Here is a 71753-nt window from a genome sequence, read left to right on the forward strand (position 1 = left end):
AGGACTCCCTGCTCACAGAATCTTCAATTCTTCTCCTGGAGATTTGGCCGGGATGCCCTGCTCGCAGAATCTCCCTTGCTCTCCTGGAGCCCTAGCTGGGACGCATCATTCTCAGAATCTCCCATGCTCTCCTGGAGCCTTGGCTGGAATGCCTCGCTCACAATATGTCCATTCTCTCCTGGAGCCCTGGCAGGGACGCCTCACTCGCAGAATCTCCCATGCTCTCCTGGAGCCTTTGATAGGACACCTTGCTCACATCATGTCCATGCTCTCCTGGAGCCCTGGCAGGGATGACTAACTCCCAGAATCTCCCATGCTCTCCTGGAGCCCTGGCTGGGACACCTTGCTTGCAGAATCTCCCATGCTCTCCTGGAGCCCTGGCTGGGACGCCTTGCTCACAACATGTCCATGCTCTCCTCGAGCCCTGGCTGGGACGCCTCGCTCACAGAATCTCACCATCTGTGAATCCACTCGAGTAATTCCCCCGGTCATCACGGTATCACTGCTGCGCGCCACCTTTTGCAGAGCACTGCCAGATTTTACCCGGCCTCCTGGATCTGGGTCCAGGCATCAGGCCCTTTTTCAAAACCTCATCGGGACTTCCAGAGGTCACAGTTCCCCTGTCTGCCACCGGGTGGCAGATCCCCGCAGGGAAGGGATGCCTCGCTCACTGAATCTCCTGGAGCCCTGGCTGGGATGCCTCACTCCCAGATCTCCCTTGCTCTACCGGAGCCCTGGCCAGGCTGACTCGCTCCCAGAATCTCCCATGCTCTCCTGGAGCTATGGCCGGGATGCCCTGCTCACAGAATCTTCCATTCTTCTCCTGGAGATTTGGCCGGGATTCCCTGCTCGCAGAATCTCCCTTGCTCTCCTGGAGCCCTGGATGGGATACCACGCAGAATCTCCCATGCTCTCCTGGAGCCCTGGATGGGATGCCATGATCACAACATGTCCATGCTCTCCTGGAACCCTGGCTAGGATGACTAACTCCCAGAATCTCCTAAGCTCTCCTGGAGCCCTGGCTGGGATGCCTCGCTCACAATATGTCCATTCTCTCCTGGAGCCCTGGCAGGGACGCCTCACTAGCAGAATCTCCCATTCTCTCCTGGAGCCTTGGCTGGGACACCTTGCTCTCAACATGTCCATGCTCTCCTGGAGCCCTGTAAGGGATGATTAACTCCCAGAATCTCCCATGCTCTCCTGGAGCCCTGGCTGGGACGCCTCTCTCACAATATGTCCATGCTCTCCTGGAGCCCTGGCAGGGATGCCTCGCTCGCAGAATCTCCCATGCTCTCCTGGAGCCCTGGCAGGGATGCCTCGTTCACAACATGTGCATGCTCTCCTGGAGCCCTGGCTGGGATGGCTTGCTCGCAGAATCTCCAATGCTCTCCTGGAGCCCTGGCTTGGACGCCTCGCTCGCAGAATCTCCCATGCTCTCCTGGAGCCTTGGCTTTGACATCTCGCTCACAACATGTCCATGCTGTACTGGAGCCCTGGCGGGGATGCCTCACTCATAACATGTCCTTGCTCTCCTGGAGCCCTGGCTGGGATGCCTCGATCACAACATGTCCATGCTCTCCTGGAGCCCTGGCTGGGATGCCTCGCTCACAACATGTCCATGCTCTCCTGGATCCCTGGCTGGGACGCCTCGCTTACAATATGGCCATTCTCTCCTGGAGCCCTGGCAGGTATGCCTCACTCGCAGAATCTCCCATGCTCTCCTGGAGCCTTGGCTGGGACATCTCGCTCACAACATGTCCATGCTCTCCTGGATCCCTGGCTGGGACGCCTCGCTTACAATATGGCCATTCTCTCCTGGAGCCCTGGCAGGGACACCTCACTCGCAGAATCTCCCATGCTCTCCTGGAGCCCTGGCAGGGACGCCTCACTCACAGAATCTTCAATGCTCTCCTGGAGCCTTGGCTGGAATGCCTCGCTCACAATATGTCCATTCTCTCCTGGAGCCCTGGCACGGACGCCTCACTCACAGAATCTCCCATGCTCTCCTGGAGCCTTGGCTGGGACACCTTGCTCACAACATATCCTTGCTCTCCTGTAGCCCTGGCTGGGACGCCTCGCTCACAACATGTCCATGCTCTCCTGGAGCCCTGGCAGGGATGACTAACTCCCAGAATATCCCATGCTCTCCTGGAGCCCTGGCTGGGACGCCTCGCTCACAATATGTCCATGCTCTCCTGGAGCCCTGGCAGGGACGCCTCACTCGCAGAATCTCCCATGCTCTCCAGGAGCCTTGGCTGGGACGACTTGCTCATCAAATCTCCCATTCTCTCCTGGAGCCCTGGCCAGGCTGCCTTGCTCCCAGAATCTCCCCTGCTCTATTGGAGCTATATCCGGGACGCCCTGCTCACAGAATCTTCCATTCTTCTCCTGGAGATTTGGCCGGGATGCCCTGCTCGCAGAATCTCCCATGCTCTCCAGGAGCCCTGGCTGGGACGCTTTGCTCGCAGAATCTCCCATGCTCTCCTGGATCCTTGCTTGGGACACCTTGCTCACAACATGTCAATGCTCTCCTGGAGCCCTGGCTGGGACAGTTCGCTTGCAGAATCTCCAATGCTCTCCTGGAGCCCTGGCTAGGACACCTTGCTCACAACATGTCCTTGCTGTCCTGGAGCCCTGGCTGAGACGCTTTGCTCACAGAATCTCCCATGCTCTCCTGGAGCCCTGACTGGGAAGCCTCACTCCCAGATCTCCCATGCTCTCCTGGAGCCCTGGCTGGGATGACTTGCTCACAGAATCTCCCATGCTCTCCTGGAGCCCTGGCTGGGATGCCTCGTTTACAACATGTCCATGCTCTCCTGTAGCCCTGGCAGGGATGCCTGGCTCACAGAATCTCCCATGCTCTCCTGGAGCCCTGGATGGGATGCCTCGCTCACAACATGTCCATGCTCTCCTGTAGCCCTGGCAGGTATGCCTGGCTCGCAGAATATCCCATGCTCTCCTGGAACCCTGGCTAGGATGGCTAGCTCGCAGAATCTCCTATGCTCTCCTGGAGCCCTGGCTGGGATGGCTCGCTCACAATATGTCCATTCTCTCCTGGAGCCCTGGCAGGGAAGCCTCGCTCGCAGAATCTCCCATGCTCTCCTGGAGCCCTGGCTGGTACGCCTTGCTCACAACATGTCCATGCTCTCCTGGAGCCCTGGGCAGGGACGCCTCACTCGCAGAATCTCCCATGCTCTACAGGAACCTTGGCTGGAATGACTTGCTAACAGAATCTCCCATGCTCTCCTGGAGCCCTGGCTGGGATGCCTCGCTCACAACATGTCCATGCTCTCCTGGAGCCCTGTCAGGGATGCCTCGCTCGCAGAATCTCCCATGCTCTCCTGGAGCCCTGGCAGGGATGCATCGTTCACAACAAGTGCATGCTCTCCTGGAGCCCTGGCTGGGATGGCTTGCTCGCAGAATCTCCAATGCTCTCCTGGAGCCTTGGCTTTGACATCTCGCTCACAACATGTCCATGCTCTACTGGAGCCCTGGCGGGGACGCCTCACTCACAACATGTCCTTGCTCTCCTGGAGCCCTGGCAGGGATGACTAACTCCCAGAATCTCCCATGCTCTCCTGGAGCCTTGGCTTTGACATCTCGCTCACAATATGTCCATGCTCTCCTTGAGCCCTGGCTGGGATGCTTCGCTCACAACATGTCCATGCTCTCCTGGTGCCCTGGCTGGTTTGCCTCGATCATAACATGTCCATGCTCTCCTGGAGCCCTGGCTAGAACGCCTTTCTCACAGAATCTCCCATGCTCTCCTGGAGCCCTGGCTGGGACGCCTCGCTCACAACATGTCTAGGCTGTCCTGGAGCCCTGGCTGAGGCACCTCGCTCACAGAATCTCCCATGCTCTCCTGGAGACGTGGCTGGGACGCCTCGCTCACAACATGTGCATGCTCTGCTGGAGCCCTGGCAGGGACGTCTCACCCGCAGAATCTCCCATGCTCTCCTGGAGCCCTGGCTGGGATGCCTCAATCACAACATGTCCATGCTCTCCTGGAGCCCTGGCTGGTTTGCCTCACTCACAACATGTCCATGCTTTCATGGAATCCAAGCAGGCATGCCTTGCTCACAGAATCTCCCATGCTCTCCTGGAGCCCTGGCTGGGACACCTTGCTCACAGAATCTCCCATGCTCTCCTGGAGCCCTGGCTGGGACGCCTCACTCACAATATGTCGATGCTCTCCTTGAGCCCTGGCTGGTTTGCCTCGCTCACAACATGTCCATGCTTTCATGGAACCCAAGCAGGCACGCCTTGCTCACAGAATATCCCATGCTCTCCTGGAGCCCTGGCAGGGAAGCCTCACTCGCAGAATCTCCCATGCTCTCCTGCTGCCCTGGCTGGGACGCCTCACTCACAATATGTCCATGCTCTCCTGGAGCCCTGGCAGGGACGCCTCACTCACAGAATCTTCAATGCTCTCCTGGAGCCTTGGCTGGAATGCCTCGCTCACAATATGTCCATTCTCTCCTGGAGCCCTGGCACGGACGCCTCACTCACAGAATCTCCCATGCTCTCCTGGAGCCTTGGCTGGGACACCTTGCTCACAACATATCCTTGCTCTCCTGTAGCCCTGGCTGGGACGCCTCGCTCACAACATGTCCATGCTCTCCTGGAGCCCTGGCAGGGATGACTAACTCCCAGAATCTCCCATGCTCTCCTGGAGCCCTGGCTGGGACGCCTCGCTCACAATATGTCCATGCTCTCCTGGAGCCCTGGCAGGGACGCCTCACTCGCAGAATCTCCCATGCTCTCCAGGAGCGTTGGCTGGGACGACTTGCTCATCAAATCTCCCATTCTCTCCTGGAGCCCTGGCCAGGCTGCCTTGCTCCCAGAATCTCCCCTGCTCTATTGGAGCTATATCCGGGACGCCCTGCTCACAGAATCTTCCATTCTTCTCCTGGAGATTTGGCCGGGATGCCCTGCTCGCAGAATCTCCCATGCTCTCCAGGAGCCCTGGCTGGGACGCCCTGCTCACAGAATCTCCCATGCTCTCCTGGAGCCCTGGCTGGGATGCCTCGCTTACAACATGTCCATGCTCTCCTGTAGCCCTGGCAGGGATGCCTGGCTCACAGAATCTCCCATGCTCTCCTGGAGCCCTGGATGGGATGCCTCGCTCACAACATGTCCATGCTCTCCTGTAGCCCTGGCAGGTATGCCTGGCTCGCAGAATATCCCATGCTCTCCTGGAACCCTGGCTAGGATGGCTAGCTCGCAGAATCTCCTATGCTCTCCTGGAGCCCTGGCTGGGATGGCTCGCTCACAATATGTCCATTCTCTCCTGGAGCCCTGGCAGGGAAGCCTCGCTCGCAGAATCTCCCATGCTCTCCTGGAGCCCTGGCTGGTACGCCTTGCTCACAACATGTCCATGCTCTCCTGGAGCCCTGGGCAGGGACGCCTCACTCGCAGAATCTCCCATGCTCTACAGGAACCTTGGCTGGAATGACTTGCTAACAGAATCTCCCATGCTCTCCTGGAGCCCTGGCTGGGATGCCTCGCTCACAACATGTCCATGCTCTCCTGGAGCCCTGTCAGGGATGCCTCGCTCGCAGAATCTCCCATGCTCTCCTGGAGCCCTGGCAGGGATGCATCGTTCACAACAAGTGCATGCTCTCCTGGAGCCCTGGCTGGGATGGCTTGCTCGCAGAATCTCCAATGCTCTCCTGGAGCCTTGGCTTTGACATCTCGCTCACAACATGTCCATGCTCTACTGGAGCCCTGGCGGGGACGCCTCACTCACAACATGTCCTTGCTCTCCTGGAGCCCTGGCAGGGATGACTAACTCCCAGAATCTCCCATGCTCTCCTGGAGCCTTGGCTTTGACATCTCGCTCACAATATGTCCATGCTCTCCTTGAGCCCTGGCTGGGATGCTTCGCTCACAACATGTCCATGCTCTCCTGGTGCCCTGGCTGGTTTGCCTCGATCATAACATGTCCATGCTCTCCTGGAGCCCTGGCTAGAACGCCTTTCTCACAGAATCTCCCATGCTCTCCTGGAGCCCTGGCTGGGACGCCTCGCTCACAACATGTCTAGGCTGTCCTGGAGCCCTGGCTGAGGCACCTCGCTCACAGAATCTCCCATGCTCTCCTGGAGATGTGGCTGGGACGCCTCGCTCACAACATGTGCATGCTCTGCTGGAGCCCTGGCAGGGACGTCTCACCCGCAGAATCTCCCATGCTCTCCTGGAGCCCTGGCTGGGATGCCTCAATCACAACATGTCCATGCTCTCCTGGAGCCCTGGCTGGTTTGCCTCACTCACAACATGTCCATGCTTTCATGGAACCCAAGCAGGCATGCCTTGCTCACAGAATCTCCCATGCTCTCCTGGAGCCCTGGCTGGGACACCTTGCTCACAGAATCTCCCATGCTCTCCTGGAGCCCTGGCTGGGACGCCTCACTCACAATATGTCGATGCTCTCCTTGAGCCCTGGCTGGTTTGCCTCGCTCACAACATGTCCATGCTTTCATGGAACCCAAGCAGGCACGCCTTGCTCACAGAATATCCCATGCTCTCCTGGAGCCCTGGCAGGGAAGCCTCACTCGCAGAATCTCCCATGCTCTCCTGCTGCCCTGGCTGGGACGCCTCACTCACAATATGTCCATGCTCTCCTGGAGCCCTGGCTGGGATGCCTCGCTCACAACATGTCCATGCTCTCCTGGAGCCCTGGCAGGGGCGTGTCACTCGCAGAATCTCCCATGCTCTCCTGGAGCCCTGGCTGGGATGCCTTGCTCACTACATGTCCATGCTCTCCTGGAGCCCTGGCTGGGACACCTCGCTCGCCGAATTTCCCATGCTCTCCTGGAGCCCTGGATGGGACGCCTCACTCACAACATGTCCATGCTGTCCTGGAGCCCTGGCTGGGATGCCTCGTTCACAGCATGTCCATGCTCTACTGGAGCCCTGGCTGGGACACCTCACTCACAACATGTCCATGCTCTCCGGGAGCCCTGGCAGGGATGCCTTGCTTGCAGAATCTTCCATGCTCTCCTGGAGTCCTGGCTGGGACACCTCGCTCACAACATGTCCATGCTCTCCTGGAGCCCTGGCTGGAAAGCCTCGCTCGCAGAATCTCCCATGCGCTCCTGGAGCCCTGGATGGGAAGCCTCACTCACAACATGTCCATTCTGTCCTGGAGCCCTGGCTGGGACGCCTCACTCACAACATGTCCATGCTCTCCTGGAGCCCTGGCTGGGATGCTTCGCTCACAACATGTCCATGCTGTCCTGGAGTCCTGGCTGGGATGCCTCGATCACAACATGTCCATGCTCTCCTGGAGCCCTGGCTAGAACGCCTCGCTCACAGAATCTCCCATGCTCTCCTGGAGCCCTGGCTGGGATGCTTCGCTCACAACATGTCCATGCTGTCCTGGAGCCCTGGCTGGGACGCCTTGCTCACAACATGTCCATGCTCTGCTGGAGCCCTGGCAGGGACGTCTCACCCGCAGAATCTCCCATGCTCTCCTGGAGCCCTGGCTGGGATGCCTCAATCACAACATGTCCATGCTCTCCTGGAGCCCTGTCTGGGACACCTTGCTCACAGAATCTCCCATGCTCTCCTGGAGCCCTGGCTGGGACACCTCGCTCACAACATATCCATGCTCTCCTGGAGCCCTGTCTGGGACACCTTGCTCACAGAATCTCCCATGCTCTCCTGGAGCCCTGGCTGGGACGCCTCGCTCACAACATGTCCATGCTCTCCTGGAGCCCTGGCTGGGATGTCTTGCTCACAGAATCTCCCATGCTCTCCAGCAGCCTTGGCTGGGATACCTCACTCGAAGAATCTCCCACACTCTTCAGGAGCCCTGGCTGGGACGCCTCACTCGCAGAATCTCCCATGCTCTCCTGGAGCCCTGGCTGGGATGACTAGCTTGCTTAATCTCCCATGCACTTTTGGAGCCCTGGCTGGGACACCTCGCTCACAACATGTCCATGCTCTCCTGGAGCCCTGGCTGGGACGCCTCGCTCGCAGAATCTTCCATACTCTCCTGAATCCCTGGATGGGACGCCTCGCTCACAACATGTCCATGCTTTCCTGGAGCCCTGGCTGAGATGCCTCGCTTGCAGAATCTCCGATGCTCTCGAGGAGCCCTGGCCAGGATGCCTCACTCGCAAAATCTCCCATTGTCTCCTGGAGCACTGGCCGGGGCTCTGCTGGAGTCCCCATGGTCTGGCTAGGACACCCCTCTTGCAGAATATCCCATGCTCTCCTGGAGCCCTGGCAGGGATGCCTCACTCGCACAATCTCCCATGCTCTCCTGGAGGCCTGCTGGGGCACCTCGCTCGCAGAATTTCCCATGCTCTCCTGGAGCCCTGGATTGGACTCACAGCATGTCCATGCTCTCCTGGAGCCCTGGCAGGGATGCCTCACTCGCAGAATCTCCCATGCTCTCCTGGAGCCCTGGCTGGGACACCTCGCTCACAACATGTCCATGCTCTCCTGGAGCCCTGGCTGGGACGCCTCGCTCGCAGAATCTTCCATACTCTCCTGAATCCCTGGATGGGATGCCTTGCTCACAACATGTCCATGCTTTCCTGGACCCCTGGCTGAGATGCCTCGCTTGCAGAATCTCCGATGCTCTCGAGGAGCCCGGGCCGGGATGCCTCACTCGCAGAATCTCGCCATCTGTGAATCCACTCGAGGAATTCCCCCGGACATCACGGCATCACTGCTACTCGCCACCGTTTGCGGGCACTGGCGGATTTTACCCGGCCTCCTGGAACTGGGTCCAGGCATCAGGCCCTTTTTCAAAACCTTATCGGGATTTCCAGAGGTTGCAGTTCACATGTCTGACACCGGGTGGCAGTGCGCCGCAGGGAAGGGATGCCTTGCTCACCGAATCTCCTGGAGCCCTGGCTGGGATGCCTCACTCGCAGAATCTCCCATGCTCTCCTGGAGCCCTGGCAGGGACGCCTCGCTCACAGAATCTCCCATGCTCTCCTGGAGCCCTGGCTGGGATGCCTCGTGTACAAAATGTCAATTCTCTCCTGGAGCCCTGGCTAGGTTGCCTCACTTGAAAAATCTCCCAAGCTCTCCTGGAGCCCTGGCAGGGATGCCTTGCTCACAGAATCTCCCATGCCCTCCTGGAGCCCTGGCTGGGATGGCTCGCTTGCAGAATCTCCCATGCTCTCCTGGAGCCCTGGCTGGGATGCCTTGCTCACAACATGTCCATGCTGTCCTGGAGCCCTGGCTGAGATGCCTTGCTCACAACATGTCTATGCTCTCCTGGAGCCCTGGCTGGTACGCTTTGCTCACAGAATCTCCCATGCTCTCCTGGAGTCCTGGCTGGGATGCCTCGCTCACAACATGTCCAAGCTCTCCTGGAGCTCTGGCTGGGATGCCTCGCTCGCAGAATCTCCCATGCTCTCATGGAGCCCTGGCCGGGATGCCTCACTCGCAGAATATCGCCATCTGTGAATCCACTCGAGGAATTCCCCCGGATGTCATTGCATCACTGCTGCGCGCCACCTTTTGCGGGCACTGCCTGATGTTACCTGTCCTTCTGGAACTGGGTCCAGGCATCAGGCCCTTTTTCAAAACCTCATCGGGACTTCCAGAAGTTGCAGTTCCCCTGTCTGCCACCGGGTGGCAGTGCGCCACAGGGATGGGATGCCTCGCTCACCACATCTCCTGGAGCCCTGGCAGGGACACCTCACTCGCAGAATCTCCCATGATCTCCTGGAGCCGTGTCTGGGACGCCTCACTCGCAGAATCTCCCATGCTCTCCTGGAGCCCTGGCTGAGACGCTTCGCTCGCAGAATCTTCCTTTCTTCTCCTGGAGATTTGGCCGGGATACCCTGCTCGTAGAATCTCCCATTCTCTCCTGAGCCCTGGCCTGGACGCCTCATTTACTAAGTCTCCCATGCTCTCCTGGAGCCCTGGCAGGTACGCCTCGCTCACAGAATCTCCCATGCTCTCCTGGAGGCCTGGACAGGATGCCTCGCTCACAGAATCTCCCATGGTCTCCTGGAGCCCTGGCCAGGATGCCTCACTCGCAAAATCTCCCATTGTCTCCTGGAGCACTGGCCGGGGCTCTAGCTCTGCTGGAGTCCCCATGGTCTGGCTAGGACACGCCGCTTGCAGAATATCCCATGCTCTCCTGGAGCCCTGGCAGGGATGCCTCACTCGCAGAATCTCCCATGCTCTCCTGGAGCCCTGCTGGGGCACCTTGCTCGCAGAATTTCCCATGCTCTCCTGGAGCCCTGGATTGGACTCACAGCATGTCCATGCTCTCCTGGAGCCCTGGCAGGGATGCCTCACTCGCAGAATCTCCCATGCTCTCCTGGAGCCCTGGCTGGGATGCCTCGATCACAACATGTCCATGCTCTCCTGGTGCCATGGCTGGAACGCCTCGCTTGCAGAATCTCCCATGCTCTCCTGGAGCCCTGTCTGGGACGCCTCACTCACAGAATCTCCCATGCTCTCCTGGAGCCCTGGCTGGGACGCCTCACTCACAACATGTCCATGCTGTCCTGGAGCCCTGGCTGAGGAGCCTCGCTCACAGAATTTCCCATGCTCTCCTGGAGCCCTGGCTGGGACGCCTTGCTCACCGTATCTCCCATGCTCTCCTGGAGCCCTGGCCAGGCTGGCTAGCTCCCAGAATCTCCCGTGCTCTCCTGGAGCTATGGCCGGGATGCCCTGCTCACAGAATCTTCCATTCTTCTCCTGGAGATTTGGATGGGATGCCCTGCTCGCAGAATCTCCCATGCTTTCCTGGAGCCCTGGGTGGGACGCCTCGCTCACAATATGTCCATGCTCTCCTGGTGCCCTGGCAGGGATGCCTCCCTCACAGAATCTCCCATGTCTCCAGGAGCTTTGGCTGGGATGCCTTGCTCACAGAATCTCCCATGCTCTCCTGGAGCCCTGGCAGGGATGCCTCGCTCACAACATGTCCATGCTCTCATGGAGCCCAGGCAGGGACGCCTCACTCACAGAATCTCCCATGCTCTCCTGGAGCCCTGGCTGGGACGCCTTGCTCACAAAATCTCCCATGCTCTCCTGGAGCCCTTCCTGGGATGCCTCGCTCGCAGAATCTCCCATGCGCTCCTGGAACCCTGGCTGGGATGCCTCGCTCACAACATATCCATGCTCTCCTGGAGCCCTGGCAGGGACGCCTTGCTCACAGAATCTCCCATGCTCTCCTGGAGCCTTGGCTGGGACACCTCGCTCACAACATGTCTTTGCTCTCCTGGAGCCCTGGCCAGGATGCCTCACTCGCAGAATCTCGCCATCCGTGAATCCACTTGAGGAATGTCATGGCATCACTACTGCGCGGGGCCACTGCCGGATGTTACCCTGCCTCCTGGAACTGGGTCCAGACATCAGGCCCTTTTTCAAAACCTCATCGGGACTTCCAGAAGTTGCAGTTCCCCTGTCTGCCACCGGGTGGTAGTGCCCCCCAGGGAAGGGATGCCTCGCTCACCGAATCTCCTGGAGCCCTGGCTGGGATGCCTCGCTCCCAGAATCTCCCATGCTCTCCTGGAGCTATGGCAGGGACGCCCTGCTCACAGAATCTTCCATTCTTCGCCTGGAGATTTTGCCGGGATTCCCTGCTTGCAGAATCTCCCATGCTCTCCTGGAGCCCTGGCTGGGACGCCTCATCCGCAGAAACTCCGATGCTCTCCTGGAGCCCTTGCTCGGATGCCTCACTCACAACATGTCCATGCTCTCCTGGAGCCCAGGCAGGGATACCTCGCTCGCAGAATCTCCCATGCTCTTCTGGAGCCCTGGATGGGACTCCTTGCTCACAATATGTCCATTCTCTCATGGAGCCCTGGCAGGGATGCCTCACTCGCAGAATCTCCCATGCTCTCCTGGAGCCTTGGCTGGGACGCCTCGCTCACAACATGTCCATGCTCTCCTAGAGCCCTGGCAGGGATGTCTCACTCACAGAATCTCCCATGCTCTCCTGGAGCCCTGTCTGGGACGCCACACTCACAACAGGTCCATGCTGTCCTGGAGCCCTAGCTGAGACACCTCGCTCACTGAATCTCCCATGCTCTTCTGGAGCCCTGGCTGGGACGCCTCGCTCACAACATGTCCATGCTCTCCTGGAGCCCTGGCAGGGATACCTCGCTCGCAGAATCTCCCATGCTCTCCTGGAGCCCTGGATGGGAAGCCTTGATCACAACATATCCATGCTCTCCTGGAACCCTGGCTGTGATGGCTCACTCGCAGAATCTCCAATGCTTTCCTGGAGCCCTGGCAGGGATGCCTCACTCGCAGAATCTCACATGCTCTCCTGGAGCCTTGGCTGGGACACCTTGCTCACAACATGTCCATGCTCTCCTGCAGCCCTGGCTGGGACGCCTCGCTCACAACATGTCCATGCTCTCCTGGATCCCTGGCAGGTATGACTAACTCCCAGAATCTCCCATGCTCTCCTGGAGCCCTGGCTGGGACGCCTCGCTCACAATATGTCCATGCTCTCCTGGAGCCCTGGCAGGGACGTCTCGCTCGCAGAAACTCCCATCCTCTCCTGGAGCCCTGGCCAGGACGCCTCACTCGCAGAATCTCACCATCTGTGAATCCACTGGAGGAATTCCCCCGGACGTCACGGCATCACTGCTGCGCACCATCTTTTGCGGGGCACTCCCAGATTTTACCTGGCCTACTGGAACTGGGTCCAGGCATCAGGCCCTTTTTCAAAACCTCATCGGGACTTCCAGAGGTCACAGTTCCCCTGTCTGCCACCGGTTGGCAGTTCGCCGCAGGGAAGGGATGCCTCCCTCACCAAATCTCCTGGAGCCCTTGCTGGGATGCCTCACTCTCAGATCTCCCATGCTCTCCTGGAGCCCTGGCCAGGCTGACTCACTCCCAGAATCTCCGATGCCCTCCTGGAGCTATGGCCAGGACTCCCTGCTCACAGAATCTTCAATTCTTCTCCTGGAGATTTGGCCGGGATGCCCTGCTCACAGAATCTCCCTTGCTCTCCTGGAGCCCTAGCTGGGACGCATCATTCTCAGAATCTCCCATGCTCTCCTGGAGCCTTGGCTGGAATGCCTCGCTCACAATATGTCCATTCTCTCCTGGAGCCCTGGCAGGGACGCCTCACTCGCAGAATCTCCCATGCTTTCCTGGAGCCTTTGATAGGACACCTTGCTCACATCATGTCCATGCTCTCCTGGAGCCCTGGCAGGGATGACTAACTCCCAGAATCTCCCATGCTCTCCTGGAGCCCTGGCTGGGACACCTTGCTTGCAGAATCTCCCATGCTCTCCTGGAGCCCTGGCTGGGACGCCTTGCTCACAACATGTCCATGCTCTCCTCGAGCCCTGGCTGGGACGCCTCGCTCACAGAATCTCACCATCTGTGAATCCACTCGAGTAATTCCCCCGGTCATCACGGTATCACTGCTGCGCGCCACCTTTTGCAGAGCACTGCCAGATTTTACCCGGCCTCCTGGATCTGGGTCCAGGCATCAGGCCCTTTTTCAAAACCTCATCGGGACTTCCAGAGGTCACAGTTCCCCTGTCTGCCACCGGGTGGCAGATCCCCGCAGGGAAGGGATGCCTCGCTCACTGAATCTCCTGGAGCCCTGGCTGGGATGCCTCACTCCCAGATCTCCCTTGCTCTACCGGAGCCCTGGCCAGGCTGACTCGCTCCCAGAATCTCCCATGCTCTCCTGGAGCTATGGCCGGGATGCCCTGCTCACAGAATCTTCCATTCTTCTCCTGGAGATTTGGCCGGGATTCCCTGCTCGCAGAATCTCCCTTGCTCTCCTGGAGCCCTGGATGGGATACCACGCAGAATCTCCCATGCTCTCCTGGAGCCCTGGATGGGATGCCATGATCACAACATGTCCATGCTCTCCTGGAACCCTGGCTAGGATGACTAACTCCCAGAATCTCCCATGCTCTCCTGGAGCCCTGGCTGGGACGCCTCGCTCACAATATGTCCATGCTCTCCTGGAGCCCTGGCAGGGAAGCCTCTCTCGCAGAATCTCCCATGCTCTCCTGGAGCCCTGGATGGGATGCCTTGATCACAACTTGTCCATGCTCTCCTGGAACCCTGGCTAGGATGGCTCGCTCGCAGAATCTCCTAAGCTCTCCTGGAGCCCTGGCTGGGATGCCTCGCTCACAATATGTCCATACTCTCCTGGAGCCCTGGCAGGGACGCCTCACTAGCAGAATCTCCCATTCTCTCCTGGAGCCTTGGCTGGGACACCTTGCTCTCAACATGTCCATGCTCTCCTGGAGCCCTGTAAGGGATGATTAACTCCCAGAATCTCCCATGCTCTCCTGGAGCCCTGGCAGGGACGCCTCTCTCACAATATGTCCATGCTCTCCTGGAGCCCTGGCAGGGATGCCCTGGCAGGGATGCCTCGCTCGCAGAATCTCCCATGCTCTCCTGGAGCCCTGGCAGGGATGCCTCGTTCACAACATGTGCATGCTCTCCTGGAGCCCTGGCTGGGATGGCTTGCTCGCAGAATCTCCAATGCTCTCCTGGAGCCCTGGCTCGGATGCCTCGCTCGCAGAATCTCCCATGCTCTCCTGGAGCCTTGGCTTTGACAACTCGCTCACAACATGTCCATGCTGTACTGGAACCCTGGCGGGGATGCCTCACTCATAACATGTCCTTGCTCTCCTGGAGCCCTGGCTTGGATGCCTCGATCACAACATGTCCATGCTCTCCTGGAGCCCTGGCTGGGATGCCTCGCTCACAACATGTCCATGCTCTCCTGGATCCCTGGCTGGGACGCCTCGCTTACAATATGGCCATTCTCTCCTGGAGCCCTGGCAGGTATGCCTCACTCGCAGAATCTCCCATGCTCTCCTGGAGCCTTGGCTGGGACATCTCGCTCACAACATGTCCATGCTCTACTGGATCCCTGGCTGGGACGCCTCGCTTACAATATGGCCATTCTCTCCTGGAGCCCTGGCAGGGACACCTCACTCTCAGAATCTCCCATGCTCTCCTGGAGCCCTGGCAGGGATGCCTCACTCACAGAATCTTCAATGCTCTCCTGGAGCCTTGGCTGGAATGCCTCGCTCACAATATGTCCATTCTCTCCTGGAGCCCTGGCACGGACGCCTCACTCACAGAATCTCCCATGCTCTCCTGGAGCCCTGGCAGGGACGCCTCACTCACAGAATCTTCAATGCTCTCCTGGAGCCTTGGCTGGAATGCCTCGCTCACAACATGTCCATGCTCTCCTGGAGCCCTGGCAGGGATGACTAACTCCCAGAATCTCCCATGCTCTCCTGGAGCCTTGGCTGGGACACCTTGCTCACAACATATCCTTGCTCTCCTGTAGCCCTGGCTGGGACGCCTCGCTCACAACATGTCCATGCTCTCCTGGAGCCCTGGCAGGGATGACTAACTCCCAGAATCTCCCATGCTCTCCTGGAGCCCTGGCTGGGACGCCTCGCTCACAATATGTCCATGCTCTCCTGGAGCCCTGGCAGGGACGCCTCACTCGCAGAATCTCCCATGCTCTCCAGGAGCCTTGGCTGGGACGCCTTGATCACAGAATCTCCCATGCTCTCCTGGAGACCTGGCCGGGAATCCTCGCTCACAACATGTCAATGCTCTCCTGGACCCTGGCAGGGACGCCTCACTCACAACATGTCTATGCTCTCCTGGAGCCCTGGCTGGGACGCTTTGCTCACAGAATCTCCCATGCTCTCCTGGAGTCCTGGCTGGGATGCCTCGCTCACAACATGTCCAAGCTCTCCTGGAGCTCTGGCTGGGATGCCTCGCTTGCAGAATCTCCCATGCTCTCCTGGAGCCCTGGCAGGGACGCCTCGCTCACAGAATCTCCCATGCTCTCCTGGAGCCCTGGCTGGGATGCCTCGTGTACAAAATGTCAATTCTCTACTGGAGCCCTGGCTGGGATGCCTCGCTCGCAGAATCTCCCATGCTCTCCTGGAACCCTGGCTAGGATGGCTCGCTCGCAGAATCTCCTAAGCTCTCCTGGAGCCCTGGCTGGGATGCCTCGCTCACAATATGTCCATTCTCTCCTGGAGCCCTGGCAGGGACGCCTCACTCGCAGAATCTCCCATTCTCTCCTGGAGCCTTGGCTGGGACACCTTGCTCTCAACATGTCCATGCTCTCCTGGAGCCCTGTAAGGGATGATTAACTCCCAGAATCTCCCATGCTCTCCTGGAGCCCTGGCAGGGACGCCTCTCTCACAATATGTCCATGCTCTTCTGGAGCCCTGGCAGGGAAGCCTCGCTCGCAGAATCTCCCATGCTATCCTGGAGCCCTGGCTGGTATGCCTTGCTCACAACATGTCCTTGCTCTCCTGGAGCCCTGGGCTGGGACGCCTCACTCGCAGAATCTCCCATGCTCTCCAGGAGCCTTGGCTGGAATGACTTGCTCACAGAATCTCCCATGCTCTCCTGGAGCCCTGGCAGGGATGCCTCGCTCACAACATGTCCATGCTCTCCTGGAGCCCTGGCAGGGATGCCTCGCTCGCAGAATCTCCCATGCTCTCCTGGAGCCCTGGCAGGGATGCCTCATTCACAACATGTGCATGCTCTCCTGGAGCCCTGGCTGGGACGGCTTGCTCGCAGAATCTCCCATGCTCTCCTGGAGCTTTGGCTGTGATGCCTCAATGACAACATGACCATGCTCTCCTGGAGCACTGGCTGGGACGCCTCTCTCGCAGAATCTCCCATGCTCTCCTGGAGCTTTGGCTGTGATGCCTCAATGACAACATGACCATGCTCTCCTGGAGCACTGGCTGGGACGCCTCGCTCGCAGAATCTCCCATGCTCTCCTGGAGCCCTGGCTGGGACAACTTGCTCGCAAAATTTCCTTGCTCTCCTGGAGCCCTGGCAGGGACGCCTCGCTCACCAAATCTCCCATGCTCTCCTGGAGCCCTGGCCAGGCTGCCTTGCTCCCAGAATCTATGGCCAGGACGTCCTGCTCACAGAATCTTCCATTCTTCTCCTGGAGATTTGGCCGGGATGCCCTGCTCGCAGAATCTCCCATGCTCTCCTGGAGCCCAGGCTGGGACGCCTTGCTCACAATATGTCCATGCTCTCCTGGAGCCCTGGCAGGGATGCCTCACTCGCAGAATGTCCCATGCTTTCCTAGAGCCTTGGATGGGATGCTTTGCTCGCAGAATCTCCCTTGCTCTCCTGGAGCCCTGACTGCGACGCCTCGATTACAATATATCCATGCTCTCCTGGAGCACTGGCTGGGACGCCTCTCTCGCAGAATCTCCCATGCTCTCCTGGAGCTTTGGATGTGATCCCTCAATGACAACATGACCATGCTCTCCTGGAGCCCTGGCTGGGATGCCTCGCTCGCAGAATCTCCCATGCACTCCTGGAGCCCTGGCTGGGACGCCTCGCTCAAAACATGTCTACGCTGTCCTGGAGCCCTGGCTGAGGCGCCTCGCTCACAGAATCTCCCATGCTCTCCTGGAGCCCTGGCTGGGACGCCTCGCTCACAACATGTCCATGCTCTGCTGGAGCCCTGGCAGGGACGTCTCACCCGCAGAATCTCCCATGCTCTCCTGGAGCCCTGGCTGGGATGCCTCAATCACAACATGTCCATGCTCTCCTGGAGCCCTGGCTGGGACGCCTCGCTCGCAGAATCTCCCATTCTCTCCTGTAGCCCTGGCTGGGACACCTCACTCACAACATGTCCAAGCTCTCCTGGAGCTCTGGCTGGGACACCTCGCTCACAGAATCTCCCATGCTCTCCTGGAGCCCTGGCTGGGACGTCTCGCTCACAACATGTCGATGCTCTCTTGGAGCCCTGGCAGGGACGCTTCACTCACAGAATCTCCCATGCTCTCCTTGAGCCCTGCCTGGGACGCCTCGCTCACAGAATCTCCCATGCTATCCTGGAGCCCTGGATGTGACACTTCGCTCACAGAATCTCCCATGCTCTCCTGGAGCCCTGGATGGGAAGCCTCGCTCACAACATGTCCATTCTGTCCTGGGGCCCTGGCTGGGACGCCTCGCTCACAATATGTCCATGCTCTCCTGGAATCCTGGCAGGGATGCCTCACCCGCAGAATCTCACATGCTCTCCTGGAGCCCTGGCTGGGATGCCTCAATCACAACATGTCCATGCTCTCCTGGAGTCCTGGATGGGAGACCTCGCTCACAATATGTCCATGCTCTTCTGGAGCCCTTGCAGGGACGCCTCACCCGCAGAATCTCCCATGCTCTCCTGGAGGCCTGACTGCGACGCCTCAATCACAACATGTCCATGCTGTCATGGAGCCCTGGCTAGGACTCCTTGCTCGCAGAATCTCCCATGCTCTCCTGGAGCCCTGGCTGGGACGCCTCGCTCACAACATGTCCATGCTCTGCTGGAGCCCTGGCAGGGACGCCTCACCCGCAGAACCTCCCATGCTCTCCTGGAGCCCTGGCTGGGATGCCTCGCTCGCAGAATCTCCCTTGCTCTCCTGGAGGCCTGACTGCGACGCCTCGCTCACAATATATCCATACTCTCCTGGAGCACTGGCTGGGACGCCTCTCTCGCAGAATCTCCCATGCTCTCCTGGAGCTTTGGCTGTGATGCCTCAATGACAACATGACCATGCTCTCCTGGAGCCCTGGCTGGGACTCCTCGCTCGCAGAATCTCCCATGCTCTCCTGGAGCCCTGGCCAGGCTGCCTTGCTCCCAGAATCTCCCCTGCACTCCTGGAGCTATGGCCTGGACGTCCTGCTCACAGAATCTTCCATTCTTCTCCTGGAGATTTGGCCGGGATGCCCTGCTCGCAGAATCTCCCATGCTCTCCTGGAGCCCAGGCTGGGACGCCTCGCTCACAATATGTCCATGCTCTCCTGGAGCCCTGGCAGGGATGCCTCACTTACAGAATGTCCCATGCTCTCCAAGAGCCTTGGATGGGACGCTTTGCTCGCAGAATCTCCCTTGCTCTCCTGGAGCCCTGACTGCGACGCCTCGATCACAATATATCCATGCTCTCCTGGCGCACTGGCTGGGACGCCTCTCTCGCAGAATCTCCCATGGTCTCCTGGAGCTTTGGATGTGATTCCTCAATGACAACATGACCATGCTCTCCTGGAGCCCTGACTGCGACGCCTCGCCCGCAGAATCTCCCATGCTCTCCTGGAGCCCTTGCTGGGATGCCTCAATCACAACATGTCAATGCTCTCCTGGAGCCCTGGCTGGGACGCCTCACTCGCAGAATCCCCCATTCTCTCCTGTAGCCCTGGCTGGGACACCTCACTCACAACATGTCCATGCTCTCCTGGAGCTCTGGCTGAGACACCTCGCTCACAGAATCTCCCATGCTCTCCTGGAGCCCTGGCTGCGACACCTTGCTCGCAATATTTCCTTGCTCTCCTGGAGATTTGGCCGGGATGCCCTGCTCGCAGAATCTCACATACTCTCCTGGAGCTCTGGCTGGGATGCCTCGATCACAACATGTGCATGCTCTCCTGGAGCCCTGGCAGGGATGCCTTGCTCACAGAATCTCCCATGCTCTCCTGGAGCCCTGGCTGGGACGCCTCGCTCACAATATGTCCATGCTCTCCTGGAGCCCTGGCTGGAATGCCTCACTCACAGCATGTTCCTGCTCTCCTGGAGCCCTGGCTGGGATGCCTCACTTACGGAATCTCCCATGCTCTCCTGGAGCCCTGGCTGGGATACCTCACTCGAAGAATCTCCCACACTCTCCAGGAGCCCTGGCTGGGACGCCTCACTAACATCATGTCCATGCTCTCCTGGAGCCCTGGCTGGGACGCCTCACCCGCAGAATTGCCCCCATGCTCTCCTGGAGCCCTGGCTGGGATGACTAGCTCACAACATGTCCATGCATTCCTGGAGCCCTGGGTGGGATGCCTCGCTCACAGCATATCCATGCTCTTCTGGAGCCCTGGCAGGGAAGCCTCACTCGCAGAATCTCCCATGCTCTCCTGCTGCCCTAGCAGGGATGCCTCGCTCACAACATGTCCATGCTCTCCTGGAGCCCTGGCTGGGATGCCTCGCTCACAACATGTCCATGCTCTCCTGGAGCCCTGGCAGGGGCGTGTCACTCGCAGAATCTCCCATGCTCTCCTGGAGCCCTGGCTGGGATGCCTTGCTCACAACATGTCCATGCTCTCCAGGAGCCCTGGCTGGGACACCTCGCTCGCCGAATTTCCCATGCTCTCCTGGAGCCCTGGATGGGATGCCTCGCTCACAACATGTCCATGCTGCCCTGGAGCCCTGGCTGGGACACCATGCTCGCAGAATTTCCCATGCTCTCCTGGAGCCCTGGATGGGATACCTCACTCACAACATGTCCATGCTGTCCTGGAGCCCTGGCTGGGATGCCTCGTTCACAGCATGTCCATGCTCTACTGGAGCCCTGGCTGGGACACCTCGCTCACAACATGTCCATGCTCTCCGGGAGCCCTGGCTGGAATGCCTCGCTCGCAGAATCTCCCATGCGCTCCTGGAGCCCTGGATGGGAAGCCTCGCTCACAACATGTCCATTCTGTCCTGGAGCCCTGGCTGGGACGCCTCACTCACAACATGTCCATGCTCTCCTGGAGCCCTGGCTGGGATGCTTCGCTCACAACATGTCCATGCTGTCCTGGAGCCCTGGCTGGGATGCCTCGATCACAACATGTCCATGCTCTCCTGGAGCCCTGGCTAGAACGCCTCACTCACAGAATCTCCCATGCTCTCCTGGAGCCCTGGCTGGGATGCTTCGCTCACAACATGTCCATGCTGTCCTGGAGCGCCTCGCTCACAACATGTCCATGCTCTGCTGGAGCCCTGGCAGGGACGTCTCACCTGCAGAATCTCCCATGCTCTCCTGGAGCCCTGGCTGGGATGCCTCAATCACAACATGTCCATGCTCTCCTGGAGCCCTGGCTGGGACACCTCGCTCGCAGAATCTCCCATTCTCTCCTGTAGCCCTTGCTGGGACACCTCACTCGCAACATGTCCATGCTCTCCTGGAGCCCTGTCTGGGACACCTCGCTCACAGAATCTCCCATGCTCTCCTGGAGCCCTAGCTGGGACGCCTCACTCACAACATGTCCATGCTCTCCTGGAGCCCTGGCTGGGACACCTTGCTCGCAATATTTTCTTGCTCTCCTGGAGATTTGGCCGGGATTCCCTGCTCGCAGAATCTCCCATGCACTCCTGGAGCCCTGGCTGGGACGCCTCGCTCACAGAATCTCCTATGCTCTCCAGCAGCCTTGGCTGGGATACCTCACTCGAAGAATCTCCCACACTCTTCAGGAGCCCTGGCTGGGACGCCTCACTCGCAGAATCTCCCATGCTCTCCGGGAGCCCTGGCTGGGATGACTAGCTTGCTTAATCTCCCATGCACTTTTGGAGCCCTGGCTGGGACACCTCGCTCACAACATGTCCATGCTCTCCAGGAGCCCTGGCTGGGACGCCTCGCTCGCAGAATCTTCCATACTCTCCTGAATCCCTGGATGGGACGCCTCGCTCACAACATGTCCTTGCTTTCCTGGAGCCCTGGCTGAGATGCCTCGCTCACAATATATCCATGCTCTCCTGGAGCACTGGCTGGGACGCCTCTCTTGCAGAATCTCCCATGCTCTCCTGGAGTTCTGGCTGGGATGCCTCACTCGCAGAATCTCCCATGCTCTCCTGGAGTCCTGGCTGGGACACCTCGCTCACAACATGTCCATGCTCTCCTGGAGCCCTGGCTGGAATGCCTCGCTCGCAGAATCTCCCATGCGCTCCTGGAGCCCTGGATGGGAAGCCTCGCTCACAACATGTCCATTCTGTCCTGGAGCCCTGGCTGGGACGCCTCACTCACAACATGTCCATGCTCTCCTGGAGCCCTGGCTGGGATGCTTCGCTCACAACATGTCCATGCTCTCCGGGAGCCCTGGCAGGGATGCCTTGCTTGCAGAATCTTCAATGCTCTCCTGGAGTTCTGGCTGGGATGCCTCACTCGCAGAATCTCCCATGCTCTCCTGGAGTCCTGGCTGGGACACCTCACTCACAACATGTCCATGCTCTCCTGGAGCCCTGGCTGGAATGCCTCGCTCGCAGAATCTCCCATGCGCTCCTGGAGCCCTGGATGGGAAGCCTCGCTCACAACATGTCCATTCTGTCCTGGAGCCCTGGCTGGGACGCCTCACTCACAACATGTCTATGCTCTCCTGGAGCCCTGGCTGGGATGCCTCAATCACAACATGTCCATGCTCTCCTGGAGCCCTGGCTGGGACACCTCGCTCGCAGAATCTCCCATTCTCTCCTGTAGCCCTTGCTGGAACACCTCACTCGCAACATGTCCATGCTCTCCTGGAGCCCTGTCTGGGACACCTCGCTCACAGAATCTCCCATGCTCTCCTGGAGCCCTGGCTGGGACGCCTCGCTCACAACATGTCCATGCTCTCCTGGAGCCCTGGCTGGGACACCTTGCTCGCAATATTTTCTTGCTCTCCTGGAGATTTGGCCGGGATTCCCTGCTTGCAGAATCTCCCATGCACTCCTGGAGCCCTGGCTGGGACGCCTCACTCGCAGAATCTCCCATGCTCTCCGGGAGCCCTGGCTCGGATGACTAGCTTGCTTAATCTCCCATGCACTTTTGGAGCCCTGGCTGGGACACCTCTCTCACAACATGTCCTTGCTTTCCTGGAGCCCTGGCTGAGATGCCTCGCTTGCAGAATCTCTGATGCTCTCGAGGAGCCCTGGCCAGGATGCCTCACTCGCAAAATATCCCATTGTCTCCTGGAGCACTGGCCGGGGCTCTGGCTCTGCTGGAGTCCCCATGGTCTGGCTAGGACACCCCTCTTGCAGAATATCCCATGCTCTCCTGGAGCCCTGGCAGGGATGCCTCACTCGCAGAATCTCCCATGCTCTCCTGGAGCCCTGCTGGGGCACCTCGCTCGCAGAATTTCCCATGCTCTACTGGAGCCCTGGATTGGACTCACAGCATGTCCATGCTCTCCTGGACCCTGGCAGGGATGCCTCACTTGCAGAATCTCCCATGCTCTCCTGGAGCCCTGGCTTGGACACCTCGCTCACAACATGTCCATGCTCTCCTGAAGCCCTGGCTGGGACGCCTCGCTCGCAGAATCTCCCATGCTCTCCTGAATCCCTGGATGGGACGCCTCGCTCACAACATGTCCATGCTTTCCTGGAGCCCTGGCTGAGATGCCTCGCTTGCAGAATCTCCAATGCCCTCGAGGAGCCCGGGCCGGGATGCCTCACTCGCAGAATCTCGCCATCTGTGAATCCACTCGAAGAATTCCCCCGGACATCACGGCATCACTGCTACTCGCCACCGTTTGCGGGCACTGGCGGATTTTACCCGGCCTCCTGGAACTGGGTCCAGGCATCAGGCCCTTTTTCAAAACCTCATCGGGATTTCCAGAGGTTGCAGTTCACAAGTCTGACACCGGGTGGCAGTGCGCCGCAGGGAAGGGATGCCTTGCTCACCGAATCTCCTGGAGCCCTGGCTGGGATGCCTCACTCGCAGAATCTCCCATGCTCTCCTGGAGCCCTGGCAGGGACGCCTCGCTCACAGAATCTCCCATGCTCTCCTGGAGCCCTGGCTGGGATGCCTCGTGTACAAAATGTCAATTCTCTCCTGGAGCCCTGGCTAGGTTGCCTCACTTGAAAAATCTATCAAGCTCTCCTGGAGCCCTGGCAGGGATGCCTTGCTCACAGAATCTCCCATGCCCTCCTGGAGCCCTGGCTGGGATGGCTCGCTTGCAGAATCTCCCATGCTCTCCTGGAGCCCTGGCTGGGACGCCTTGCTCACAACAGGTCCATGCTTTCCTGGAGCCCTGGCTGAGATGCCTCGCTCACATAATCTCCCATGCTCTTCTGGAGCCCTGGCTGGGACTCCTCGCTCACAACATGTCCATGCTCTCCTGGAGCCCTGGCTGGGAGTCCTCACTCACAACATGTCTATGCTCTCCTGGAGCCCTGGCTGGGATGCTTTGCTCACAGAATCTCCCATGCTCTCCTGGAGTCCTGGCTGGGATGCCTCGCTCACAACATGTCTATGCTCTCCTGGAGCAATGGCAGGGATGCCTTGATCACAACATGTCCAAGCTCTCCTGGAGCTCTGGCTGGGATGCCTCGCTCGCAGAATCTCCCATGCTCTCATGGAGCCCTGGCCGGGATGCCTCACTCGCAGAATCTCGCCATCTGTGAATCCACTCGAGGAATTCCCCCGGATGTCATTGCATCACTGCTGCGCGCCACCTTTTGCGGGGCACTGCCGGATGTTACCTGTCCTTCTGGAACTGGGTCCAGGCATCAGGCCCTTTTTCAAAACCTCATCGGGACTTCCAGAAGTTGCAGTTCCCCTGTCTGCCACCGGGTGGCAGTGCGCCGCAGGGATGGGATGCCTCGCTCACTGCATCTCCTGGAGCCCTGGCAGGGACACCTCACTCACAGAATCTCCCATGCTCTCCTGGAGCCCTGGATGGGACACCTCGCTCACAACAGGTCCATGCTGTCCTGGAGCCCTAGCTGAGACACCTCACTCGCAGAATCTCCCATGATCTCCTGGAGCTGTGTCTGGGACGCCTCACTCGCAGAATCTCCCATGCTCTCCTGGAGCCCTGGCTGAGATGCTTCGCTCGCAGAATCTTCCTTTCTTCTCCTGGAGATTTGGCCGGGATACCCTGCTCGTAGAATCTCCCATTCTCTCCTGAGCCCTGGCCAGGACGCCTCATTTACTAAGTCTCCCATGCTCTCCTGGAGCCCTGGCAGGTACGCCTCACTCACAGAATCTCCCATGCTCTCCTGGAGGCCTGGACAGGATGCCTCGCTCACAGAATCTCCCATGGTCTCCTGGAGCCCTGGCCAGGATGCCTCACTCGCAAAATCTCCCATTGTCTCCTGGAGCACTGGCCGGGGCTCTAGCTCTGCTGGAGTCCCCATGGTCTGGCTAGGACACCCCGCTTGCAGAATATCCCATGCTCTCCTGGAGCCCTGGCAGGGATGCCTCACTCGCAGAATCTCCCATGCTCTCCTGGAGCCCTGCTGGGGCACCTCGCTCACAGAATTTCCCATGCTCTCCTGGAGCCCTGGCAGGGATGCCTCACTCGCAGAATCTCCCATGCTCTCCTGGAGCCCTGGCTGGGATGCCTCGATCACAACATGTCCATGCTCTCCTGGTGCCCTGGCTGGAACACCTCGCTTGCAGAATCTCCCATGCTCTCCTGGAGCTCTGGCTGGGATGCCTCGCTCACAACATGTCCATGCTCTCCTGGAGCCCTGTCTGGGACGCCTCACTCACAGAATTTCCCATGCTCTCCTGGAGCCTTGGCTGGGACACCTCGCTCACAACATGTCTTTGCTCTCCTGGAGCCCTGGCCAGGATGCCTCACTCGCAGAATCTCGCCATCCGTGAATCCACTTGAGGAATGTCACGGCATCACTACTGCGCGGGGCCACTGCCGGATGTTACCCAGCATCCTGGAACTGGGTCCAACATCAGGCCCTTTTTCAAAACCTCATCGGGACTTCCAGAAGTTGCAGTTCCCCTGTCTGCCACCGGGTGGTAGTGCCCCCCAGGGAAGGGATGCCTCGCTCACCGAATCTCCTGGAGCCCTGGCTGGGATGCCTCGCTCCCAGAATCTCCCATGCTCTCCTGGAGCTATGGCAGGGACGCCCTGCTCACAGAATCTTCCATTCTTCGCCTGGAGATTTGGCCGGGATTCCCTGCTTGCAGAATCTCCCATGCTCTCCTGGAGCCCTGGCTGGGACGCCTCATCCGCAGAAACTCCGATGCTCTCCTGGAGCCCTTGCTCGGACGCCTCACTCACAACATGTCCATGCTCTCCTGGAGCCCAGGCAGGGATACCTCGCTCGCAGAATCTCCCATGCTCTTCTGGAGCCCTGGATGGGATGCCTTGATCACAACATGTCCATGCTCTCCTGGAACCCTGGCTGGGATGGCTCGCTCGCAGAATCTCCAATGCTCTCCTGTAGCCCTGGATGGGACGCCTCGCTCACAACATGTCCATGCTCTCCTAGAGCCCTGGCAGGGATGTCTCACTCACAGAATCTCCCATGCTCTCCTGGAGCCCTGTCTGGGACGCCACGCTCACAACATGTCCATGCTCTCCTGCAGCCCTGGCTGGGACACCTTGCTCACATCATGTCCATGCTCTCCTGGAGCCCTGGCAGGGATAACTAACTCCCAGAATCTCCCATGCTCTCCTGGAACCCTGGCTGGGACACCTTGCTTGCAGAATCTCCCATGCTCTCCTGGAGCCCTGGCTGGGACGCCTTGCTCACAACATGTCCATGCTCTCCTGGAGCCCTGGCTGGGACGCCTCGCTCGCAGAATCTCACCATCTGTGAATCCACTCGAGTAATTCCCCCGGTCATCACGGTATCACTGCTGCGCGCCACCTTTTGCAGAGCACTGCCAGATTTTACCCGGCCTCCTGGATCTGGGTCCAGGCATCAGGCCCTTTTTCAAAACCTCATCGGGACTTCCAGAGGTTACAGTTCCACTGTCTGCCACCGGGTGGCAGATCCCCGCAGGGAAGGGATGCCTCGCTCACTGAATTTCCTGGAGCCCTGGCTGGGATGCCTCACTCCCAGATCTCCCTTGCTCTACCGGAGCCCTGGCCAGGCTGACTCGCTCCCAGAATCTCCCATGCTCTCCTGGAGCTATGGCCGGGATGCCCTGCTCACAGAATCTTCCATTCTTCTCCTGGAGATTTGGCCGGGATTCCCTGCTCGCAGAATCTCCCTTGCTCTCCTGGAGCCCTGGCTGGGATACCACGCAGAATCTCCCATGCTCTCCTGGAGCCCTGGATGGGATGCCATGATCACAACATGTGCATGCTCTCCTGGAGCCCTGGCAGGTATGACTAACTCCCAGAATCTCCCATGCTCTCCTGGAGCCCTGGCTGGGACGTCTCGCTCACAATATGTCCATGCTCTCCTGGAGCCCTGGCAAGGACGTCTCGCTCGCAGAAACTCCCATCCTCTCCTGGAGCCCTGGCCAGGACGCCTCACTCGCAGAATCTCACCATCTGTGAATCCACTGGAGGAATTCCCCCGGACGTCACGGCATCACTGCTGCGTGCCATCTTTTGCGGGGCACTCCCGGATTTTACCTGGCCTTCTGGAACTGGGTCCAGGCATCTGGCCCTTTTTCAAAACCTCATCGGGACTTCCAGAGGTCACAGTTCCCCTGTCTGCCACCGGTTGGCAGTTCGCCGCAGGGAAGTGATGCCTCCCTCACCAAATCTCCTGGAGCCCTTGCTGGGATGCCTCACTCTCAGATCTCCCATGCTCTCCTGGAGCCCTGGCCAGGCTGACTCACTCCCAGAATCTCCGATGCCCTCCTGGAGCAATTGGCCAGGACTCCCTGCTCACAGAATCTTCCATTCTTCTCCTGGAGATTTGGCCGGGATGCCCTGCTCGCAGAATCTCCCATGCTCTCCTGGAGCCCTAGCTGGGACGCATCATTCTCAGAATCTCCCATGCTCTCCTGGAGCCCTGCCTGGGATGCCTCGCTCACAATATGTCCATTCTCTCCTGGAGCCCTGGCAGGGACGCCTCACTCGCAGAATCTCCCATTCTCTCCTGGAGCCTTGGCTGGGACACCTTGCTCTCAACATGTCCATGCTCTCCTGGAGCCCTGTAAGGGATGATTAACTCCCAGAATCTCCCATGCTCTCCTGGAGCCCTGGCAGGGACGCCTCTCTCACAATATGTCCATGCTCTTCTGGAGCCCTGGCAGGGAAGCCTCGCTCGCAGAATCTCCCATGCTATCCTGGAGCCCTGGCTGGTATGCCTTGCTCACAACATGTCCATGCTCTCCTGGAGCCCTGGGCAGGGACGCCTCACTCGCAGAATCTCCCATGCTCTCCTGGAGCCTTGGCTGGAATGACTTGCTCACAGAATCTCCCATGCTCTCCTGGAGCCCTGGCAGGGACGCCTCTCTCACAATATGTCCATGCTCTTCTGGAGCCCTGGCAGGGAAGCCTCGCTCGCAGAATCTCCCATTCTCTCCTGGAGCCTTGGCTGGGACACCTTGCTCTCAACATGTCCATGCTCTCCTGGAGCCCTGGGCAGGGACGCCTCACTCGCAGAATCTCCCATGCTCTCCAGGAGCCTTGGCTGGAATGACTTGCTCACAGAATCTCCCATGCTCTCCTGGAGCCCTGGCTGGGATGCCTCGCTCACAACATGTCCATGCTCTCCTGGAGCCCTGGCAGGGATGCCTCGCTCGCAGAATCTCCCATGCTCTCCTGGAGCCCTGGCAGGGATGCCTCGTTCACAACATGTGCATGCTCTCCTGGAGCCCTGGCTGGGATGGCTTGCTCGCAGAATCTCCAATGCTCTCCTGGAGCCCTGGCTCGGACGCCTCGCTCACAATATGTCCATGCTCTCCTGGAGCCCTGGCAGGGATGCCTCGCTCGCAGAATCTCCCATGCTCTCCTGGAGCCTTGGCTTTGACATCTCGCTCACAACATATCCATGCTCTACTGGAGCCCTGGCGGGGACGCCTCACTCACAACATGTCCTTGCTCTCCTGGAGCCCTGGCAGGGACACCTAACTCACAGAATCTCCCATGCTCTCCCCTGGAGCCCTGGCTGGGATGCCTCGATCACAACATGTCCATGCTCTCCTGGAGCCCTGGCTGGGATGCCTCGCTCACAACATGTCCATGCTCTCCTGGATCCCTGGCTGGGACGCCTCGCTTACAATATGGCCATTCTCTCCTGGAGCCCTGGCAGGTATGCCTCACTTGCAGAATCTCCCATGCTCTCCAGGAGCCCTGGCAGGGACGCCTCACTCACAGAATCTTCAATGCTCTCCTGGAGCCTTGGCTGGAATGCCTCGCTCACAATATGTCCATTCTCTCCTGGAGCCCTGGCACGGATGCCTCACTCACAGAATCTCCCATGCTCTCCTGGAGACTTGGCTGGGACACCTTGCTCACAATATATCCATGCTCTCCTGTAGCCCTGGCTGGGACGCCTCGCTCACAACATATCCATGCTCTCCTGGAGCCCTGGCAGGGATGACTAACTCCCAGAATCTCCCATGCTCTCCTGGAGCCCTGGCTGGGACGCCTTGCTCACAATATGTTCATGCTCTCCTGGAGCCCTGGCAGGGATGCCTCGATCGCAGAATCTCCCATGCTCTCCTGGAGCCCTGGCTGGGATGCCTTGCTCACAACATGTCCATGCTCTCCTGGAGCCCTGGCAGGGCGCCTCACTCGCAGAATCTCCCATGCTCTCCAGGAGCCTTGGCTGGGACGACTTGCTCACCAAATCTCCCATTCTCTCCTGGAGCCCTGGCCAGGCTGCCTTGCTCCCAGAATCTCCCCTGCTCTATTGGAGCTATATCCGGGACGCCCTGCTCACAGAATCTTCCATTCTTCTCCTGGAGATTTGGCCAGGATGCCCTGCTTGCAGAATCTCCCATGCTCTCCAGGAGCCCTGGCTGGGACTCCTCACTCACAATATGTCCATGCTCTCCTGGAGCCCTGGCAGGGATGCCTCGCTCGCAGAATCTCCCATGCTCTCCTGGAGCCCTGGCTGGTACACCTTGCTCACAACATGTCCATGCTTCCTGGAGCCCTGGCAGGGATACCTCACTCGCAGAATATCCCATGCTCTCCTGGAGCCCTGGATGGGATGCCTTGATCACAACATGTCCATGCTCTCATGGAACCCTGGCTAGGATGGCTCGCTCGCAGAATCTCCTATGCTCTCCTGGAGCCCTGGCTGGGATGCCTCGCTCACAATATGTCCATTCTATCCTGGAGCCCTGGCAGGGACGCCTCACTCGCAGAATCTCCCATGCTCTCCTGGAGCCTTGGCTGGGACACCTCGCTCACAACATGTCCATGCTCTCCTGGAGCCCTGGCTGGGACGCCTCGCTCACAACATATCCATGCTCTCCTGGAGCCCTGGCAGGGATGACTAACTCCCAGAATCTCCCATGCTCTCCTGGAGCCCTGGCTGGGACGCCTCGCTCACAATATGTTCATGCTCTCCTGGAGCCCTGGCAGGGATGCCTCGATCGCAGAATCTCCCATGCTCTCCTGGAGCCCTGGCTGGGATGCCTTGCTCACAACATGTCCATGCTCTCCTGGAGCCCTGGCAGGGACGCCTCACTCGCAGAATCTCCCATGCTCTCCAGGAGCCTTGGCTGGGACGACTTGCTCACCAAATCTCCCATTCTCTCCTGGAGCCCTGGCCAGGCTGCCCTGCTCACAGAATCTTCCATTCTTCTCCTGGAGATTTGGCCAGGATGCCCTGCTCGCAGAATCTCCCATGCTCTCCAGGAGCCCTGGCTGGGACTCCTCACTCACAATATGTCCATGCTCTCCTGGAGCCCTGGCAGGGATGCCTCACACGCAGAATGTCCCATGCTCTCCAGGAGCCTTGGCTGGGACGCTTTGCTCGCAGAATCTCCCATGCTCTCCTGGATCCTTGGTTGGGACACCTTGCTCACAACATGTCAATGCTCTCCTGGAGCCCTGGCTGGGACAGTTCGCTTGCAGAATCTCCAATGCTCTCCTGGAGCCCTGGCTAGGACACCTTGCTCACAACATGTCCATGCTCTCCTGGAGCCCTGGCTGGGACGCTTCGCTCACAACATGTCCTTGCTGTCCTGGAGCCCTGGCTGAGACGCTTCGCTCACAGAATCTCCCATGCTCTCCTGGAGCCCTGACTGGGAAGCCTCACTCCCAGATCTCCCATGCTCTCCTGGAGCCCTGGCTGGGATGACTTGCTCACAGAATCTCCCATGCTCTCCTGGAGCCCTAGCTGGGAAGCCTCGCTTACAACATGTCCATGCTCTCCTGTAGCCCTGGCAGGGATGCCTGGCTCACAAAATCTCCAATGCTCTCCTGGAGCCCTGGATGGGATGCCTCGCTCACAACATGTCCATGCTCTCCTGGAGCCCTGGCAGGGAAGCCTCGCTCGCAGAATCTCCCATGCTCTCCTGGAGCCCTGGCTGGTACACCTTGCTCACAACATGTCCATGCTTCCTGGAGCCCTGGCAGGGATACCTCACTCGCAGAATATCCCATGCTCTCCTGGAGCCCTGGATGGGATGCCTTGATCACAACATGTCCATGCTCTCCTGGAACCCTGGCTAGGATGGCTCGCTCGCAGAATCTCCTATGCTCTCCTGGAGCCCTGGCTGGGATGCCTCGCTCACAATATGTCCATTCTATCCTGGAGCCCTGGCAGGGACGCCTCACTCGCAGAATCTCCCATTCTCTCCTGGAGCCTTGGCTGGGACACCTTGCTCTCAACATGTCCATGCTGTCCTGGAGCCCTGGCTGGGACACCTCACTCACAACATGTCCATGCTCTCCTGGAGCCCTGTAAGAGATGACTATCTCCCAGAATCTCCCATGCTCTCCTGGAGCCCTGGCAGGGACGCCTCTCTCACAATATGTCCATGCTCTTCTGGAGCCCTGGCAGGGAAGCCTCGCTCGCAGAATCTCCCATGCTCTCCTGGAGCCCTGGCTGGTACGCCTTGCTCACAACATGTCCATGCTCTCCTGGAGTCCTGGGCAGGGACGCCTCACTCGCAGAATCTCCCATGCTCTCCAGGAACCTTGGCTGGAATGACTTGCTCACAGAATCTCCCATGCTCTCCTGGAGCCCTGGCTGGGATGCCTCGCTCACAACATGTCCGTGCTCTCCTGGAGCCCTGTCAGGGATGCCTCGCTCGCAGAATCTCCCATGCTCTCCTGGAGCCCTGGCAGGGATGCCTCTTTCACAACAAGTGCATGCTCTCCTGGAGCCCTGGCTGGGATGGCTTGCTCGCAGAATCTCCCATGCTCTCCTGGAGCCTTGGCTTTGACATCTCGCTCACAACATGTCCATGCTCTACTGGAGCCCTGGCGGGGACGCCTCACTCACAACATGTCCTTGCTCTCCTGGAGCCCTGGCAGGGATGACTTACTCCCAGAATCTCCCATGCTCTCCTGGAGCCCTGGCTGGGACGCCTCGCTCACAATATGTTCATGCTCTCCTGGAGCCCTGGCAGGGATGCCTCGATCGCAGAATCTCCCATGCTCTCCTGGAGCCCTGGCTGGGACGCCTCGCTCACAACATGTCCATGCTCTCCTGGAGCCCTGGCAGGGACGCCTCACTCGCAGAATCTCCCATGCTCTCCAGGAGCCTTGGCTGGGACGACTTGCTCACCAAATCTCCCATTCTCTCCTGGAGCCCTGGCCAGGCTGCCTTGCTCCCAGAATCTCCCCTGCTCTATTGGAGCTATATCCGGGATGCCCTGCTCACAGAATCTTCCATTCTTCTCCTGGAGATTTGGCCGGGATGCCCTGCTCGCAGAATCTCCCATGCTCTCCAGGAGCCCTGGCTGGGACGCCTCACTCACAATATGTCCATGCTCTCCTGGAGCCCTGGCAGGGATGCCTCGCTCGCAGAATGTCCCATGCTTTCCAGGAGCCTTGGCTGGGACGCTTTGCTCACAGAATCTCCCATGCTCTCGTGGATCCTTGGTTGGGACACCTTGCTCACAACATGTCACTGCTCTCCTGGAGCCCTGGCTGGGATGCTTCGCTCACAACATGTCCTTGCTGTCCTGGAGCCCGGGCTGAGACGCTTCGCTCACAGAATCTCCCATGCTCTCCTGGAGCCCTGACTGGGAAGCCTCACTCCCAGATCTCCCATGGTCTCCTGGAGCCCTGGCTAGGCTGACTCGATCCCAGAATCTCCCATGGTCTCCTGGAGCTATGGCTGGGATGCCCTGCTCACAGAATCTTCCTTTCTTCTGGAGATTTGGCTGGGATGCCCTGCTCGCAGAAACTCCCATGCTCTCCTGGATCCCTGGCTGGGATGACTTGTTCACAGAATCTCCCATGCTCTCCTGGAGCCCTGGCTGGGATGCCTCGCTTACAACATGTCCATGCTCTCCTGTAGCCCTGGCAGGGATGCCTGGCTCGCAGAATCTCCCATGCTCTCCTGGAGCCCTGGATGGGATGCCTTGCTCAAAACATGTCCATGCTCTCCTGTAGTCCTGGCAGGGATGCCTGGCTCGCAGAATGTCCCATGCTCTCCTGGAGCCCTGGATGGGGTGCCTCGCTCACAACATGTCTATGCTCTCCTGGAGCCCTGGCAGGGATGCCTTGCTCACTACATGACCCTGCTCTCCTGGAGCCCTGGCTGGGACGCCTCGCTCGCAGAATCTCCCATGCTCTCCTGGTGCCCTGGCTGGGACGACTTGCTCACAGAATCTCCCATGCTCTCCTGGAGCCCTGGATGGGATGCCTCGCTCACAACATGTCCATTGCTCTCCTGTAGCCCTGGCAGGGATGCCTGGCTCGCAGAATGTCCCATGCTCTCCTGGAGCCCTGGATGGGATGCCTCGCTCACAACATGTCCATGCTCTCCTGGAGCCCTGGCAGGGACGCCTCACTCACAGAATCTTCCATGCTCTCCCCTGGAGCCCTGGCTGGGACACCTCGATCACAACATGTCCATGCTCTCCTGGAGCCCTTGCTGGGATGCCTTACTCGCAGAATCTCCCATGCTCTCCAGGAACCTTGGCTGGAATGACTTGCTCACAGAATCTCCCATGCTCTCCTGGAGCCCTGGCTGGGATGCCTCGCTCACAACATGTCCGTGCTCTCCTGGAGCCCTGTCAGGGATGCCTCACTCGCAGAATCTCCCATGCTCTCCTGGAGCCCTGGCAGGGATGCCTCTTTCACAACAAGTGCATGCTCTCCTGGAGCCCTGGCTGGGATGGCTTGCTCGCAGAATCTCCCATGCTCTCCTGGAGCCTTGGCTTTGACATCTCGCTCACAACATGTCCATGCTCTACTGGAGCCCTGGCGGGGACGCCTCACTCACAACATGTCCTTGCTCTCCTGGAGCCCTGGCAGGGATGACTTACTCCCAGAATCTCCCATGCTCTCCTGGAGCCCTGGCTGGGACGCCTCGCTCACAATATGTTCATGCTCTCCTGGAGCCCTGGCAGGGATGCCTCGATCGCAGAATCTCCCATGCTCTCCTGGAGCCCTGGCTGGGACGCCTCGCTCACAACATGTCCATGCTCTCCTGGAGCCCTGGCAGGGACGCCTCACTCGCAGAATCTCCCATGCTCTCCAGGAGCCTTGGCTGGGACGACTTGCTCACCAAATCTCCCATTCTCTCCTGGAGCCCTGGCCAGGCTGCCTTGCTCCCAGAATCTCCCCTGCTCTATTGGAGCTATATCCGGGATGCCCTGCTCACAGAATCTTCCATTCTTCTCCTGGAGATTTGGCCGGGATGCCCTGCTCGCAGAATCTCCCATGCTCTCCAGGAGCCCTGGCTGGGACGCCTCACTCACAATATGTCCATGCTCTCCTGGAGCCCTGGCAGGGATGCCTCGCTCGCAGAATGTCCCATGCTTTCCAGGAGCCTTGGCTGGGACGCTTTGCTCACAGAATCTCCCATGCTCTCGTGGATCCTTGGTTGGGACACCTTGCTCACAACATGTCACTGCTCTCCTGGAGCCCTGGCTGGGATGCTTCGCTCACAACATGTCCTTGCTGTCCTGGAGCCCGGGCTGAGACGCTTCGCTCACAGAATCTCCCATGCTCTCCTGGAGCCCTGACTGGGAAGCCTCACTCCCAGATCTCCCATGGTCTCCTGGAGCCCTGGCTAGGCTGACTCGATCCCAGAATCTCCCATGGTCTCCTGGAGCTATGGCTGGGACGCCCTGCTCACAGAATCTTCCTTTCTTCTGGAGATTTGGCTGGGATGCCCTGCTCGCAGAAACTCCCATGCTCTCCTGGATCCCTGGCTGGGATGACTTGTTCACAGAATCTCCCATGCTCTCCTGGAGCCCTGGCTGGGATGCCTCGCTTACAACATGTCCATGCTCTCCTGTAGCCCTGGCAGGGATGCCTGGCTCGCAGAATCTCCCATGCTCTCCTGGAGCCCTGGATGGGATGCCTTGCTCAAAACATGTCCATGCTCTCCTGTAGTCCTGGCAGGGATGCCTGGCTCGCAGAATGTCCCATGCTCTCCTGGAGCCCTGGATGGGGTGCCTCGCTCACAACATGTCTATGCTCTCCTGGAGCCCTGGCAGGGATGCCTTGCTCACTACATGACCCTGCCTCTCCTGGAGCCCTGGCTGGGACGCCTCGCTCGCAGAATCTCCCATGCTCTCCTGGTGCCCTGGCTGGGACGACTTGCTCACAGAATCTCCATGCTCTCCTGGAGCCCTGGATGGGATGCCTCGCTCACAACATGTCCATTGCTCTCCTGTAGCCCTGGCAGGGATGCCTGGCTTGCAGAATGTCCCATGCTCTCCTGGAGCCCTGGATGGGATGCCTCGCTCACAACATGTCCATGCTCTCCTGGAGCCCTGGCAGGGACGCCTCACTCACAGAATCTTCCATGCTCTCCCCTGGAGCCCTGGCTGGACACCTCGATCACAACATGTCCATGCTCTCCTGGAGCCCTTGCTGGGATGCCTTACTCGCAGAATCTCCCATGCTCTCCAGGAACCTTGGCTGGAATGACTTGCTCACAGAATCTCCCATGCTCTCCTGGAGCCCTGGCTGGGATGCCTCGCTCACAAACATGTCCGTGCTCTCCTGGAGCCCTGTCAGGGATGCCTCGCTCGCAGAATCTCCCATGCTCTCCTGGAGCCCTGGCAGGGATGCCTCTTTCACAACAAGTGCATGCTCTCCTGGAGCCTGGCTGGGATGGCTTGCTCGCAGAATCTCCCATGCTCTCCTGGAGCCTTGGCTTTGACATCTCGCTCACAACATGTCCATGCTCTACTGGAGCCCTGGCGGGGACGCCTCACTCACAACATGTCCTTGCTCTCCTGGAGCCCCTGGCAGGGATGACTTACTCCCAGAATCTCCCATGCTCTCCTGGAGCCCTGGCTGGGACGCCTCGCTCACAATATGTTCATGCTCTCCTGGAGCCCTGGCAGGGATGCCTCGATCGCAGAATCTCCCATGCTCTCCTGGAGCCCTGGCTGGGACGCCTCGCTCACAACATGTCCATGCTCTCTGGAGCCCTGGCAGGGACGCCTCACTCGCAGAATCTCCCATGCTCTCCAGGAGCCTTGGCTGGGACGACTTGCTCACCAAATCTCCCATTCTCTCCTGGAGCCCTGGCCAGGCTGCCTTGCTCCCAGAATCTCCCCTGCTCTATTGGAGCTATATCCGGGACGCCCTGCTCACAGAATCTTCCATTCTTCTCCTGGAGATTTGGCCGGGATGCCCTGCTCGCAGAATCTCCCATGCTCTCCAGGAGCCCTGGCTGGGACGCCTCACTCACAATATGTCCATGCTCTCCTGGAGCCCTGGCAGGGATGCCTCGCTCGCAGAATGTCCCATGCTTTCCAGGAGCCTTGGCTGGGACGCTTTGCTCACAGAATCTCCCATGCTCTCGTGGATCCTTGGTTGGGACACCTTGCTCACAACATGTCACTGCTCTCCTGGAGCCCTGGCTGGGATGCTTCGCTCACAACATGTCCTTGCTGTCCTGGAGCCCGGGCTGAGACGCTTCGCTCACAGAATCTCCCATGCTCTCCTGGAGCCCTGACTGGGAAGCCTCACTCCCAGATCTCCCATGGTCTCCTGGAGCCCTGGCTAGGCTGACTCGATCCCAGAATCTCCCATGGTCTCCTGGAGCTATGGCTGGGACGCCCTGCTCACAGAATCTTCCTTTCTTCTGGAGATTTGGCTGGGATGCCCTGCTCGCAGAAACTCCCATGCTCTCCTGGATCCCTGGCTGGGATGACTTGTTCACAGAATCTCCCATGCTCTCCTGGAGCCCTGGCTGGGATGCCTCGCTTACAACATGTCCATGCTCTCCTGTAGCCCTGGCAGGGATGCCTGGCTCGCAGAATCTCCCATGCTCTCCTGGAGCCCTGGATGGGATGCCTTGCTCAAAACATGTCCATGCTCTCCTGTAGTCCTGGCAGGGATGCCTGGCTCGCAGAATGTCCCATGCTCTCCTGGAGCCCTGGATGGGGTGCCTCGCTCACAACATGTCTATGCTCTCCTGGAGCCCTGGCAGGGATGCCTTGCTCACTACATGACCCTGCTCTCCTGGAGCCCTGGCTGGGACGCCTCGCTCGCAGAATCTCCCATGCTCTCCTGGTGCCCTGGCTGGGACGACTTGCTCACAGAATCTCCCATGCTCTCCTGGAGCCCTGGATGGGATGCCTCGCTCACAACATGTCCATTGCTCTCCTGTAGCCCTGGCAGGGATGCCTGGCTCGCAGAATGTCCATGCTCTCCTGGAGCCCTGGCAGGGACGCCTCACTCACAGAATCTTCCATGCTCTCCCCTGGAGCCCTGGCTGGGACACCTCGATCACAACATGTCCATGCTCTCCTGGAGCCCTTGCTGGGATGCCTTACTCGCAGAATCTCCCATGTTCTCCTGGAGCCCTGGATGGGACACAACACTCACAACATGTCCATGCTCTCCTGGAGCCCTGGCAGGGACGCTTTGCTCACAGAATCTCCCAAGCTCTCCTGGAGTCCTTGCTGGGATGCCTCGCTCACAACATGTCTATGCTCTCCTGGAGCAATGGCAGGGATGCCTTGCTCACAACATGTCCATGCTCTCCTGGAGCCCTGGCTGGGATGCCTCGCTCGCAGAATCTCCCATGCTCTCGTGGAGCCCTGGCCGGGATGCCTCACTCGCAGAATCTCGCCATCTGTGAATCCACTCGAGGAATTCCCCCGGATGTCATGGTATCACTGGTGCACGCCACCTTTTGGGGGGACTGCCGGATGTTACCGGTCCTTCTGGAACTGGGTCCAGGCATCAGGCCCTTTTTCAAAACCTCATCGGGACTTCCAGAAGTTGTAGTTCCCCTGTCTGCCACTGGGTGGCAGTGCGCCACAGGGAAGGGATGCCTTGCTCACCGAATCTCCTGGAGCCCTGGCTTGGATACCTCACTCACAGAATCTACCATGCTCTCCTGGAGCCCTGGCAGGGACACTTCACTCGCAAAATCTCCCTTTGTCTCCTGGAGCACTGGCCGGGGCTCTGGCTCTGCTGGAGTCCCCATGGTCTGGCTAGGACACCCCGCTTGCAGAATATCCCATGCTCTCCTGGAGCACTGGCAGGGGCACCTCGCTCACAGAATCTCCCATGCTCTCCTGGAGCCCTGGATTGGACTCACAACATGTCCATGCTCTCCTGGAGCCCTGGCAGGGATGCTTCACTCGCAAAATCTCCCATGCTCTCCTGGAGCCCTGCTGGGGCACCTCGCTCGCAGAATTTCCCATGCTCTCCTGGAGCCCTGGATTGGACTCACAGCATGTCCATGCTCTCCTGGAGCCCTGGCAGGGATGCCTCACTCGCAGAATCTCCCATTCTCTCCTGGAGCCCTGGCTGGGATGCCTCGATCACAACATGTCCATGCTCTCCTGGAGCCCTGGCTGGAACACCTCGCTCGCAGAATCTCCCATGCTCTCCTGGAGCTCTGGCTGGGACGCCTCGCTCACAACATGTCCATGCTCTCCTGGAGCCCTGTCTGGGATGCCTCACTCACAACATGTCCATGCTCTCCTGGAGCCCTGGCAGGGACGCCTCACTCGCAGAATCTCCCATGCTCTCCAGGAGCCTTGGCTGGGACGACTTGCTCACCAAATCTCCCATTCTCTCCTGGAGCCCTGGCCAGGCTGCCTTGCTCCCAGAATCTCCCCTGCTCTATTGGAGCTATATCCGGGACGCCCTGCTCACAGAATCTTCCATTCTTCTCCTGGAGATTTGGCCAGGATGCCCTGCTCGCAGAATCTCCCATGCTCTCCAGGAGCCCTGGCTGGGACTCCTCACTCACAGTATGTCCATGCTCTCCTGGAGCCCTGGCAGGGATGCCTCACTCGCAGAATGTCCCATGCTCTCCAGGAGCCTTGGCTGGGATGCTTTGCTCGCAGAATCTCCCATGCTCTCCTGGATCCTTGGTTGGGACACCTTGCTCACAACATGTCAATGCTCTCCTGGAGCCCTGGCTGGGACAGTTCGCTTGCAGAATCTCCAATGCTCTCCTGGAGCCCTGGCTAGGACACCTTGCTCACAACATGTCCATGCTCTCCTGGAGCCCTGGCTGGGACGCTTCGCTCACAACATGTCCTTGCTGTCCTGGAGCCCTGGCTGAGACGCTTCGCTCACAGAATCTCCCATGCTCTCCTGGAGCCCTGACTGGGAAGCCTCACTCCCAGATCTCCCATGCTCTCCTGGAGCCCTGGCTGGGATGACTTGCTCACAGAATCTCCCATGCTCTCCTGGAGCCCTAGCTGGGATGCCTCGCTTACAACATGTCCATGCTCTCCTGTAGCCCTGGCAGGGATGCCTGGCTCACAGAATCTCCAATGCTCTCCTGGAGCCCTGGATGGGATGCCTCGCTCACAACATGTCCATGCTCTCCTGGAGCCCTGGCAGGGAAGCCTCGCTCGCAGAATCTCCCATGCTCTCCTGGAGCCCTGGCTGGTACACCTTGCTCACAACATGTCCATGCTTCCTGGAGCCCTGGCAGGGATACCTCACTCGCAGAATATCCCATGCTCTCCTGGAGCCCTGGATGGGATGCCTTGATCACAACATGTCCATGCTCTCCTGGAACCCTGGCTAGGATGGCTCGCTCGCAGAATCTCCTATGCTCTCCTGGAGCCCTGGCTGGGATGCCTCGCTCACAATATGTCCATTCTATCCTGGAGCCCTGGCAGGGACGCCTCACTCGCAGAATCTCCCATTCTCTCCTGGAGCCTTGGCTGGGACACCTTGCTCTCAACATGTCCATGCTGTCCTGGAGCCCTGGCTGGGACACCTCACTCACAACATGTCCATGCTCTCCTGGAGCCCTGTAAGGGATGACTATCTCCCAGAATCTCCCATGCTCCCTGGAGCCCTGGCAGGGACGCCTCTCTCACAATATGTCCATGCTCTTCTGGAGCCCTGGCAGGGAAACCTCGCTCGCAGAATCTCCCATGCTCTCCTGGAGCCCTGGCTGGGACGCCTCGCTCACAATATGTCCATGCTCTCCTGGAGCCCTGGCCGGGACGTCTCGCTCGCAGAAACTCCCATCCTCTCCTGGAGCCCTGGCCAGGACGCCTCACTCACAGAATCTCACCATCTGTGAATCCACTGGAGGAATTCCCCCAGACGTCACGGCATCACTGCTGCGTGCCATCTTTTGCGGGGCACTCCCGGATTTTACCTGGCCTCCTGGAACTGGGTCCAGGCATCTGGCCCTTTTTCAAAACCTCATCGGGACTTCCAGAGGTCACAGTTCCCCTGTCTGCCACCGGTTGGCAGTTCGCCGCAGGGAAGTGATGCCTCCCTCACCAAATCTCCTGGAGCCCTTGCTGGGATGCCTCACTCTCAGATCTCCCATGCTCTCCTGGAGCCCTGGCCAGGCTGACTCACTCCCAGAATCTCCGATGCCCTCCTGGAGCAATTGGCCAGGACTCCCTGCTCACAGAATCTTCCATTCTTCTCCTGGAGATTTGGCCGGGATGCCCTGCTCGCAGAATCTCCCATGCTCTCCTGGAGCCCTAGCTGGGACGCATCATTCTCAGAATCTCCCATGCTCTCCTGGAGCCCTGGCTGGGATGCCTCACTCTCAACATGTCCATGCTCTCCTGGAGTCCTGGCAGGGAATTCCTCGCTCGTAGAATCTCCCATGCTCTCCTGGAGCCCTGGATGGGATGCCTTGATCACAACATGTCCATGCTCTCCTGGAACCCTGGCTGGGATGGCTCGCTCGCAGAATCTCCAATTCTCTCCTGGAGCCCTGGCAGGGATGACTAACTCCCAGAATCTCCCATGCTCTCCTGGAGCCCTGGCTGGGACACCTTGCTTACAGAATCTCCCATGCTCTCCTGGAGCCCTGGCTGGGACGCCTTGCTCACAACATGTCCATGCTCTCCTGGAGCCCTGGCTGGGACGCCTCGCTCGCAGAATCTCACCATCTGTGAATCCACTCGAGTAATTCCCCCGGTCATCACGGTATCACTGCTGCGCGCCACCTTTTGCAGAGCACTGCCAGATTTTACCCGGCCTCCTGGATCTGGGTCCAGGTATCAGGCCCTTTTTCAAAACCTCATCGGGACTTCCAGAGGTTACAGTTCCACTGTCTGCCACCGGGTGGCAGATCCCTGCAGGGAAGGGATGCCTCGCTCACTGAATCTCCTGGAGCCCTGGCTGGGATGCCTCACTCCCAGATCTCCCTTGCTCTACCGGAGCCCTGGCCAGGGTGACTCGCTCCCAGAATCTCCCATGCTCTCCTGGAGCTATGGCCGGGATGCCCTGCTCACAGAATCTTCCATTCTTCTCCTGGAGATTTGGCCGGGATTCCCTGCTCGCAGAATCTCCCTTGCTCTCCTGGAGCCCTGGCTGGGATACCACGCAGAATCTCCCATGCTCTCCTGGAGCCCTGGCTGGTACACCTTGCTCACAACATGTCCATGCTTCCTGGAGCCCTGGCAGGGATACCTCACTCGCAGAATATCCCATGCTCTCCTGGAACCCTGGCTAGGATGGCTCGCTCGCAGAATCTCCTATGCTCTCCTGGAACCCTGGCTAGGATGGCTCGCTCGCAGAATCTCCTATGCTCTCCTGGAGCCCTGGCTGGGATGCCTCGCTCACAATATGTCCATTCTATCCTGGAGCCCTGGCAGGGACGCCTCACTCGCAGAATCTCCCATTCTCTCCTGGAGCCTTGGCTGGGACACCTCACTCACAACATGTCCATGCTCTCCTGGAGCCCTGTAAGGGATGACTATCTCCCAGAATCTCCCATGCTCTCCTGGAGCCCTGGCAGGGACGCCTCTCTCACAATATGTCCATGCTTTTCTGGAGCCCTGGCAGGGATGCCTCGATCGCAGAATCTCCCATGCTCTCCTGGAGCCCTGGCTGAGACGCCTTGCTCACAACATGTCCATGCTCTCCTGGAGTCCTGGGCAGGGACGCCTCACTCGCAGAATCTCCCATGCTCTCCAGGAACCTTGGCTGGAATGACTTGCTCACAGAATCTCCCATGCTCTCCTGGAGCCCTGGCTGGGATGCCTCGCTCACAACATGTCCGTGCTCTCCTGGAGCCCTGTCAGGGATGCCTCGCTCGCAGAATCTCCCATGCTCTCCTGGAGCCCTGGCAGGGATGCCTCGTTCACAACAAGTGCATTCTCTCCTGGAGCCCTGGCTGGGATGGCTTGCTCGCAGAATCTCCCATGCTCTCCTGGAGCCTTGGCTTTGACATCTCGCTCACAACATGTCCATGCTCTACTGGAGCCCTGGCGGGGACGCCTCACTCACAACATGTCCTTGCTCTCCTGGAGCCCTGGCAGGGATGACTTACTCCCAGAATCTCCCATGCTCTCCTGGAGCCCTGGCTGGGACGCCTCGCTCACAATATGTTCATGCTCTCCTGGAGCCCTGGCAGGGATGCCTCGATCGCAGAATCTCCCATGCTCTCCTGGAGCCCTGGCTGGGACGCCTCGCTCACAACATGTCCATGCTCTCCTGGAGCCCTGGCAGGGACGCCTCACTCGCAGAATCTCCCATGCTCTCCAGGAGCCTTGGCTGGGACGACTTGCTCACCAAATCTCCCATTCTCTCCTGGAGCCCTGGCCAGGCTGCCTTGCTCCCAGAATCTCCCCTGCTCTATTGGAGCTATATCCGGGACGCCCTGCTCACAGAATCTTCCATTCTTCTCCTGGAGATTTGGCCGGGATGCCCTGCTGCAGAATCTCCCATGCTCTCCAGGAGCCCTGGCTGGGACGCCTCACTCACAATATGTCCATGCTCTCCTGGAGCCCTGGCAGGGATGCCTCGCTTGCAGAATGTCCCATGCTCTCCAGGAGCCTTGGCTGGGACGCTTTGCTCGCAGAATCTCCCATGCTCTCGTGGATCCTTGGTTGGGACACCTTGCTCACAACATGTCACTGCTCTCCTGGAGCCCTGGCTGGGATGCTTCGCTCACAACATGTCCTTGCTGTCCTGGAGCCCGGGCTGAGACGCTTCGCTCACAGAATCTCCCATGCTCTCCTGGAGCCCTGACTGGGAAGCCTCACTCCCAGATCTCCCATGGTCTCCTGGAGCCCTGGCTAGGCTGACTCGATCCCAGAATCTCCCATGGTCTCCTGGAGCTATGGCTGGGACGCCCTGCTCACAGAATCTTCCTTTCTTCTGGAGATTTGGCTGGGATGCCCTGCTCGCAGAAACTCCCATGCTCTCCTGGATCCCTGGCTGGGATGACTTGTTCACAGAATCTCCCATGCTCTCCTGGAGCCCTGGCTGGGATGCCTCGCTTACAACATGTCCATGCTCTCCTGTAGCCCTGGCAGGGATGCCTGGCTCGCAGAATCTCCCATGCTCTCCTGGAGCCCTGGATGGGATGCCTTGCTCAAAACATGTCCATGCTCTCCTGTAGTCCTGGCAGGGATGCCTGGCTCGCAGAATGTCCCATGCTCTCCTGGAGCCCTGGATGGGGTGCCTCGCTCACAACATGTCTATGCTCTCCTGGAGCCCTGGCAGGGATGCCTTGCTCACTACATGACCCTGCTCTCCTGGAGCCCTGGCTGGGACGCCTCGCTCGCAGAATCTCCCATGCTCTCCTGGTGCCCTGGCTGGGACGACTTGCTCACAGAATCTCCCATGCTCTCCTGGAGCCCTGGATGGGATGCCTCGCTCACAACATGTCCATTGCTCTCCTGTAGCCCTGGCAGGGATGCCTGGCTCGCAGAATGTCCATGCTCTCCTGGAGCCCTGGCAGGGACGCCTCACTCACAGAATCTTCCATGCTCTCCCCTGGAGCCCTGGCTGGGACACCTCGATCACAACATGTCCATGCTCTCCTGGAGCCCTTGCTGGGATGCCTTACTCGCAGAATCTCCCATGTTCTCCTGGAGCCCTGGATGGGACACAACACTCACAACATGTCCATGCTCTCCTGGAGCCCTGGCAGGGACGCTTTGCTCACAGAATCTCCCAAGCTCTCCTGGAGTCCTTGCTGGGATGCCTCGCTCACAACATGTCTATGCTCTCCTGGAGCAATGGCAGGGATGCCTTGCTCACAACATGTCCATGCTCTCCTGGAGCCCTGGCTGGGATGCCTCGCTCGCAGAATCTCCCATGCTCTCGTGGAGCCCTGGCCGGGATGCCTCACTCGCAGAATCTCGCCATCTGTGAATCCACTCGAGGAATTCCCCCGGATGTCATGGTATCACTGGTGCACGCCACCTTTTGGGGGGACTGCCGGATGTTACCGGTCCTTCTGGAACTGGGTCCAGGCATCAGGCCCTTTTTCAAAACCTCATCGGGACTTCCAGAAGTTGTAGTTCCCCTGTCTGCCACTGGGTGGCAGTGCGCCACAGGGAAGGGATGCCTTGCTCACCGAATCTCCTGGAGCCCTGGCTTGGATACCTCACTCACAGAATCTACCATGCTCTCCTGGAGCCCTGGCAGGGACACTTCACTCGCAAAATCTCCCTTTGTCTCCTGGAGCACTGGCCGGGGCTCTGGCTCTGCTGGAGTCCCCATGGTCTGGCTAGGACACCCCGCTTGCAGAATATCCCATGCTCTCCTGGAGCACTGGCAGGGGCACCTCGCTCACAGAATCTCCCATGCTCTCCTGGAGCCCTGGATTGGACTCACAACATGTCCATGCTCTCCTGGAGCCCTGGCAGGGATGCTTCACTCGCAAAATCTCCCATGCTCTCCTGGAGCCCTGCTGGGGCACCTCGCTCGCAGAATTTCCCATGCTCTCCTGGAGCCCTGGATTGGACTCACAGCATGTCCATGCTCTCCTGGAGCCCTGGCAGGGATGCCTCACTCGCAGAATCTCCCATTCTCTCCTGGAGCCCTGGCTGGGATGCCTCGATCACAACATGTCCATGCTCTCCTGGAGCCCTGGCTGGAACACCTCGCTCGCAGAATCTCCCATGCTCTCCTGGAGCTCTGGCTGGGACGCCTCGCTCACAACATGTCCATGCTCTCCTGGAGCCCTGTCTGGGATGCCTCACTCACAACATGTCCATGCTCTCCTGGAGCCCTGGCAGGGACGCCTCACTCGCAGAATCTCCCATGCTCTCCAGGAGCCTTGGCTGGGACGACTTGCTCACCAAATCTCCCATTCTCTCCTGGAGCCCTGGCCAGGCTGCCTTGCTCCCAGAATCTCCCCTGCTCTATTGGAGCTATATCCGGGACGCCCTGCTCACAGAATCTTCCATTCTTCTCCTGGAGATTTGGCCAGGATGCCCTGCTCGCAGAATCTCCCATGCTCTCCAGGAGCCCTGGCTGGGACTCCTCACTCACAGTATGTCCATGCTCTCCTGGAGCCCTGGCAGGGATGCCTCACTCGCAGAATGTCCCATGCTCTCCAGGAGCCTTGGCTGGGATGCTTTGCTCGCAGAATCTCCCATGCTCTCCTGGATCCTTGGTTGGGACACCTTGCTCACAACATGTCAATGCTCTCCTGGAGCCCTGGCTGGGACAGTTCGCTTGCAGAATCTCCAATGCTCTCCTGGAGCCCTGGCTAGGACACCTTGCTCACAACATGTCCATGCTCTCCTGGAGCCCTGGCTGGGACGCTTCGCTCACAACATGTCCTTGCTGTCCTGGAGCCCTGGCTGAGACGCTTCGCTCACAGAATCTCCCATGCTCTCCTGGAGCCCTGACTGGGAAGCCTCACTCCCAGATCTCCCATGCTCTCCTGGAGCCCTGGCTGGGATGACTTGCTCACAGAATCTCCCATGCTCTCCTGGAGCCCTAGCTGGGATGCCTCGCTTACAACATGTCCATGCTCTCCTGTAGCCCTGGCAGGGATGCCTGGCTCGCAGAATCTCCCATGCTCTCCTGGAGCCCTGGCTGGTACACCTTGCTCACAACATGTCCATGCTCTCCTGGAGCCCTGGCAGGGAAGCCTCACTCGCAGAATATCCCATGCTCTCCTGGAGCCCTGGATGGGATGCCTTGATCACAACATGTCCATGCTCTCCTGGAACCCTGGCTAGGATGGCTCGCTCGCAGAATCTCCTATGCTCTCCTGGAGCCCTGGCTGGGATGCCTCGCTCACAATATGTCCATTCTATCCTGGAGCCCTGGCAGGGACGCCTCACTCGCAGAATCTCCCATTCTCTCCTGGAGCCTTGGCTGGGACACCTTGCTCTCAACATGTCCATGCTGTCCTGGAGCCCTGGCTGGGACACCTCACTCACAACATGTCCATGCTCTCCTGGAGCCCTGTAAGGGATGACTATCTCCCAGAATCTCCCATGCTCCCTGGAGCCCTGGCAGGGACGCCTCTCTCACAATATGTCCATGCTCTTCTGGAGCCCTGGCAGGGAAACCTCGCTCGCAGAATCTCCCATGCTCTCCTGGAGCCCTGGCTGGGACGCCTCGCTCACAATATGTCCATGCTCTCCTGGAGCCCTGGCCGGGACGTCTCGCTCGCAGAAACTCCCATCCTCTCCTGGAGCCCTGGCCAGGACGCCTCACTCACAGAATCTCACCATCTGTGAATCCACTGGAGGAATTCCCCCAGACGTCACGGCATCACTGCTGCGTGCCATCTTTTGCGGGGCACTCCCGGATTTTACCTGGCCTCCTGGAACTGGGTCCAGGCATCTGGCCCTTTTTCAAAACCTCATCGGGACTTCCAGAGGTCACAGTTCCCCTGTCTGCCACCGGTTGGCAGTTCGCCGCAGGGAAGTGATGCCTCCCTCACCAAATCTCCTGGAGCCCTTGCTGGGATGCCTCACTCTCAGATCTCCCATGCTCTCCTGGAGCCCTGGCCAGGCTGACTCACTCCCAGAATCTCCGATGCCCTCCTGGAGCAATTGGCCAGGACTCCCTGCTCACAGAATCTTCCATTCTTCTCCTGGAGATTTGGCCGGGATGCCCTGCTCGCAGAATCTCCCATGCTCTCCTGGAGCCCTAGCTGGGACGCATCATTCTCAGAATCTCCCATGCTCTCCTGGAGCCCTGGCTGGGATGCCTCACTCTCAACATGTCCATGCTCTCCTGGAGTCCTGGCAGGGAATTCCTCGCTCGTAGAATCTCCCATGCTCTCCTGGAGCCCTGGATGGGATGCCTTGATCACAACATGTCCATGCTCTCCTGGAACCCTGGCTGGGATGGCTCGCTCGCAGAATCTCCAATTCTCTCCTGGAGCCCTGGCAGGGATGACTAACTCCCAGAATCTCCCATGCTCTCCTGGAGCCCTGGCTGGGACACCTTGCTTACAGAATCTCCCATGCTCTCCTGGAGCCCTGGCTGGGACGCCTTGCTCACAACATGTCCATGCTCTCCTGGAGCCCTGGCTGGGACGCCTCGCTCGCAGAATCTCACCATCTGTGAATCCACTCGAGTAATTCCCCCGGTCATCACGGTATCACTGCTGCGCGCCACCTTTTGCAGAGCACTGCCAGATTTTACCCGGCCTCCTGGATCTGGGTCCAGGTATCAGGCCCTTTTTCAAAACCTCATCGGGACTTCCAGAGGTTACAGTTCCACTGTCTGCCACCGGGTGGCAGATCCCTGCAGGGAAGGGATGCCTCGCTCACTGAATCTCCTGGAGCCCTGGCTGGGATGCCTCACTCCCAGATCTCCCTTGCTCTACCGGAGCCCTGGCCAGGGTGACTCGCTCCCAGAATCTCCCATGCTCTCCTGGAGCTATGGCCGGGATGCCCTGCTCACAGAATCTTCCATTCTTCTCCTGGAGATTTGGCCGGGATTCCCTGCTCGCAGAATCTCCCTTGCTCTCCTGGAGCCCTGGCTGGGATACCACGCAGAATCTCCCATGCTCTCCTGGAGCCCTGGCTGGTACACCTTGCTCACAACATGTCCATGCTTCCTGGAGCCCTGGCAGGGATACCTCACTCGCAGAATATCCCATGCTCTCCTGGAACCCTGGCTAGGATGGCTCGCTCGCAGAATCTCCTATGCTCTCCTGGAACCCTGGCTAGGATGGCTCGCTCGCAGAATCTCCTATGCTCTCCTGGAGCCCTGGCTGGGATGCCTCGCTCACAATATGTCCATTCTATCCTGGAGCCCTGGCAGGGACGCCTCACTCGCAGAATCTCCCATTCTCTCCTGGAGCCTTGGCTGGGACACCTCACTCACAACATGTCCATGCTCTCCTGGAGCCCTGTAAGGGATGACTATCTCCCAGAATCTCCCATGCTCTCCTGGAGCCCTGGCAGGGACGCCTCTCTCACAATATGTCCATGCTTTTCTGGAGCCCTGGCAGGGATGCCTCGATCGCAGAATCTCCCATGCTCTCCTGGAGCCCTGGCTGAGACGCCTTGCTCACAACATGTCCATGCTCTCCTGGAGTCCTGGGCAGGGACGCCTCACTCGCAGAATCTCCCATGCTCTCCAGGAACCTTGGCTGGAATGACTTGCTCACAGAATCTCCCATGCTCTCCTGGAGCCCTGGCTGGGATGCCTCGCTCACAACATGTCCGTGCTCTCCTGGAGCCCTGTCAGGGATGCCTCGCTCGCAGAATCTCCCATGCTCTCCTGGAGCCCTGGCAGGGATGCCTCGTTCACAACAAGTGCATGCTCTCCTGGAGCCCTGGCTGGGATGGCTTGCTCGCAGAATCTCCCATGCTCTCCTGGAGCCTTGGCTTTGACATCTCGCTCACAACATGTCCATGCTCTACTGGAGCCCTGGCGGGGACGCCTCACTCACAACATGTCCTTGCTCTCCTGGAGCCCTGGCAGGGATGACTTACTCCCAGAATCTCCCATGCTCTCCTGGAGCCCTGGCTGGGACGCCTCGCTCACAATATGTTCATGCTCTCCTGGAGCCCTGGCAGGGATGCCTCGATCGCAGAATCTCCCATGCTCTCCTGGAGCCCTGGCTGGGACGCCTCGCTCACAACATGTCCATGCTCTCCTGGAGCCCTGGCAGGGACGCCTCACTCGCAGAATCTCCCATGCTCTCCAGGAGCCTTGGCTGGGACGACTTGCTCACCAAATCTCCCATTCTCTCCTGGAGCCCTGGCCAGGCTGCCTTGCTCCCAGAATCTCCCCTGCTCTATTGGAGCTATATCCGGGACGCCCTGCTCACAGAATCTTCCATTCTTCTCCTGGAGATTTGGCCGGGATGCCCTGCTGCAGAATCTCCCATGCTCTCCAGGAGCCCTGGCTGGGACGCCTCACTCACAATATGTCCATGCTCTCCTGGAGCCCTGGCAGGGATGCCTCGCTTGCAGAATGTCCCATGCTCTCCAGGAGCCTTGGCTGGGACGCTTTGCTCGCAGAATCTCCCATGCTCTCGTGGATCCTTGGTTGGGACACCTTGCTCACAACATGTCACTGCTCTCCTGGAGCCCTGGCTGGGATGCTTCGCTCACAACATGTCCTTGCTGTCCTGGAGCCCGGGCTGAGACGCTTCGCTCACAGAATCTCCCATGCTCTCCTGGAGCCCTGACTGGGAAGCCTCACTCCCAGATCTCCCATGGTCTCCTGGAGCCCTGGCTAGGCTGACTCGATCCCAGAATCTCCCATGGTCTCCTGGAGCTATGGCTGGGACGCCCTGCTCACAGAATCTTCCTTTCTTCTGGAGATTTGGCTGGGATGCCCTGCTCGCAGAAACTCCCATGCTCTCCTGGATCCCTGGCTGGGATGACTTGTTCAAAACATGTCCATGCTCTCCTGTAGTCCTGGCAGGGATGCCTGGCTCGCAGAATGTCCCATGCTCTCCTGGAGCCCTGGATGGGATGCCTCGCTCACAACATGTCCATGCTCTCCTGGAGCCCTGGCAGGGACGCCTCACTCACAGAATCTCCCATGCTCTCCCCTGGAGCCCTGGCTGGGACACCTCGATCACAACATGTCCATGCTCTCCTGGAGCCCTTGCTGGGATGCCTTACTCGCAGAATCTCCCATGTTCTCCTGGAGCCCTGGATGGGACAACTCGCTCACAACATGTCCATGCTCTCATGGAGCCCTGGCAGGGATGCCTCGCTCACAGAATCTCCCATGCTCTCCTGGAGCCATGCCTGGGACACAACACTCACAACATGTCCATGCTCTCCTGGAGCCCTGGCAGGGACACCTTTTAGCAGAATCTCCCATGCTCTCCTGGAGCCCTGGCTGGGACGCTTTGCTCACAGAATCTCCCAAGCTCTCCTGGAGTCCTTGCTGGGATGCCTCGCTCACAACATGTCTATGCTCTCCTGGAGCAATGGCAGGGATGCCTTGCTCAAAACATGTCCATGCTCTCCTGGAGCCCTGGCCGGGATGCCTCACTCGCAGAATCTCGCCATCTGTGAATCCACTCGAGGAATTCCCCCGGATGTCATGGTATCACTGGTGCACGCCACCTTTTGCGGGGCACTGCCGGATGTTACCGGTCCTTCTGGAACTGGGTCCAGGCATCAGGCCCTTTTTCAAAACCTCATCGGGACTTCCAGAAGTTGTAGTTCCCCTGTCTGCCACCGGGTGGCAGTGCGCCACAGGGAAGGGATGCCTTGCTCACCGAATCTCCTGGAGCCCTGGCTTGGATACCTCACTCACAGAATCTACCATGCTCTCCTGGAGCCCTGGCAGGGACACTTCACTCGCAAAATCTCCCATTGTCTCCTGGAGCACTGGCCGGGGCTCTGGCTCTGCTGGAGTCCCCATGGTCTGGCTAGGACACCCCGCTTGCAGAATATCCCATGCTCTCCTGGAGCACTGGCAGGGGCACCTCGCTCACAGAATCTCCCATGCTCTCCTGGAGCCCTGGATTGGACTCACAACATGTCCATGCTCTCCTGGAGCCCTGGCAGGGATGCCTCACTCGCAGAATCTCCCATTCTCTCCTGGAGCCCTGGCTGGGATGCCTCGATCACAACATGTCCATGCTCTCCTGGAGCCCTGGCTGGAACACCTCGCTCGCAGAATCTCCCATGCTCTCCTGGAGCTCTGGCTGGGACGCCTCGCTCACAACATGTCCATGCTCTCCTGGAGCCCTGTCTGGGATGCCTCACTCACAACATGTCCATGCTGTCCTGGAGCCCTGGCTGAGGCGCCTCGCTCACAGAATTTCCCATGCTCTCCTGGAGCCCTGGCAGGGACGCCTCGCTCACCGAATCTCCCATACTCTCCTGGAGCCCTGGCCAGGCTGCCTAGCTCCCAGAATCTCCCGTGCTCTACTGGAGCTATGGCCGGGACGCCCTGCTCACAGAATCTCCCATGCTCTCCTGGAGCCCTGGCAGGGACGCCTCGCTCACAACATGTCCATGCTCTCATGGAGCCCAGGCAGGGACGCCTCACTCACAGAATCTACCATGCTCTCCTGGAGCCCTGGCTGGGACGCCTTGCTCACAGAATCTCCCATGCCCTCCTGGAGCCCTTCCTGGGATGCCTCGCTCGCAGAATCTCCCATGCGCTCCTGGAGCCCTGGCTGGGATGCCTCGCTCACAACATATCCATGCTCTCCTGGAGCCCTGGCAGGGATGCCTTGCTCACAAAATCTCCCATGCTCTCCTGGAGCCTTGGCTGGGACACCTCGCTCACAACATGTCTTTGCTCTCCTGGAGTCATGGCTGGGATGCCTTGCACACAACATGTCCGAGCTCTCCTGGAGCCCTGGCCAGGACGCCTCACTCGCAGAATCTCGCCATCCGTGAATCCACTTGAGGAATTTCCCCGGATGTCACGGCATCACTACTGCGCGGGGCACTGCCAGATGTTCCCCAGCCTCCTGGAACTGGGTCCAGGCATCAGGCCCTTTTTCAAAACCTCATCGGGACTTCCAGAAGTTGCAGTTCCCCTGTCTGCCACCAGGTGGCAGTGCCCCCCAGGGAAGGGATGCCTCGCTCACCGAATCTCCTGGAGCCCTGGCTGGGATGCCTCGCTCCCAGAATCTCCCGTGCTCTCCTGGAGCTATGGCCGGGACGCCCTGCTCACAGAATCTTCCATTCTTCGCCTGGAGATTTGGCCAGGATTCCCTGCTCGCAAAATCTCCCATGCTCTCCTGGAGCACTGGCAGGGATGCCTCGTCCGCAGAAACTCCGATGCTCTCCTGGATCCCTGGCTCGGACGCCTCGCTCACAACATGTCCATGCTCTCCTGGAGCCCAGGCAGGGATACCTCGCTCGTAGAATCTTCCATGCTATCCTGGAGCTCTGGCAGGGACGCCTCACTCGCAGAATCTCCCATGCTGTCCTGCAGCCCTGCCTGGGACGCCTCGCTCACATCATGTCAATGATGTCCTAGAGCCCTGGCTGAGATTCTTCGCTCGCAGAATCTCCCATGTTCTCCTGGAGCCCTGGCCGGGACACCTTGCTTGCAGAATCTCCCATCCTCACTTGGAGACCTGGCCGGGACGCCGCACTCGCAGAATCTCACCACCTGTGAATCCACTCAAAGAATTCCCCCGGACGTCACAGCATCACTGCTGCGCGCCACCTTTTGCGGGGCACTGCCGGATTTTACCCGGCCTCCTGGAACTGGGTCCAGGCATCAAGCCCTTTTTCAAAACCTCATTGGGACTTCCAGAGGTTACAGTTCCCCTGTCTGCCACCGGGTGGCAGTTCGCCACAGGGAAGGGATGCCTTGCTCACCGAACCTCCTGGAGCCCTGGCTGGGATGCCTCACTCCCAGATCTCCCATGCACTCCTGGAGCCCTGGCCAGGCTGACTCGCTCCCAGAATCTCCCATGCTCTCCTGGAGCCCTGGCTGAGAAACCTTGCTCGCAGAATCTCCCATTCTCTCCTGGAGCCCTGGATGGGATGCCTCGCTCACAACATGTCCATGCTCTCATGGAGCCCTGGCAGGGATGCCTCGCTCCCAGAATCTCCCATGCTCTCCTGGAGCCATGGCTGGGACACAATGCTCACAACATGTCCATGCTCTCCTGGAGCCCTGGCAGGGACGCCTCCTTCGCAGAATCTCCCTTGCTCTCCTGGAGCTCTGGCTGGGATGGCTTGCTCACTACATGTCCCTGCTCTCCTGGAGCCCTGGCTGGGACCCCTCGCTCGCAGAATCTGCCATGCTCTCCTGGAGCCCTGGCCAGGATGCCTCACTCGCAGAATCTCACCATCTGTGAATCCACTCGAGGAATTCCTCCAGACGTCACGGCATCACTGCTGTGCGCCACCTTTTGCGGGGCACTGCCGGATTTTACCCGGCCTCCTGGAACTGTGTCCAGGCATCAGGCCCTTTTTCAAAACCTCATCGGGACTTCCAGAGGTTACAGTTCCCCTGTCTGCCACCGTGTGGCAGTTTGCCACAGGGAACGGATGCTTCGCTCACCGAATCTCCTCGAGCCCTGGCTGGGATGCCTCACTCCCAGATCTCCCATGCTCTCCTGGAGCCCTGGGCAGGCTGACTCGATCCCAGAATCTCCCATGGTCTCCTGGAGCTATGGCTGGGACGCCCTGCTCACAGAATCTTCCTTTCTTCTCCTGGACATTTGGCTGGGATGCCCTGCTCGCAGAAACTCCCATGCTTTCCTGGAGCCCTGGCTGGGACCTCTTGCTCACAGAATCTCCCATGCTCTCCTGGAGCCCTGGCTGGGACGCCTCGTTCACAACATGTCCATGCTCTCCTGTAGCCCAGGCAGGGAGGCCTGGCTCGCAGAATCTCCCATGCTCTCCCCTGGAGCCCTGGCTGGGACGCCTCGATCACAACATGTCCTTGCTCTCCTGGAGCCCTGGCTGGGACGCCTCACTCGCAGAATCTCCCATGCTCCCCTGGAGCCATGGCTGGGATGCCTTGCTCACAACATGTGCATGCTCTCCTGGAGCCCTGGCCAGGATCCCTCACTCGCAGAATCTCGCCATCTGTGAATCCACTCAAGGAATTCCCCCAGACGTCACGGCATCACTGCTGCGCGCCACCTTTTGCGGAGCACTGCCGGATGTTACCTGGCCTTCTGGAACTGGGTCCAGGCATCAGGGCCTTTTTCAAAACCTCATCGGGACTTCCAGAAGTTGCAGTTCCCCTGTCTGCAACCGGGTGGCAGTACGCCACAGGGAACAGATGCCTCACTCACTAAATCTCCTGGAGCCCGGGCTTGGATGCCTCGCTCACAGAATCTCCCATGCTCTCCTGGAGCCCAGGCAGGGACACCTCACTCGCAGAATCTCCCATGCACTCATGGAGCCCTGGCTGGGACGCCTCGCTCACAACATGTCCATGCTCTCCTGGAGCCCAGGCAGGGACACCTCACTTGCAGAATCTCCCATGCACTCATGGAGCCCTGGCTGGGACGCCTCGCTCACAACATGTCCATTTTCTCCTGGAGCCCTGGCTGGGACGCCTCGCTAACAGAATCTCCCATGCTCTACTGGAGCCCTGGCTGGGATGCCTCGCTCACAACATGTCCATGCTCTCCTGGAGCCCTGGCAGGGACGCCTCACTCGCAGAATCTCCCATGCTCTCCAGGAGCCTTAGCTGGGACAACTTGCTCACAGAATCTCCCATGCTCTCCTGGAGCCCTGGCTGGGACTCCTCGCTCACAACATGTCCATTCTCTCCTGGAGCCCTGGCAGGGATGCCTCGCTCGCAGAATCTCCCATGCTCTCCTGGAGCCGTGGCTGGAATGCCTTGCTCACAACATGTCCATGCTCTCCTGGAGCCCTGGCTGGGACGCCTAACTCGCAGAATCTCCCATGCTCTCCTGGAGCCCTGGCCAGGATGCCTCACTCGCAGAATCTCGCCAGCTGTGAATCCACTCGAGGAATTTGCCACGGCATCACTGCTGCCCACCAAGGCACAGCCGGATGTTACCCGGCCTCCTGGAACTTGGTCCAGGCAACAGGCCCTTTTTCAAAACCTTATCGGGACTTCCAGAAGTTGCTGTTCCCCTGTCTGCCACCAGGTGGCAGTGTGCCGCAGGGAAAGGATGCCTCGCTCACCGAATCTCCTGGAGCCCTGGCAGGGATGCCTCACTCACAGAATTTACCATGCTCTCCTGGAGCCCTGGCAGGGACACTTCACTCGCAGAATCTGCCATGCTCTCCTGGAGCACTGCCTGGGACACCTCGCTCACAACATGTCCATGCTCTCCTGGAGCCCTGGCTGGGATGCCTCGCTCACAACAGTTCCATGCTGTCCTGGAGCCCTAGCTGAGAAGCCTCGCTCACAGAATCTGCCATGCTCTCTGGCTGGGACGCCTCCCGCACAACATGTCCATGCTCTCCTGGAGCCCTGGCTGGGACGCCTCACTCACAGAATCTCCCAAGCTCTCCTGGAGCCCTGGCAGGGACGCCTCACTTGCAGAATCTCCCATGCTCTCCTGGAGCCCTGGCTGGGACGTTTGGCTCACATCATGTCCATGCTGTCCTAGAGCCCTGGCTGAGATTCTTCGCTCGCAGAATCTCCCATGCTCTCCTGGAGCCCTGGCTAGGACACCTTGCTCGCAGAATCTCCCATCCTCTCTTTCAGACCTGGCCAGAATGCCTCACTCACAGAATCTCACCACCTGTGAATCCACTCGAGGAATTCCCCCGGACATCACGGCATCACTGCTGCGCGCCACCTTTTGCGGGGCACTGCCGGATTTTACCCGGCCTCCTGGAACTGGGTCCAGGCATCAGGCCCTTTTTCAAAACCTCATCGGGACTTCCAGAGGTTACAGTTCCCCTGTCTGCCACCGGGTGGCAGTTCGCCACAGGGAAGGGATGCCTTGCTCACCAAACCTCCTGGAACCCTGGCTGGGATACCTCACTCCCAGATCTCCCATGCACTCCTGGAGCCCTGGCCAGGCTGACTAGCTCCCAGAATCTCCCATGCTCTCCTGGAGCCTTGGCTGGGACACCTTGCTCACAACATGTCCATGCTCTCCTGGAGCCCTGGCTGGGATGCCTCGCTCACAATATGTCCATGCTCTCCTGGAGCCGAGGCTGGGATGACTCGCTTCTAGAATCTCCCATGCTCTCCTGGAGCCCTGGATGGGATGCTTTGCTCACAGAATTTCCCATGCTTTCCTGGAGTCCTGGCTGGGAGGCCTAGCTCACAACATGTCTATGCTCTCCTGGAGCAGTGGCTGAGACGCCTCATTCACAGAATGTCCCATGCTCTCCTGGAGCCCTGGATGGGACGCCTCACTCACAACATGTCTATGCTCTCCTGGAGCCATGGCAGGGATGCCTTGCTCACAACATGTCCATGCTCTCCTGGAGCCCTGGCTTGGACGCCTCGCTCACAACATGTCTATGCTGTCCTGGAGCCCTGGCTGAGGCGCCTTGCTTACAGAATCTCCCATGCTCTCCTGGAGCCCTGGCTGGGACGCCTCGCTCACTTCATGTCATTACTCTCCTGGTGCGCCCTGGCAGGGATGTCTCACCCGCAGTATCTCCCATGCTCTCCTGGAGCCCTGGCTGGGACACCTCAATCACAACATGTCCATGCTCTCCTGGAGCCCTGGGAAACCTCGCTCGTAGTATCTCTCTTGCTCTCCTGGAGCCCTGGCTGGGATGCCTCACTCACAACATGTCCATGCTATCCTGGAGCCCTGGCTGAGATGCCTCGCTCACAGATTCTCCCATGCCTCCTGGAGCCCTGGCTGGGACACCTTGCTCTCAACATTTCCTTGCTCTCCTGGTGCCCTGGCAGGGATGTCTCACTCGCAGAATCTCCCATGCTCTCCAGGAGCCTTGGCTGGGATGCCTTGCTCACAGAATCTCCCATGCTCCCCTGGAGCCCTGGCCAGGACGCCTCACTCGCAGAATCTCGCCATCTGTGAAACCACTCGAGGAATTCCCCCAGACATCACGGCATCACTGCTGCGCGCCACCTTTTGCGGGGCACTGCCGGATATTACCCGGCCTCCTGGAACTGGGTCCAGGCATCAGGCCCTTTTTCAAAACCTCATCGGGACTTCCAGAGGTTACAGTTCCCCTGTCTGCCACCGGGTGGCAGTTCGCCACAGGGAAGGGATGCCTTGCTCACCGAACCTCCTGGAACCCTGGCTGGGATACCTCACTCCCAGATCTCCCATGCACTCCTGGAGCCCTGGCCAGGCTGACTAGCTCCCAGAATCTCCCATGCTCTCCTGGAGCCTTGGCTGGGACACCTTGCTCACAACATGTCCATGCTCTCCTGGAGCCCTGGCTGGGATGCCTCGCTCACAATATGTCCATGCTCTCCTGGAGCCGAGGCTGGGATGACTCGCTTCTAGAATCTCCCATGCTCTCCTGGAGCCCTGGATGGGATGCTTTGCTCACAGAATTTCCCATGCTTTCCTGGAGTCCTGGCTGGGAGGCCTAGCTCACAACATGTCTATGCTCTCCTGGAGCAGTGCCTGAGACGCCTCATTCACAGAATGTCCCATGCTCTCCTGGAGCCCTGGATGGGACGCCTCACTCACAACATGTCTATGCTCTCCTGGAGCCATGGCAGGGATGCCTTGCTCACAACATGTCCATGCTCTCCTGGAGCCCTGGATGGGATGCCTTGCTCACAACATGTCCATGCTCTCCTGGAGCCCTGGCTGGGATGGCTCGCTCGCAGAATCTCCAATGCTCTCCTGGAGCCCTGTGAATCCACTGAAGGAATTCCCCCGGACGTCACGGCATCACTGCTGCGCGCCAACTTTTGCAGGGCACTGCCGGATGTTACCCGTTCTTCTGGAACTGGGTCCAGGTATCAGGCCCTTTTTCAAAACCTCATCGGGACTTCCAGAGGTTTCAGTTCCCCTGTCTGCCACTGAGTGGCAGTTCGCCACAGGGTAGGGATGCCATGCTCACCGAATCTCCTGGAGCCCTGGCTGGGATGCCTCACTCCCAGATCTCCCATGCTCTCCTGGAGCCCTGGCTAGGCTGACTCACTCACAGAATCTCCCATGCTCTCCTGGAGCTATGGCCAGGATGCACTACTCACAGAATCTTCCATTCTTCTCCTGGAGATTTGGCCGGGATGCCCTGCTCGCAGAATCTCCCATGCTCTCCTGGAGCCCTGGCTGGGATGCCTCATTCGCAGAATCTCCAATGCTCTCCTGGAGCCCTGGCTGGGACGCCTCGCTCACAACATGTCCATGCTGTCCTGTAGCCCTGGCTGAGACGCCTTGCTCACAGAATCTCCCATGCTCTCCTGGAGCCCTGGCTGGGACACCTTGCTCACAACATGTCCATGCTCTCCTGGAGCCCTGCCTGGGATGCCTCGCTCGCAGAATCTCCCATGCTCTCCTGGAGCCCTGCCAGGGACGCCTCGCCCACAGAATCTCCCATGCTCTCCTGGAGCTCTGGCTGGAATGCCTCACTCACAACATTTGCATGCTCTCCTGGAGCCCTGGCAGGGATGCTTCGCTCACAGAATCTCCCATGCTCTCCAGGAGCCTTGGCTGGGACGCCTCGCTCACAGAATCTCCCATGCTCTCCTGGAGCCCTGGCTCTGACACCTCGCTCACATCATGTCCATTGCTCTCCTGGAGCCCTGGCAGGGATGCTTCGCTCACAGAATCTCCCATGCTCTCCTGGAGCTCTGGCTGTGATGCCTCACTCGTAGAATCTCCCATGCTCTCCTGGAGCCCTGTCTGGGACGGCCTCACTCACAACATGTCCAATGTGTCCTGGAGCCCTGGCTGAGATGCCTCGCTCACAGAATCTCCCCTGCTCTCCTGGAGCCTTGGCTGGGACGCCTCACTCACAATATGTCCATGCTCTCCTGGAGCCCTGGCTGGGACACCTCGCTCACAACATGTCCATGCTCTCCTGTAGCCCTGGCAGGGACGCCTCACTCACAGAATCTCCCTTGCTCTCCTTGAGCCCTGGCTGGGACGCCTCGCTCACAATATGTCAATGCTCTCCTGGAGCCCTGGCAGGGATGACTCGCTCACAGAATCCCCATGCTCTCCTGGAGCCCTGGTTGGGACTCCTCGCTCACAACTTGTCATTGCTCTCCTGGAGCCTTGGCTGGGATGCCTCGCTCGCAGAATCTCCCATGCTCTCCTGGAGCCCTGGCTGGGACACCTCGCTCACAACATGTCTATGCTGTCCTGGAGCCCTGGCTGAGATGCCACGCTCACAGAATCTCCCATACTTTCCTGGAGCCTTGCCTGGGACGCCTCGCTCACAAAATGTCTTTGCTCTCCTGGAGCTATGGCTGGGATGGCTTGCTCACAACATGTCCGTGCTCTCCTGGAGCCCTGGCCAGGATGCCTCACTTGCAGAATCTCGCCATGTGTGAATCCACTCGAGGAATTCCCCCGGACATCATGGCATCACTGCAGCGTGCCACCTTTTGCGGGGCACCGCCTCACTCACAACATGTCCATGCTCCCCTGGAGCCCTGGCTGGGACACCTCACTTGCAGAATCTCCCATGCTCTCCTGGAGCCCTGGCTGGGACGTTTCACTCACAACATGTCCATGATCTCCTGGAGCCCTTGCAGGGATGCCTCGCTCGCAGAATCTCCCATGCTCTCCTGGAGCCCTGGCTGGGATGCCTCGCTCACAACATGTCCATGCTCTCATGGAGCCCTGGCAGGGACGCCTCGCTCACAGAATCTCCCATGCTCTCCTGGAGCCCAGACTGGGACGCCTCGATCACAACATGTCCATGCTCTCCTGGAGCCCTGGCAGGGGCGCTTCGCTCGCAGAATCTCCCATGCTCTCCTGGAGCCCTGGATGGGACACCTTGCTCACAACATGTCCATGCTCTCATGGAGCCCTGCAGATCTGGGTCCAGGCATCAGGCCCTTTTTCAAAACCTCATCGGGACTTCCAGAAGTTGCAGTTCCCCTGCGCCGCAGGGAAAGCATCCCTCGCTCACCGAATCTCCTGGAGCCCTGGCTGGGAAACCTCGCTCACAGAATCTCCCATGTTCTCCTGGAGCCCTCGCAGGGACACCTAACTTGCAGAATCTCCCATGCTATCCTGGAGCCTTGCCAGGGACGCCTCGCTCGCAGAATCTCCCATGCTCTCCTGGAGCTCTGGCAGGGATGCCTCATGCACATGTCAATGCTCTCCTGGAGCTCTGGCTGGGACGCTTCGCTTGCAGAATCTCACATGCTCTCCTGGAGACCTGGCAGGGATACCTTGCTTGCAGAATCTCCCATGCTCTCCTGGAGCCCTGGCTGAGACGCCTCACTCACAACATGTCCATGCTCTCCTGGGGCCCTTGCATGGATGCCTCTCGCTCGCAGAATCTCCCCCATGCTCTCCTGGAACCCAGGCCAGGACTCCTCACTCGCAGAATCTCGCCATCTGTGAATGTACTCGAGGAATTCCCCCGGACGTCACGGCATCACTGCTGCACGCCACCTTTTGCGGGGGCACTGCTGGATTTTACCTGGCCTCCTGGAACTGGGTCCAGGCATCAGGCCCTTTTTCAAAACTTCATCGGGACTTCCAGAGGTTGCAGTTCCCCTCTCTGCCACCGGGTGGCAGTGCGCCGCAGGGAAGGGATGCCTTGCTCACCGAATCTCCTGGAGCCCTGGCTGGGATGCCTCGCTCGCAGAATCTCCCATGCAATCCTGGAGCCCTGGCTGGGACGCCTCGCTCACAACATGTCCATGCTCTCCTGGAGACCTGGCAGGGAAGCCTCGCTCGCAGAATCTCCCATGCTCTCCTGGAGCCCTGGCTGGGACGCCTCACTCCCAACATGTCCATGCTCTCCTGGGGCCCTGGTATGGACGCCTCTCACTTGCAGAATCTCCCATGCTCTCCTGGAGCCCTGGCAGGGATGCCTCGCTCGCAGAATCTCCCATGCAATCCAGGGACGCCTTGTTTACAAAGTCTCCCATGCTCTCCTGGCAGGGATGCCTTGCTCACAGAATTTCCCATGCTCTCCTGGAGGCCTGGCCAGGACGCCTCACTCGCAGAATCTCCCATGCACTCCTGGAGCCCTTCTGGCCCGGGCTTTGGCTCTCCTGGAGTCTCCCATGCTCTCCTGGGGCCCTGGCCGGGACGCCTCACACAATCTCCCATGCTCTCTTGTAGCCCTGGCCGGGATAACTCGCTTCCAGAATCTCCCATGCTCTCCTGGAGCCATGGCCGGGATGCTTCGCTCGCAGAATCTCCCTTGCTCTCTTGGAGACCTGGCCGGGATGCCTCTCTCCAAGAATCTCCCATGCTGTCCTGGAACCATGGCCGGGACACCTCGCTCGCAGAATCTCCCATGTTCTCCTAGAGCCCTGGCCGGGACGCCTCGCTCCCAGGATCTCCCATGCTCTCCTGGAGCCCTGGCCGGGACGCCTCGCTCCCAGGATCTCCCATGCTCTCCTGGGGCCCTGGCCAGGATGCCTCGCATCCAGAATCTCCCATGCTCTCCTGGAGCCCTGGCCAGGACACCTCGTTGGCAGAATAACCCATGCTCTCCTGGAGCCCTGGATGGGATGCCTCATCTCCACGGATCTCTTCCTGGCTCTCTCTCTCTTGCCTCTTCGCCATCTGTGAATCCACTCGAGGAATTCCCCCGGATGTCACGGCATCACTGTTGCGCACCACCTTTTGCGGGGCACTGGCAGATTTTACCCAGCCTCCTGGAACTGGGTCCAGGCATCAGGCCCTTTTTCAAAACCTCATTGGGACTTCCAGAGGTTTCAGTTCCCCTGTCTGCCACAGAGTGGCAGTGTGCCGTAGGGAGGGGACGCCTCACTCACCAAATCTCCCATGCTCTCCTGGAGCCCTGGCCAGGCTGCCTCGCTCCGAGAATTTCCCGTGCTCTCCTGGAGATTTGGCCGGGATGCCCTGCTCGCAGAATCTCCCATTCTCTCCTGAGCCCTGGCCGGGACGCCTCATTTACAAAGTCTCCCATGCTCTCCTGGCAGGGACACCTCACTCGCTTGCAGGATCTCCAATGCACTCCTGGAGCCCTGGCCGGGGCTTTGGCTCTCCTGGAGTCTCCCATACTCACCTGGAGCCCTGGCCAGGACACCTCACTCACAGAATTTCCCATGCTCTCTTTTAGCCCTGGCCGGGATGACTCGCTTCCAGAATCTCCAACGCTCTTCTGGAGCCATGGCCGGGATGCTTCGCTCACAGAATCTCCCTTGCTCTCCTGGAGCCCTGGCCAGGATGCCTCGCTCGCAGAATAACCCATGCTCTCCTGGAGCCCTGGCTGGGATGCCTCATCTCCACGGATCTCTTCCTGGCTCTCTCTCTCTTGCCTCTTCGCCATCTGTGAGTCCACTCGAGGAATTCCCCCGGACACCACGGCATCACTGCTGCGCGCCACCTTTTGCGGGGCACTGGCAGAATTTACCCAGCTTCCTGGAACTGGGTCCCAGCATCGGGCCCTTTTTCAAATCCTCATCGGGACTTCCAGAGGTTGCAGTTCCCCTGTCTGCCACCGGGTGGCAGTGCGCCACAGGTAAGAGACGACTCACTCGCAGAATCACTCCCATGCACTCCTGTGGATCCCTGGCCGGGGCTTTGGCTCTCCTGGAGTCTCCCATGCTCTCCTGGAGCCCAGGCTGGAAAGCTTTGCTCTCAGAATCTCCCATGCTCTCCTGGATCTCTGGCCAGCAACCTCACTCACAGAATCTCCCATGCTCTCCTGGAGTCTCCCATGCTATCCTGGAGCCCTGCCCGGGACACCTCACTCCCAGAATCTGCCATCCTCTCCTGGAGCCCTGGATGGAACGCCTCTCCCAGAATCTGCCATCCTCTTCTGGAGCCCTGGATGGAACGCCTCGCTCGCAGAATCTCCCATGCTCTCCTGGAGCCGTTGCCAGGATGCTTAGCTCACAGGATCTCCCATGCTCTCCTGGAGCCCTGGCCAGGGACGCCTCGCTCACAGAATCTCCCATGCTCTCCTGGAGCCTTGACTGGGATGCCTCATCTCCACAGGTCTCTTCCTGGCTCTCTCTCTCACCTCTTTGCCAACTGTGAATCCGCCTGAGGAATTCCCCCGGTCGTCACGGCATCGCTGCTGCGCCCCACCTTTTGCAGGTCATGGGCGGGTTTTAGCCGGCCTCCTGGAACTGGGTCCCAGCATCGGGCCCATTTTCAAAACCTCATCGGGACTTCCGGAGGTTGCATTTCCCCTGTCTGCCACAGGTGGCTCTCCTGGGGCACTGGCCGGAATGCCTCGCTCGCAGAATCTTCCATGCTCTCCTGGAGCCCCGTTGGTCTCACCGCCAGTCACAGTATTTCTCTCGTGCTCCTGGTAAAGGGAAGGAGAGGATTCACCCTGTTCAGCCCAACCAGAAACCACGCCTGCAAAGGGGCTCTCACCATGGTCACCCTCTGGTAGGGGCGTATCTTCCTATTGTCATAAGATGGCCCTCAACGCCGACTGCTGTCATTAGTAAATGATCTTCGGTCTCGTTGTCTCCTTTTACCAGTGTTCCGCAGTCAACAGCAAATTATTCCATCCGCTCCACTCTTACCAGTGTCCTCCGTTGATTGTTAATATGTATCAGGCTTATATGTCCCTTTATATCAGAAACATTTAAAATTACAGAGACTACATTTTTTTTTCTTTTTCCTAATATATCTCTTCCCCCACAATACCCACTATATACCAATCACCACTCACTGATTCCCATATGTTAATCATGCAGGAGAAGAGTGACACATCAATCACAAGGCTCTGTTCGCAAGGTAAATTGCATATATGCAAATTATCTTGTCCACAATGCAACGTGTTTGTTATTGATGCCATTTTTCCCTGTGTTGTTGACATATAGAAATTAATAAACAGTTAATTGCATGTAGTATGTTATAACTGCAAAAGTATACAAATATATATATATAAAAAAAAAATATATATATATTCCCTATTTCTACAGGTGTTTAAATTGAACTACCCCCAGTGTAAGTATAGTAAATTTATTTTTCTTCACATTGAGAGTTTAGCCATGATCCTTGTAGGTTGTGGATACTGTCATGTTGGGGGAATAGGACCAAATGGACACGGACAGTCTTTATTCTTATGTGGGTTTTAGGAAAGGACCATTGTGGGCTGTTATCTTAGTGAATTATAAGGTGGAGTTGTTAAAAAGAATAATGCATTATAGACAGCTCTACTTAAATATATGTAAATTATTTTACCCATCATGCATTTTGTTTGTTTTTGACACAATGTTCGCAATATTTTCCTGTGGTGTTTTTACATAAATAAATTAATAAATAGTGGGTACAATAAAGTAAGTTTATAAAAGATATATATATATATATATATATATTAAAAGGGGAAATAGAAAAAATATTCTCCCTATTTCTACATGTGTGTGAATTAAGCTACCCCCAGTGTGTGTTAGTTTTTTTTTCAGAAAATTCGGTCATTGGAGGGGGTTGCCAGGGCCTTGGTTTGCCAGGGGTGCTCGGACCACTAGATACACCCCTGCCCTCTTGTTACCTGATCAGGCCAGCTCCCACAGTATTTCCCTCATGCTCCTGGTATAGTGAGGGAGAGGGTTTGCCCTCTCCAGCCCAACCAGAAACCATGCCTGCAAAGGGACTCTCACCCCGGTCACCCTCTGGTTCCCTGATTGGGCCAGCTCAGTCACAGTATCTCCCTCGCGCTCCTGGTTAGCGCTCCTGGTTAGCTCTCTGAGCCACTTCACTCGCAGAATAACTCATCCTCTCCTGGAGCCTTGGCCGGGAAGCCTCACTCGCAGAATCTCTGATACTCTCCTGGAGCCCTGGCCAGGCTGTGTTGCTCGCAGAATCTCCCATGCTTTCCTGGAGCCCTGGCCAGGATGCCTCACTCGCAGAATCTTGCATGCTCTCCTGGAGCCTGGGATGGGACGCCTTGCTCACAGAATTTCCCATGCTCTCCTGGAGCCCGGGCAGGGATGCCTCGCTTGCAGAATCTCCCATGCTGTCCTGGAGCCAGGGCAGGAACGCCTCGCTCACAGAATCTCCCATACTCTCCTGAAGCCCCATTGGTCTCAAGGCCAGTCATAGTAGCTCCCTCGGGGGAGGGAGAAGGTTCGCCCTGTTCAGCCCACCCAGGAACCACACCTGCGAAGGGGCTCTCACCTCTGTCATCCTCTGGTTCCCTGATCGGGCCAGCTCAGTCAAAGTATATCCCTAGCACTCCTGGTAAAGGGAGGGAGAAGGTTCTCCCAAGTTCAGTCTAACCGGGAACCACGCCTGCAAAAGGGCTCTCACCCCGGTCACCCTCTGGTTCCCTGATCGGGTCAGCTCAGTCACAGTATCTCCCTAGCTGGTTCCCTCTTCGGGCCACCTCACTCGCAGAATCTCCCATGCTCTCCTGGAGCCCTGTCTGGGACACCCCGCTCGCAGGATCTCCCATGCTCTCCTGGAGCCCTGGCCAGGATGCCTCACCTACAGAATCTCTTATACTCTCCTGGAGCACTGGCCGGGACGCCTCGCTCTCAAAATCTCCCATGCTCTCCTGGAGTCCTGGCCGGGATGCCTGGCTTGCATGATCTCCCAATACTCTCCTGGAGCCCTGGCCAGGATGCCTCGCTCGCAGGATCTCCCATGCTCTCCTGGAGCCCTGGCCAGGGCGCTTTGCTCACAGAATCTCCCATGCTCTCCTGGAGCCCTGGCCAGGAAACCTCGCTCACAGAATATCCCATGCTCTCCTGGAGCCATGGCTTTGATGTCTCTCTCTCAGAATCTCCCATGCTCTCTTGGAGCCCTGGCCGGGACGCCTCGCTCGCAGAATATCCCATGCTCTCCTGGAGCCCTGGCAGGGATGCCTTGCTTCCAGAATCTCCCGTGCTCTGCTGGAGCCCTGACTGGGATGCCTCACTTCCAGAATCTCCCATGCTCTCCTGGAGCCGAGGCTGGGATGACTCGCTTCTGGAATCTCCCATGCTCTCCTGGAGCCCTGACTGGGATACCTTGCTCACAGAATCTCCCATACTCTCCTGGAGCCCTGGCCAGGAAGCCATGCTCACAGAATATACCATGCTCTCCTGGAGCCCTGGCTGGGATGCCTCGCTCACAGAATCTCCCATGCTCTCTTGGAGCCCTGGCCGGGATGCCTCGCTCGCAGAATATCCCATGCTCTCTTGGAGCCCTGGCCGGGATGCCTTGCTCGCAGAATATCCCATGCTCTCCTGGAGCCCTGACTGGGATGCCTCGCTTCCAGAATCTCCCATGCTCTGCTGGAGCCCTGACTGGGATGCCTCGCTTCCAGAATCTCTCATGCGCTCGTGGAGCCGTGGCCGGGACATCTTGCTTCAAGATTCTCCCATGCTCTCCTGGAGCCCTGACTGGGAAGCCTCACTTACAAAATCTCCCATGCTCTCCTGGAGCCCTGACTGGGATGCCTCACTCACAGAATCTCCCATGCTCTCCTGGAGCCCTGGCCAGGATGCCTCACTTACAGAAACTCCCATGCTCTCCTGGAGCTCTGACTGGGATGCCTGGCTTCCAGAATCTCCCATTCTCTCCTGGAGCCATGGCCAGAACACCTCGCTCGCAGAATCTCCCACGCTCTACTGGCGCCCTGGCCCGGGACGCCTCATTTCAAGAATCTCCCATGCTCTCTTGGAGCCCTGGCCGGGATGCCTTGCTCTCAGAATCTGCCACGCTCTCCTGGAGCTCTGGCCAGGCCAATTCGCTAGCAGAATCTCCCATGCACTCCTGGAGCACCTCGCTTCAAGAATCTCCCATGCTGTCCTGGAACCATGGTCGGAACACCTCACTCGCAGAATCTCCCACGCTGTCCTGGAGCCCTGGCCGGGACGCCTCGCTTCCAGAATCTCCCATGCTCTGCTGGAGCCCTGACTGGGATACCTTGCTTACACAATCTCCCATGCTCTGCTGGAGCCCTGACTGGGATGCCTCGCTTCCAGAATCTCCCATGCTCTGCTGGAGCCCTGACTGGGATGCCTCGCTTCCAGAATCTCTCATGCTCTCGTGGAGCCATGGCTGGGACGTCTTGCTTCAAGATTCTCCCATGCTCTCCTGGAGCCCTCACTTACAAAATCTCCCATGCTCTCCTGGAGCCCTGACTGGGATGCCTTACTCACAGAATCTCCCATGCTCTCTTGGAGCCCTGGCCGGGACGCCTCACTCGCTGAACATCCCATGCTCTCCTGGAGCCCTGGCCAGGATGCCTTGCTTACAGAACTCCCATGCTCTCCTGGAGCTCTGACTGGGATGCCTCGCTTCCAGGATTGCCCATTCTCTCCTGGAGCCATGGCCGGGGTGCCTCGCTTCAAGAATCTCCCATGCTCTACTGGAGCCCTTGCCAGGATGCCTCACTCACAGAATATCCCATGCTCTCCTGGAGCCCTGGCAGGGACGCCTCACTCACAGAATATCCCATGCTCTCCTGGAGCCCTGGCCATGATACCTCGCCAACAAAATCGCCCTTGCTCTCTCTTGGAGCCCTGGCCGGGATGCCTCTCTCCAAGAATCTACCATGCTGCCCTGGAACCATGGCCGGAACACCTCGCTCGCAGAATCTCCCACGCTCTACTGGCGCCCTGGCCCGGGATGCCTCGCTTCAAGAATCTCCCATGCTCTCTTGGAGCCCTGGCCAGGATGCCTTGCTCTCAGAATCTGCCACGCTCTCCTGGAGCTCTGGCCAGGCCACTTCGCTCGCAGAATCTCCCATGCACTCCTGGAGCCAAGGCCGGGATGCTTCGCTCACAGAATCTCCCTTGCTCTCCTGGAGCCCTGGCTGGGAAGCCTCACTCACAGAATCTCCCATGCTCTCTTGTAGCCCTGGCCGGGATGCCTCGCTTCCAGAATCTCCCATGCTCTCCTGGATCCATGGCCGGCAAGCTTCGCTCACAGAATCTCCCATGCTCTCCTGGATGACTGGCCAGGATGCCTCGCTCACAGAATCTCCCATTGTCTCCAGGACCCCTGGCTGGGACGCCTCGCTCACAACATGTCCATGCTGTCCTGGGCCCTGGCTGAGACACGTCGCTCACAGAATCTCCCATGCTTTCCTGGAGCCCTGGCCAGGACGCCTCACTCGCAGAATCTCGTCATCTGTGAATCCACTTGAGGAATTACCCCAGACGTCACAGCATCACTGTTGCATGCCACCTTTTGTGGGGCACTGCCGGATATTACCCAGCCTCCAGGAACTTGGTCCAGGCATCAGGCCCTTTTTCCAAACCTCTTCGGGACTTCCAGAGGTTGCAGTTCCCCTGTCTTCCACTGAGTGGCAGTGCGCCGCAGGGAAGGGATGCCTCGCTCACCGAATCTCCCAAGCTCTCCTGGAGCCCTGGCTGGGCTTCCTCACTCCAGGAATCTCCCGTGCTCTCCTGGAGCTATGGCCGGGAAGCCCTGCTCACAGAATCTTCCATTTTTCTCCTGGAGATTTGGCCGGGATGCCCTGCTCGCAGAATCTCCCATTCTCTCCCGAGCCCTGGCCGGGAGGCCTCATTTACAAAGTCCCCCATGCTCTCCTGGAGACCTGGCCAGGACGCCTCGCTCACAGAATCTCCCATGGTCTCCTGGAGACCTGGCCGGGACGCCTCACTCACAAAATCTCCCATGGTCTCCTGGACCCCTGGCTGGGACGCCTCACTCACAACATGTCCATGCTGTCCTGGAGCCCTGGCTGAGACACCTCGCTCACAGAATCTCCCATGCTCTCCTGGAGCCCTGGCTGGGACACCTCGTTCGCAGAATTTCCCATGCTCTCCTGGAGCCCTGGCAGGGACGCCTCACTCACAGAATCTCCCATGCTCTCCTGGAGTCCTGGCTGGGATGCCTCGCTGACAACATGTCCATGCTGTCCTGGAGCCCTGGCTGAGATGCCTCTCTCACAGAATCTCCCATGCTCTCCTGGAGCCCTGGTTGGGACACCTCGCTCACAACATGGCCATGCTCTCCTAGAGCCCTGGCGGGGACACCTCGCTCACAACATGTCCATGCTCTACTGGAGCCCTGGCTGGAACGCCTCCCTTGCAGAATCTCCCATGCTCTCCTAGAACCATGGCTGGGGTGCCTCAATTGCAGAATCTCCCATACTCTCCTGGAGCCCTGGCTAGGATACCTCAATCGCAGAATCTCCCATGCTCTCCTGGAGCCCTGGCTGGGAAACCTCGCTCGCAAAATTTCCCATGCTCTCCTGGAGCCCTGGCTGGGACGCCTCGCTCACAGAATCTCCCATGCTTTCCTGGAGCCCTGGCCAAGACGCCTCGCTCACAACATGTCCATGCTCTCCTGGAGCCCTGGCTGGGATGCCTCGCTCACAACATGTCCATGCTCTCCTGGAGCCCTGGCAGGGACGCCTCGTTCGCAGAATCTCCCATGCTCTCCTGGAGCCCTGGATGGGATGCCACGCTCACAACATGTACATGCTCTACTGGAGCCCTGGCTGGGGTGCCTCACTTACAGAATCTCCCATGTTCTCCTAGAGCCATGGCTGGGATGCCTCAATCACAGGATCTCCCATGCTCTCCTGGAGGCCTGGCCGGGGACGCCTCGCTCACAGAATCTCCCATGCTCTCCTGGAGCCCTGGCTGGGATGCCTCATCTCCACAGGTCTCTTCCTGGCTCTCTCACCTCTTCGCCAACTGTGAATCCGCCTGAGGAATTCCCCCGGACGTCACGGCATCGCTGCTGCGCGCCACCTTTTGCGGGTCATGGGCGGATTTTACCCGGCCTCCTGGAACTGGGTGCCGGCATCGGGCCCTTTTTCAAAACCTCATCAGGACTTCTGGAGGTTGCATTTCCCCTGTCTGCCACCAGGTGGCTCTCCTGGGGCACTGGCCAGAATGCCTCTCTCGCAGAATGCTCTCCTGGAGCCCCGTTGGTCTCACCGCCAGCCACAGTATCTCTCTTGTGCTCCAGGTAAAGGGAAGGAGAGGATTCACCCTGTTCAGCCCAACCAGGAACCACGCCTGCAAAGGGGCTCTCACCATGGTCACCCTCTGGTAGGGGCGTATCTTCCTATTGTCATAGATGGCCCTCACCGCCGACTGCTGTCATTAGTAAATGATCTTCGGTCTCGTTGTCTCCTCTTACCAGTGTTCCGCAGTCAACAGCAAATTATTCCATCCGCTCCACTCTTACCAGTGTCCTCCGTTGATTGTTAATATGTATCAGGCTTATATGTCCCTTTATATCAGAAACATTTAAAATTAGAGAGACTTTTTTTTTTTTTCTTTTTCCTAATATATCTCTTCCCCCACAATACCCACCATATACCAATCACAACTCACTGATTCCCATATGTTAATCATGCAGGAGAAGAGTAACACATCAATCACAAGGCTCTGTTCGCAAAGTAATTTGCATATATGCAAATTATCTTGTCCACAATGCATCTTGTTTGTTATTGATGCCATTTTTCCCTGTGTTGTTGACATATAGAAATTAATAAACAGTTAATTGCATGTAGTATGTGTTATAACTGCAAAAGTATACAAATATATATAAAAAAAAAAAATATATATATATATATATATATATATATTCCCTATTTCTACAGGTGTTTAAATTGAACTACCCCCAGTGTAAGTATAGTAAATTTATTTTTCTTCACATTGAGAGTTTAGCCATGATCCTTGTAGTTTGTGGATACTGTCATGTTGGGTGAATAGGACCAAAAGGACATGGACAGTCTTTATTCTTATGTGGGTTTTAGGAAAGGATCATTGTGGGCTGTTATCTTAGTGAATTATAAGGTGGAGTTGTTAAAAAGCATAATGCATTATAGACAGCTCTACTTAAATATATGTAAATTATTTTACCCATCATGCATTTTGTTTGTTTTTGACACAATGTTTGCAATATTTTCCTGTGGTGTTTTTACATAAATAAATTAATAAATAGTGGGTACAATAAAGTAAGTTTATAAAAGATATATATATATATATATATATTAAAAGGGGAAATAGAAAAAATATTCTCCCTATTTCTACATGTGTGTGAATTAAGCTACCCCCAGTGTGTGTTAGTTTTTTTTCCAGAAAATTCGGTCATTGGAGGGGGTTGCAAGTGCCTTGGTTTGCCAGGGGTTCTCGGACCACTAGATACACCCCTGTCCTCTGGTTACCTGATCAGGCCAGCTCCCACAGTATCTCCCTCACGCTCCTGGTATAGTGAGGTAGAGGGTTCGCCCTCCTCAGCCTAACCAGAAACCATGCCTGCGAAGGGGCTCTCACCCCGGTCATCCTCTGGTTCCCTGATCGGGCCAGCTCAGTCAAAGTATATCCCTTGCACTCATGGTAAAGGGAGGGAGAAGGTTCTCCCAAGTTCAGCCTAACCGGGAACCACGCCTGCAAAAGGGCTCTCACCCCGGTCACTCTCTGATTCCCTGATCGGGTCAGCTCAGTCACAGTATCTCCCTAGCTGGTTCCCTCTTCGGGCCACCTCACTCACAGAATCTCCCATGCTCTCCTGGAGCCCTGTCTGGGACACCCCGCTCGCAGGATCTCCCATGCTCTCCAGGAGCCCTGGCCAGGATGCCTCACCTACAGAATCTCTTATACTCTCCTGGAGCACTGGCTGGGACGCCTCGCTCTCAAAATCTCCCATGGTCTCCTGGACCGCTGGCTGGGACGCCTTGCTCACAACATGTCCATGCTGTCCTGGAGCCCTGGCTGAGACACCTCACTCACAGAATCTCCCATGCTCTCCTGGAGTCCTGGCTGGGATGCCTCGCTCACAACATGTCCATGCTGTCCTGGATCCCTGGCTGAGATGCCTCTCTCACAGAATCTCCCATGCTCTCCAGGAGCCCTGGTTGGGACACCTCGCTCACAACATGTCCATGCTCTCCTAGAGCCCTGGCGGGGACGCCTTGCTCACAACATGTCCATGCTCTACTGGAGCCCTTGCTGGGACACCTCACTTGCAGAATCTCCCATGCTCTCCTAGAGCCATGGCTGGGGTGCCTCAATCGCAGAATCTCCAATGCTCTCCTGGAGCCCTGGCTAGGACACCTCAATCGCAGAATCTCCCATGCTCTCCAGGAGCCCTGGCTGGGAAACCTCACTCACAAAATTTCCCATGCTCTCCTGGAGCCCTGGCTGGGACGCCTCGCTCACGGCATGTCCATGCTCTCCTGGAACCATGGCTGGGACGCCTCACTCGCAGAATCTCCCATGCTTTCCTG

Source organism: Taudactylus pleione, unplaced genomic scaffold, assembly GCF_031769625.1.
Source record: "Taudactylus pleione unplaced genomic scaffold, aTauple2 ptg000128l, whole genome shotgun sequence".
Taxonomy (NCBI): Eukaryota; Metazoa; Chordata; class Amphibia; order Anura; family Myobatrachidae; genus Taudactylus; species Taudactylus pleione.